The sequence below is a fragment of the Lactuca serriola genome, chromosome 4 (assembly GCF_051521515.1).
Source record: "Lactuca serriola cultivar US96UC23 chromosome 4, Lser_US96UC23_V15, whole genome shotgun sequence".
Classification (NCBI taxonomy): domain Eukaryota; kingdom Viridiplantae; phylum Streptophyta; class Magnoliopsida; order Asterales; family Asteraceae; genus Lactuca; species Lactuca serriola.
This window is the reverse complement of record NC_136411.1, coordinates 280692286-280753233: the sequence shown is the minus strand read 5'-3', so window position 1 is coordinate 280753233 and position 60948 is coordinate 280692286. Positions and strand designations below refer to the sequence as shown.

At 39.1% G+C, this 60948-nt stretch overlaps 1 protein-coding gene across 1 annotated transcript; it reads left to right on the top strand.

Annotated features, from left to right (window-relative positions):
* The first annotated feature begins 13572 nt into the window (after window positions 1–13572).
* LOC145099382 (uncharacterized) lies at window positions 13573–14076 on the top strand. Its single transcript, XM_079036971.1, has one exon. It carries the CDS (start codon window positions 13573–13575, stop codon window positions 14074–14076), a length of 504 nt encoding a protein of 167 aa, XP_078893097.1.
* The last annotated feature ends 46872 nt before the right edge of the window (window positions 14077–60948 follow it).

The following is a 60948-nucleotide window of genomic DNA, read 5'->3' as shown; positions in this document are numbered from 1 at the left end:
TTATACATAGTCATACGTCTCTAGTCCGAGAGTATGGAATGGGCATAGTCATTTGTCATTAATCCAAGAGCATGGATTAGACAAACTTGATCCAGGAGTATGGATTACCTAAAGCTGTTAATTTTAGATCTGGGAGTATGGATCCTGTCATTGTGAGGATCGATGGGGTGGGGAAATATTGCTTATATGAGGTGAAATTGTATACATCGCGAGTTCTAAAGTATATATATGGTATAACATAGTGGGATTGAAATCCCTATGTATTCACCAGGTTTCCCAACCAAAACCACTCAATTTATTTGTATCACAGGTGTCGATACGAAGCTACATTACACATTACACTGAGAGATTAACGGAGATATAAATCATTAGTGTAAATGAATGTAAGGTCTGTTTATGTTTATGTTTATGTTTCTCTATTGACAATGACATCCTAATGTTTCATAATACTACTTTTCGAAATGGATACTCTGATAATAAATAAGCATAAATAAAAATTTTAAAATGACCATGAATTTTGGGATGTCACAGTATGTGTATGTTTTATTCCTATGCTTATGTGCTTGAGATTGACTTACAGTGTTGACGCTGACACTATTTTCTTACTTGTTGTTGTGGCTTTTGCATTGGTACAGGTAGCTTGATATTTATGGCCTGGTGAGGTTGGGATCTTTTGGGTGGATATAGTCTTTTTGGTTACTAGTGATGACACCAGTTTGAGACCTGATGTGATGTATCATTTATACATGATTTTTATATTTGTTATGGTTGGTTTTTACAACTTTGGATTTTGATGGATTATTTTGAAAGATTTTCTAAGTAGCATTGGTGATGTTTTATTAATAAGACTTCCGCTAATGTTTTCTGATATATATATATATATATATATATATATATTTATATATATATACAGGTTAAAAATAAAAGAAACTTTTTGGGTTAAAAGTCACGGTGTTACACTTCGTCTTACAGTCAACAATCGCTTTGGGTTTTTCAATCAACCTCTTATTTTCATCGATCCTCATCTCCAAAAGTGGAATAATATTAGGAACTTCTCCCATGAACTTCCTCAAATAACACACACGAAAGGTGTTATGAAGACCTTCCAGTTCTTCTAGCAAACCCAGCTTATAATCTTGGTTTCCAAGTCTTTGAAGAACTTTGAACAGTCCAATGAACCTTGGACTCAAATTTCCTTGCTTTCCAAATCTAATAAGTCCATTCCATGGAGAGACTTTAATAAACACTTGGTCTCCAACTTTGAGAGTAATCGGTTGTCGCTTCTTATCTGCATATCTCTTCTGATGGTTCCGAGCTGCTACCATCCTTTCTCTGATTACTGTCAACTATTCAACAGTCTGATGGACAATCTCAAGACCCATAAACTGATTCTCTCTTGTTTCAAGCCAACAAGATGGTGTACGACACTTCTGCCAGTACAATGCATGATAAGGTGTCATCTTAATGCTTGAATGATAATTATTGTTGTAGGAAAATTCCACCAATGGTAGATGTTTATCCCAGTTACCCATAAACTCCAAGGTACAAGCTCTCAGCCTATCTTCCAGTGTTTGAATCGTTCTATCGCTTTGACCACCAGTCTGCAGATGGTAAGCAGTACACAAACATAGTATTGTACCAAATTCTTCATGTAGACTCCTCTAAAATCTAGAAGTAAAACGACTATCACGGTTTGACACAATTGTCAAGGGGACATCGTGATCTTTCACTATCTCTTTCACGTAAACTTTTACGAGCTTTTCCATAGTCTACTTCTCATTGTCTGCTATGAAATGCACACTCCTTGTGAAATCATCCACAATCACCCAAATCATATCGTGACCATTCTTTGTACTAGGCAATTTGGTCACAAAATCCATGGTGATATCTTCCCACTTACCCATAGGTACTGGTAAAGGTTCCAAATTCTTATATGGTTTGTGGTGTAGCGCCTTAACTCTTACACAGGTTACAAACTCAGTCACATGCTTAGCAACTTCAAGTGTCATCATCGGCCACTAGTAATATGGTTTCAAATCCATATACATCTCGGTGCTACTATAATAAAATAAAAACTTATGTTAAACATATAATAAAATAAGTTCATATTTAACATGATGTTTCATACAAAACAATATAATAAATGCATAAATACACATTTTAGATTTTATATATATATATATATATATATATATATATATATAAACAAAATTCATATACATAAATTACCTTATCTTCCAAATTCTTCCCAATGTGCCACATACACAACAAATGAGTTGATTGGGTAAAAACAGTTTCCACTACTTTTGCCATTGCAGCATCTTGATTTATGAAAACTATAGAAGGTTGTTTCCCAAAAGAAGAAACAAAACATTTAAGTAGTCATGAGTGATAATCCACAGTTTCTCTTGCAAGAATCCAACACCAAATGTATAACATACCTTTTATGGTTGTCAATACCAGTAAAAGGAACAAACACTAACTTATACCTGAAAAAAATATATGAAAATAAAAAATAAAATAAAATACATTTAATTGTAAATATACAATAATAACTTACTTGTTTGTTTTGTAAGTGGCCTCAAAAGAAACAACATTCGATAATTCAGCGTAATTACGCTTTGAAATTCCATACACCCCTAAGCTCATTATCTTCTACCATGTAATCAAATGAGAAATTAGGTCTGCCTTTTTTCCGGAGCTCCATAAACTTAACAGATATACTAGCATCACTTTCTCCAACGTAAAAATTCAAATCCCTTGTAACTTTTTTATAGTATGAAGTCTTTGGACCTAAACAACGATGTCCGCCGTTTAAAATAGAAATCACATCGTGTGCTTTTGTGGGTCCAAGGTTTGAAGAGTTTAAATTGTAGATAACACTTTTATCAAACTAATCTAATAGTCTTTTAGAGTGTCACAACTAGCATTTCTAGCTAGGAAATTATGTCCTCATGTAAACATCAACTACTGTAAGACTTGTACTATCGCGTTAAAGTTCATATTATGGGTCCTAATGAACCATGTATTGTTATAATGCAAAGCATATATGTATCTCAAATCTCTCCCAAATTCCCCTATGTAGCTTCCTTAGTCGAAACCAACTCAAAATGAAAGGAGAAAACTTGAAAGAGCAAGCTCATTTCAGAACCCCCCCCCCCCCCCATAAGCGACCCAGGACCCTCCCACCCGGGCAATCTCGCTTCGGAACCATCTTGATCTAGAACCTCCCGTTTTTCTCCGGAATGCCTCGCATACTCCAGAAGATTTCGCAGCTTCGAGCCTCTTAGGAAAACCGAACAGCTTCACACTTCGGACCAAAAGCCTTCGTTGCCTCGGAACCCTCGCATCCTTGGAAGGAAACGGATAAGAGTTGATTTCAGATCTATTGGCTTGACTCCGGAACTTGAGGATTACTATGGAACCTGAGATGGACATCGAAACTCATGGTTTGACTCCGGAATTCACCATTTGACTCCGGATTTTAGACTATTTCAAACCATTTCGACATTTTAAGATATTTAGACGTCGTAAATCCCGCCAAACTCGTGTTTTTCATAACTTTGACCCCTTAAACCCCTATTTTATGCCAAATTTGAATACTTAAAACAAATTTACACAAAATAATTATTGATAATTATAAAGGGATTTATTTAAAAACCATAAAGGGATAAGAGGGTTTGACTTTATGATTTGTTATAATCTCTCATTTCCCATGCAATTCACAGTAATCCATGCAATACCCACCAATTAACAATGTTTGAACCATCAGACTTCCATGCACCTATCCCCCCTTTTTCCTTTATCCGCATGACAGTGGGAGAGTTTAAACTTCACCATTTCTCTCACTTCTCTCATATTCTTTCCAATACTTCTCTCAAAAGTAAGAACAAGGATATTGCTAAAGGCTCAACTTCTCAAGTTCTCCTTAGAGCTTTTAAGTAAGTTTTTCCACACATATAGTATATTATATAATTTTCAAGATAAATTCCCATTATTTCACCCATAATAATGTGTGAGAAAAACTCTTAGGACAACATTCCTCAGAAGGAAGTCCCTCAACTCATCCAAGAGTCTAGGCTTGAGATCTTCACCCCATCACTCCAACTAACTCATCAACCAACTTAAGGTGAGCTTCATACCCCTATTTAATGTGTTTTATTGTTTTTGAGGGAGAATACAAGTCAAAGCCTTGTTTAAAATTTAATATATTTGCTTGTTATGCATGCATGCTAAGTTATATGTGTTAAGGTGATGAAAACTCCAAAAACTCGAAATCTGGAGCAAGTCTCAAGAGTTTGAACCATATTTCACACAATTATGTATAAAATCAAGAACTAGTATGTTACAAAGTATAAGTCACAAATTGTTATGACAAACCCATAAGTATTACTTCTAGAATTAGTTAAACAAGTAGTTTGGAAGAAATGGACCACTTTCAACAATTCACATAGCTTTGAGTCACCTTTTGACAAATATGAGTCTTACTTGATAAACGATAAAACGAGAGACTATTTTTACCAATATCGATAATATTGGATCATTTTTGATGAATATGATTCAATGTGGATTATTTTTCAATAAACAAAACTAAACCATATACATAGTCAACAATGCACAACTAATGTTACGAAACGACAACGATATATCTACTCAACGAGTACAACTATGGTTATTTATTAAATAAATAACGGATTTTCAACGATTTTCACAAAAACCTGTTAGTATTCTAGTTAGACGCATCTCCAATGTACATATATATATATATATATATATATATACACACACACACACACATTTAAAGTCTTCTAAGAGTTATAACCAGAGTCCCCTGGAGGGAGAGCGGGAATTTGTGTATAGATCTATACGGGGTTGACACCCCACACCATCGTTGTTCGCTATAGCTAGACCGGCCAGTCTAGAGTGACAAATGTCTTTAAATGAACCCGGGCACCTGAGAAACGCCAAGACAGGCATTCGTCATATTAGTATGGTTATAACGACTCACTTAGAATATAACAGTGAATTGTTTAGAAATAACACGAGTTACACCTTTCGATTATAACAATGATTTCTTGGATACTTTAAATGAAGTTTTTACCACACAAGTCTTAGGGTCTTAAGACTACTATTTGTACATCAGAAAATATAGGATTTTTGGGGAAAAACATTTTATAAAATTTTGAAAACGAGAAACTAATACGTACACAAGCAACTACACTTGTTTGAAAACGAGACGTACAACTATTTCGACAAGAAAATATTGGATTTTCTGGTTTTCCAACTATCACAGATTTTTATACAAAAATGTTTATGAACTCACCAACATATTTTATGTTGATGCTTTTCAAACGACTTGTATTCTCAGGAAATTAGTAAGCAGGTTAGTGGAATGCGGATTCAAGATTATTTTGATGTAGTTTGGAATTTATTCAATGTTCTCTGTTTTGTGTATTTCAAGAACATAAACAAGATGTAAAACAATGTAATTTTCTATTATTGAAGTATGATGTTTGGATTTGTTGTGTCTCATTTATATTCAATTGTTATGATACTGTACAATGTCGTCACCCGCCTCGATACATTTCCGCCATTCTGGTACGCGGGTGTGACAGATTGGTATCAGAGCATGGTTTATAGTGAACTAGTATATCTAGCCATACAAGATATACAACTATAAATATAATGGAACTAAAGCACTATGACTAAAAGTATACTTTAATGATATAAGTATTTTATAAAAGTATACATACTTGCGAGAAACGTATCATAACAGGAACAAAACGAAAGAACTTAAAGGTTGGACACTATAGTCAAACCTGGACAGTTATGTAATCATATCTTGGATAAATATAGCCTGATCAACTATATTTATTCGAGATATGACCAACATCTGTCTAGGAGTGGTCGAGGTGAACAAAAAATCTAAGACTTACCGATTTAAAACTATAAGGGTCTGAGAATAGAAGCTAAAATACTATAGGAGTATTTTGACATTCCCTCTATTTTCTCGTACTTAAAAATTCTTGTACAGACGACATGGCAGGCTTTCACCTCCCCGGAGACCCTTACTTCCCCAATCACGAGAATGGGGGTTGGATCGAGGAAGACCTAGAGGAACACATGGAGGTTCCCGAAGAGCCAGTAGAGTTTGAAGAAGAGGATGTCGATGAAGAAATCAAGGAAGATGATGATGAGGAGGTTGAAGATGGCGATGAAACAGACACAGAGTCTGAAGTTATCAACCCTCCTTACATGGCAAGGATACCACCGCATAGAATGGGCTATAATGGCCCTACACCTCCTTGGGCTGATAATATTGAGCGATAGAGTCGACGCCAAGGTCAGCAACCGCCATTTGGGATGAACTGAGATTTCTACAACCTCCAACATGGAGGACCAGTGGATCACGCACTTCCTGTCATGGTCAGACGTAGTAGGGACATCGGTGACCAGGCCCAAGTGATCGCCGACCGGGTGATGCAAATGCGGGCGGTTATGCATGTTACGGATGCTCGCACGCGAGACCTAGAGCGAGACTTCTATCCAATGGAACGACTCATGGAAGACCTTGCCACTGCTCGAGCGGAGGTCAGGGAATACCAGGGAGACACACCGCTCTGGAGGAGCATGTGCAGATCACTGAACGCAGACTAGCCGAACTTCAGGGCGCGTCTACCTCATCGTCAGCACCACCAGACCCTACTCGTCGCGGCTAGTATCCGTTTACTCGCTACCGTATTGATTTTCCTTTATGCACTACTCTATGCACTACTCTACGTACTACCGACGACATGATTAAGTGATTACACTACTCATGAAGTCATTACTCTGTCAGATTTTAGTTTCATGTGTTGTATGCCTTATGAAGGCAAATTTTCATGTACTCAAAATACTATTATCAATGAAAAACGGATATATATTTTCTCATGATGTGTTGCCCGTTATGTGCTCTATTACTATTATTACATGCTAATTTTATGCACACACTTTCTTATATACAACCAAACAACCGACACTATTTTTTACTCAAAGAATCGTGAAACAAAATTACATTGGATACTTATTATCCTTCTGTTCCATGATAGAAAGATGCCGAGGAGACCGATTCATAAAAATAACAACACAACACCACCACCGCCGCCCTCGCCAGAGATGAACTCTGCGGCCTTCAAAGCGGGAGTTTTAGTCGCAGTGACAGTGGCTCTAGCCCACATCCAAAAAGGAAATAATGGTAGTGGGAATGGCCAAGGGACAGGAAGCTCCCACCAAGGAATGAATCAAGGACCTGTAAAGGTCTGTACCTACAAGGACTTTTCCAATGCAAGACCCCACACTTTCAACGGGACTGGAGGAGTCATGGCCTTGAAGCGGTGGATCGAAAAGGTTGAATCAGTAATTGAAATATTCGAATGTTCGGAAGGGAGTAATGTGAAATTTTCGGCCTGCACATTTATCGACCAGACATTGTCATGGTGGAACGACCACATTGAGGCCATGACACTCCCCATTGCAAATTCCATGTATTGGGAAGAACTTAAGGAGATGCTAATCGTTGAGTACTGTCCCCGAAGGGAGGTACAAAAACTCGAGCAAGAACTATGGAACCTTACGGTGCAGCACTCGGACATTGACGCCTACAACTCAAGATTTAGCGAACTAGCTCTTTTATGTCCTGGTATAGTTATGTCCGAGGGAAAGAAGGTCGAACGATTCATCTGCGGGTTGACGCCTCCCATTCAAGGTAATGTGATTGCCTCAAAGCCCGAGACTTATGACAGTGCAAAGCGCCTAGCCAAGAAGCTTTATGACCACAGCGACAAGAAAAGTACCAAGACGACCGAGGGAGAAAACATACAAGAAGGAGGGAACAAAAAGAACTGGGAGAATAGGTGTAAAGGGAGACAAAATTCATTTCCATCCAAGAAACCACAAACTGTAGTGGTCCATTCTGCTACCGCACCAGCTGCACTAGCTCCAACCGCCCCAGCCTCAACCACAACAGCGCCAACAAAATCATGCGTAGGTTCCAATCCTAAATGTGACAAGTGTAACTATCACCACTACGGGTCATGTAAAGACTTCCAATGCACCAACTGCAATCGAAAAGAACACATTGTCTGGTATTGAAGGATGCCCCCACAACAAAACAAGCAGCCCAATGACAACAACGCCAGAGCCAGCCGTGCATGTTACGGATATGGGGAAACCGGCCATTTTTAACGCAACTGCCCCAAGAACAACAATCAAAATGTAATAAGCATCCTAAACATGGGGCAAGGATAGGCGGTACAAGATCCAACCATGGTAACTGGTACGTTCCCCCTCAACAACTCTTATGTGTGCATTTTATTTGATAGTGGTGCTGAGCATAGCTTCGTAAGTCACAGATTCAAACACCTACTCAATCAAAATCCCCACAAATTGAACGAAACTTTTACGGTCAAAATGGCTAATGGTAAAATAGAATAAACCAACGATACCTACGTAGGATGCAAACTAACGTTAAATAATCACTCCTTCCTAATCGATTTGATGCCTGATAATATTAGGAGCTTTAATGTGATTGTTAGTAGAGATTGGTTAAGCCCTTAACATGCCAAAATTATGTGTCACGAGAAGGACATTCGCCTTCATCTTCCCAACAATGAAACCCTAACAGTTTATGGCGATAGACCTGGCACAAAGCTCCGACTCATTTCTTGCATCCAAGCACAAAAGTGATTGAATAAAAAGAATCACGACTTTCTTGCTGATGTCGTGGATAAAACAAAGGAGGAGAAAAACATTAACCATATTCCAGAAGTACGTGACTTTCCCGACGTATTTCCCGAGGATTTTCAGGAGTCCCTCTGGAGCGCTAGGTCGAATTCTGAATCGATCTTGTACCTAGAGCCATTCCAATCACCAAATCACCCAATAGGTTAGCTCTTACCGAGATACAAGAGTTATCTAGTCAACTAAGTGAACTTCTCGACAAAGGATTCATCAAGCCGAGCTTTTCACCTTGGGGAGCTCCGGTCCTATTTGTTAAGAAGAAAGACGGATCTTTCAGAATATGCATCGATTATCGAGAGTTAAACAAGCTTACCGTCAAGAATCGATACCCACTCCCTCGAATCGATGATCTATTCGACCAGCTCCAAGGAGCCAGCTACTTTTCCAAGATAGATCTGAGGTCCGGCTACCACCAACTAAGAGTCCAAGAGGAGGATATCCCAAAGACTGCTTTTCGAACCCGTTATGGGCATTTCGAATTCGTAGTCATGCCTTTCGGTCTCACAAATGCACCCGCAGCCTTCATGGACCTAATGAACAGAGTATGTCGGCCGTTTCTCGACAACTTCCTGATTTTTTTCATAGATGATATACTTGCTTACTCTAAAAGTAATGAAGAGCACATCCAACACTTACGACAAATTTTGGGAACTCTGAGGGCGGAGAAGCTATACGCCAAATTTACCAAATGCGAGTTCTAGATTCGTAGAGTGGAATTCTTGGGTCATGTAGTCAGTGAAGAGGGAATACATGTGGACCCTACCAAGATCAAAGCTATCGAGGGCTGAGCAACCCCAAGAACCCTAAACGAAATCCGACAATTTTTGGGCCTTGCTGGTTATTACCGAAGGTTCACCTAGAATTTTTCCAGAATCGCCAAGCCCCTCACCACTCTCAACTAGAAGGGTGTGTCTTTCCATTGGAATGCAAACAAGAAGCTGCTTTCCAAACCCTGAAACAAGTCCTCTGCAGTGCTCCAGTGTTGTCCTTGCCAGAGGGAACGAAAGACTTCGTAGTATAATGCGATGCTTCTAATCAAGGGTTAGGCTGTGTGCTTGTGCAGTGCGGAAAGGTGATAGCTTACGCATCTAGGCAACTAAAGACCCATGAAGTAAACAACACCACCCACGATCTCGAGCTGGGATTCGTGGTCTTCGCCTTAAAATTTTGGAGGCACTACCTATATGGTACAAAGTGCACCATATTCATAGACCACAAGAGCCTCCAGCACATTCTGAATCAGAAGGAATTAAACATGAGACAACGAATATGGGTCGAACTGCTAAACGACTACGAGTGCGAAATCAAGTATCACCCAAGTAAGGTGATAGTTTCGTTTTTATTACTTCTTTTCATAGTTTATTTTTAGTTAAAACCATCTCATTTTAGTCAATCTTCATGCATATTTTCTCTTTTTGTCATTTTTCTCCTTTACCGGGTGCTTTCAAGTCTTCTGAGCTTATTTGTAGGATTTATTGAAGACTTTTTGTTATTGGAGGCTTAGAAAGGTGCGGGACTCATGGAGGCATGTGATTTTCTTGCGGACTTGAAGTGGTGCGATTGGGCTTGGTGCTAGCGTAAAAGAAGAAATCAATTCGGATTTAATTTGTGGGAAAAGATAACGATGAGGCGACGCGGAATCGAGCTACAAGAAAAAATTGGAGGAGTGTTGGGTCAATCATTAGAAGGCTTTGGAATGGCAAATGGGTCTTAAAGAGTTATGATTATGAGCTAAAGTTAATGAAATGAAGATTGGGCGTAAACACATGTTAAATGGCCCAAGTTTCACATTCAGCATAACCCACGCGGTCCGCGTGAATTGTGCTGAGTTGTTTCCGGGTTTTGACTTGTTGACTCTATTTGTGGAAGTTTGGTGGGTAGCTTTTGGTCTCTTTTTGAATATGGAAATTGGCTCTACTTAGCTGGTCATTGGAGGCTAATTTGAGAGGGGTGGAAAAAAGAACACATACAATTCTCTCTCAAGAAGGCTTTGGAAGATTTGAAGATTTTTGGAAGATTAGTGTAATTTATGTCCATCTTGCAACTAAGACAATGTTTGGTACCTCTAAATTACTTTGCATTTCTTTCATCTCGGTCATGCTTGGCTAAACTCATACTTGGTTGACTTGGATGTAATTGCATGAATGTTTTAGTTATTTTGAAGAACTCCATGAACTTGTGTTGAATATCTATGATTATATTTTTTATGAAAACTTCCTTCATGTTTATATATCTCTAGTCATGAAAATTGATATGTGAATGTTATTTTTTGTTGGTTAAATTCTTGGCTGAGTAATGGGTCTTCAATTTAACAAGCAACAATTAGTTTAAATGTTTGTTTTCATTTCATTTGGACTAAGAAAATATTTTATCCATAGTGGTAATGAAAGCAATAGATTACTCTTTGGACTTGGTGACACTTAAATCCTAATGCTAATTGATTTTCACAAAATTACATGCTTCATTAGTTTTGTGACTTTAATTTAGGAAATGTGCTATGAGCTTCTCTAGTCATTTTAATACAAAAGAAGAGTTGAGGAAAGTTATGCTTATAAATTGCTATAACCAAGTTAGATTATAAACACAAGTGTTGCACCTTGGTATTCTCATGATTATTTAACCAAATGTTCAAGTAATGAAAGTCCAAAATCAACCATCTTTATCTTATTGAATTTACATCAACTATGCTTTTTTGAATTGTGTTTTTAAATCTTAATCTAATTCTAGTTTTATTTCAAGTATTTCAAAAGACCAAAACCCCCAGTTTTACTTTTATTGTTATTTTTCAAGTATTTTTACAAAGAGATTTTTCATAGAGTTATAAAATTGAACCAATCTCCATGGATTCGACCCCTTTACCACTCTTAGTGTAGAAGATATAGGGTTTTTAGTTTTGTTGGCCTCGACAACCACCAAATTTTGGCGTCGTTGCCGGGGATTGGTTTATTTTTAATCAATTTGTTTCTCTATGCCCAGATCTTAGCGTACATGTGACTTGATTTACAATCCAGAAATCAAAAAAGAAGCAAGGCGTTTGGCGAAGGAAACACGAGTTGAACGTGGTCAAACTTCTAACCCCCACGGGGACCCAGAGGTTGAAACCGCTTCATTAAGTGATATAGAACCCGATTCTAGTCCCGACCCTCGCCAAGAAATTCCCGAAACACCACCCCTACAACAAAATCCACCCATTATTGAACCAATTGCAATGGCGGATGGAGGAGAAGTTCCCGAGAGAACCTTGAGGCAAATGATGGAGACCGATGTTACACAAACTCCAACTGGTATCAATTACCCGGTTTTGGAAGGAGGTTCGGAATTGAAGTCAAGTTTAGTCCATCATCTCCTAACTTTTCATGGATTGGAGAATGAAGACCCTCACAAGAACTTAAAGATGTTCCACATTATTTGCACTAGTATGAAGCCACAAGGGTCAACCGATGACCAAATCAACCTAAGGGCATTCCCCTTTTCATTGGCCGATAGAGCAAACGATTGGTTGTTCTATCTTCCACCGGGGTTGATCAACTCATGGACCGACATGGAAAGAGCTTTCCTTGATAAGTTCTATCCCGCTTCAAGAGTCTCAAGTCTTAGAAATGAGATTTGTGGAATCCGCCAAGGTCAAAATGAGACTTTCCATGATTATTGGGAGAGGCTCAACAACTTGTGCTATAGTTGCCCACAACACCAAATTCCAGAACAACTCCTCATTCAACACTTCTATGAGGGATTGTTGCCAATGGAGAGAAGACTAGTTGATGCCTCAAGTGGTGGAGATGTCTTTAGTAAAACCCCACAACTAACAAGACAACTTTTCAACACCATAGCCGCAAATTCACAGCATTTTGGCCCTCGCCAAGATATGAAAAGAGACACACAACACAAAGTTAATGAAGTGGGAACGTAAAATCTTGAGTCTCAAATCAAAGAGCTAACCTCCGTTGTCCAAAAGCTAGCCATGGGACAAACTCCACAAGTGATGGTTTGTGGAATATGTGCAACAATGGGACATCCTACGGATATGTGTCCCATCCTTCAAGAAGATGCGAAGCATGTGAACGCCACGGGAGAGTTCCAAAACTACCACAACAAGCCATTCGGTTACCAAAATGCATATAATTCAAGTTGGAAGCCAAATCCCAACATGAGCTACAACCCAAGACCATTGCCTCAAAATGCATTGGTTAGACCATCCTATCCACCACCACAATCTCATTACCAACATCAACAACCACACTATCAACCCAAACTGCACCTTCCTCATCATCATCAACAACCTCCCCAATCTCAAGCAAGTAGCTCCGGAATGTCTCTTGAAGACATTGTCAAATCCCTAGCCACTAGTACCCAACAATTCCAAAAAGAGACAAGGACTAGTATCTCCAACCTTGAAGCACAAATGGGAGATATATTTACATCTGTAAGCAAGTTGGAATCCCATGGTAAACTCCCTTCTCAAACCGAAAAGAACCCAAATGTCAATGTGGTGACCTTGAGGAGTGGCAAACAAGCCGGAGAAAGTAGTTCAAAGAAGAAGCCAAGGGAAGAAGATGAGGAAATAGAAGTCATTCCCATCGAAGAACCTATAATCAAGAATGATACACAAGCCGAAACCCCAAAGAAGAACACCCCTCTAGTAACACCAATAGCCACTCAACCACCATTCCCTCCCGACTTGCAACTTCAAAGAAGAATTTGGATGAGAAAGAGATCTTGGACACCTTCCGAAAGGTGGAAGTAAACATTCCCTTACTTGATGCAATCAAACAGATTCCGAGATATGCAAAATTCATGAAGGAGCTTTGCACCAACAAGAGAAAGTTGAAAGGAAATGAGAAAATCTCGATGAACGAAAATGCATCCGTGGTTTTACAAAGGAAGCTTCCACCTAAGTGTAAAGATCCCGGAATGTTCACAGTCCCTTGCAAGATTGGAGATGTCACCTTTAGTAGTGCTATGCTTGATCTTGGTGCCTCTATCAATGGCATGCCCCACTCGGTGTATGAATCATTGAATGTCGGACCCTTAAGCGAAACCGGTGTCATAATATCTCTTGCGGATAAATCAAGTGTCTTTCCTAGAGGCGTTTTAGAAGATGTCCTAGTACAAGTAAACCAATTGGTCTTCCCGACGAATTTATGTGTGATTGACCTAGACGAACAAGTGTCCTCAAAATCGGGTTTAATCTTACTTGGGAGACCATTTTTGAAGACGACTAGAACAAAGATTGATGTGTATGCGAGAAGCTTGACAATGGAGTTTGATGGTGAAACAATAAGTTTTAACATTTTATGACGCTATGAGATATCCTAGTGATGTTTCCTCTTTGTGTTTTTGTTGATGTTATTGAACCAATGACCCAAGAGTTGTTCGAGTTGTGTGATGAAGAGATGTTGGAGATGATCTTGATCAAGGGGTTTGACTGTGCAAAACTAGCCAAGAAATTAAAGCTTTACTCACTAGACCCCGAAATTGAAAGATTAGTCAACAATTTGGAAATAAAGAAGACCACCCAATTTAGTGTGAAGCAAATTGAATTACCTCAAACTCGCACGAGATTGCCACCCTCCCTTGTCCAACAGTCCGAATTAGAATTGAAGGTCCTCCCTCAACATTTGAAGTACGCATACTTGGGAGACAACAAGACTCTCCCGGTCATCATTTCAACTCACCTAACCAAGTGCGAAGAGGAACAACTCCTAAAGGTATTGAGGGAACATAAAGAAGCAATGGGTTGGATGATTTCAGATATCAAGGGTTTGAGTCCCTCCACTTGTATTCACAAAATCTTAATGGAGGATGAATGCAAGCCGAGTAGAGACGCGCAAAGAAGGTTGAATACGCCAATGATGGAAGTGGTCAAGAAAGAGATTTTAAAGCTCCTAGATGCAGGAATGATCTATCCAATCTCGGATAGCAAATGGGTGAGCCCGGTTCAAGTCGTGCCAAAGAAGACGGGAATCATGGTGGTCGAGAACAACAAAGGTATGATGGTCCTTACCCGTGTGCAAAACGGGTGGAAAGTATGTATTGACTACCGCAAGCTCAATGCAAGCACACGAAAAGATCATTTCCCATTACCTTTCATTGACCAAATGTTAGAAAGGTTGGCTGGGAAATCTCATTATTGTTGTCTAGACAGGTATTCCGGTTTTCACCAAATCCCGGTGGCCCTGGAGGACCAAGAAAAGACAACATTTACATGTCCATTTCGCACTTTTACATACCAGAGAATGCCATTCGGGTTATGTAATGCCCCAGCCACTTTCCAACGTTGTATGGTTAGTATCTTTTCGGAATATGTTGAAAATATAATTGAAGTTTTTATGGATGATTTTACGGTATATGGCAACTCCTTTCAAGAGTGTTTGACCAATCTCACCAAAATTTTAAAAAGATGCATTGAAACAAATTTGGTTTTGAATTTTGAGAAATGCCATTTCATGGTGAGTCAATGTCTCATTTTGGGTCACATCGTGTCAAAGAAAGGAATTGAGGTAGATAAGGCAAAAATCAATGTTATTCAAATCTTAACTTACCCGGCTTGTGTTCGGGAAGTTCGTTCTTTTTTGGGTCATGCAGGTTTCTACCGACGATTCATCAAGGATTTTTCGAAGATAGCAAGACCAATGTGCCAACTATTGCAAAAGGATGTTGATTTCGAGTTCAACGAGGCGTGCAAAGAAGCTTTCAACAAGCTCAAAGAGTTTCTTACACCCGCTCCCATCATCCAAGCACCAAATTGGGATCTCCCCTTTGAGATCATGTGTGATGCAAGCAACTATGTGATAGGCGCCGTTTTGGGTCAAAAGAATGGGAGGGCCTCCCACGTGATCTATTATGCATCAAGGACACTAGACAATGCTCAAAGAAACTACTCTACCACGGAGAAGGAGCTATTGGCCATAGTGTTCGCCTTGGAGAAATTTAGACAATACCTACTTGGTACCAAGGTCATAGTGTATACGGATCATGCAGCACTTAATTACTTAATGACGAAGAAAGATGCAAAGCCGAGACTCATCTGGTGGATCCTACTGTTACAAGAATTTGACTTGGAAATCTGGGACAAGAGTGGATGCGAGAACCTCGTTGCCGATCATCTAAGCCGGATCACTTCAAATGAAACCCCTCTCCCGTTGTGGGACGAGTTTCCGGATGAGCATCTCTTTTCCCTTACTCAATCTACTCCTTGGTATGCTGATATCGTTAACTTTTTGGTCACAAAAAGGTATCCCGACACATTCACACGTGCTCAAAAAGACAAACTCAAAAGTGATGCGAAATACTATGTGTGGGATGAACCTTATTTGTGGAAACATTGTCCCGATCAAATCGTTAGGCGATGTGTACCCCAACTAGAGCATCAATCTATTTTACATTTTTACCATGAATTTGCTTGTCCAGACCTTGAGAAAGGTCCTTGAGTGTGGACTATTTTGGCCGACCATGTCACGCGACCGTTACTTGTTTTGCAAAAGTTGTGAACGGTGCCAAAGGATGGGAAATCTTTCGCAAAAGAACCAAATGCCCCAAAATCCAATCCTTGTTTGTGAAATTTTTGACGTATGGGGGATTGATTTCATGGGCCCATTTCCCATCTCATTTGGCAACGTTTATATTTTACTCGCGGTTGACTATGTCTCTAAGTGGGTTGAAGCCAAAGCCACAAGATCGGATGATGCCAAAACAGTTATCGACTTTTTAAAATCTAATGTCTTTGTGAGATTTGGTGTGCCCAGGGTGTTGATTAGTGATAGAGGGACACACTTTTGCAACAAGATGATGGAGGCTTTATTGAAGAAGTACAACGTGACCCATCGTGTCTCTACCGCCTACCACCCCCAAACGAACGGTCAAGCGGAAGTTTCGAATCGTGAAGTGAAAAGTATTCTGGAAAAAAGGTGAATCCTTCAAGAAAAGATTGGAGTTTAAGGCTTGATGATGCCTTGTGGGCCTACCGGACCGCTTACAAGACCCCGATAGGAATGTCCCCATTTAGGTTGGTTTTTGGAAAGTCGTGTCATCTTCCCGTCGAAGTGGAGCACCGTGCAATTTGGGCGGTCAAGCAATGCAATTTCAACATTGATGAGGCGGGGAGGCATAGGAAGCTTCAAGTTCAAGAGTTGGAGGAGTTGAGAAATGACTCATATGAAAACTCAAGAATCTACAAGGAAAAAAACAAATCTTTTCCATGACAAGTCCATTGCCCGCAAGTTGAGGTCAAGATGGATAGGTCTGTTTGTTGTGCTAAAAGTCTTTGAGCATGGAGCAGTTGAAATTCAAAGTGAAGAAACGGGGCAAGTCTTTAAAGTCAACGGGCATCGATTGAAACCTTTCTATGAGGGCTTTAATGTAAATGTCTTAGAAGTCATCCAATTGGATGCCCCGGTGTATTGAAATTGAGAGGGAGGCACGTCTCGCCAACGACGTTAAAGAAGGGCATATTTGGAAAACTAATAGTTTTCGTCTTTTCTAATCCTGAATAAATTTCGTAGATGGTTCATTTTTGCATTTAACATCTATTCTTCTTCCTTCTTGAGGTAAAAGAATGTTGGAATTAAAGGCCCGGTGTTCGCAATGGTGAAAGAGCAAAAACAATTTGGAGTATGTCAAGCTAGCACACGCGGTCCGCGTGTACTCGAGGACCTGTCCGCGTGTTTATTAACACGGACCGCGTACTACCCCTCCAAGTGTGCGCGTCCAACGGAAGCAAAAAGAACAAGTTCAGTGTATTTCACGCGATCCGCGTGTACTCCAAGTCGCGTCTGCGTGTTTATTAACACAGACCGCGTGTTGTCTCCTAAGTTGTCCGCGTCCATAATCGAAGAACAGTAGGCATGAGTTGAAATTCACGCGGACCGCGTGTACTCGAGTCAGCGTCTACGTGACTTGTTGACCAGCATTGACTCGTTTTTTACCGGGTTTGACCGCCACTTAACCCCACTTATACTCCAGCCGGCGCTTCCTTCTTCCCCTTTCTTCTTCTTCCTTTCTCTTAACCTCCATTAGAACACCTCCATCTCCACCACTAAAACTCAGTTTCCCGTCAAACCGCCAGTCGGAATTTCGCAAGACCACCGTCATTCTTCTCCAAATTCAGAGCTCTACAAACCCCACTAAAACAACATTCCGATCTGTTGCTATATCTCTGTGTGCCACCACCATCCTATCGCTACTTTCTGGCCGATTTCCGGCCAACTCAAGCCACCTCTCGCGATTCCGAAACCACCATTAAACTCCTCTTGGGCAAGGCTACAAACCCCACCAAAAATATTCCCCAAAGCTCGCCGGAAAATTTCGCCGGATTTTCAAGCCATTGCCGGATTTGTCGGGTTTTCGCGGCAAATTGATTCTCACGGGATATTGAACAAAGCTTAAAAGCTTCGGGTGGAGAGTTGCAGATTTTCAAATCCCGAGTTTACGCACGCAAATTTTGAACTTTGAACAAAAAAACGGGTACTTTCTTTCATTTGTTTAATTGATCAAGATGCATATCCGTTCATATGTTATTGTATCAAATGAATTTAGGAATTATCTCTTGCTTTGATTGTTGAATTGCTTTAGAAGTCCATAGGGAGTTAGTTGGTGATTTGGATTGACATCTTGTTTGTTGAAATTGTGGTTCGTGTAGTGCTTATTTTTCGTGCAGGAAGTCCATGTCTACATCTAGGAAGCGCCCGGCTGCTGGCCGAGGCAAAGCTTCGGAAAGAAATCAAAGTGATGCTCCCAATGTCCCAAGATTTCGGGATGCTAAGGTAGCCGAAAACTACACAAAGAGCTTTCCTAGAAAAGTTGCATCTACCAAATTCGTGTGCAAGCCCACGCTTATATCACTTGGGGTTCTTGAAGGAGTCACCCAATTGTTCTGTAACATTGGGTGGGAAAACCTTCTTAACCTCATGGCGCACACTTACGAGCTCCCCACTAGAGAGTTTCTCGCCGATAGCGGGTACGACAGCGAAAAAAGGAAAGCCGCATTCCAACTTCTAGGGGACCGAAGGTACATCAATTTTGCAACGATAAACGACATCTTGGGCTTGCCTTCTTCAAACACATCCACAATTTTCAACGTCCTACCTGCTAAGTTCAATCACGAGACATTTTGGACGGAAATCATCGGGGGTATCTTCTCGTGTGCCGGTCGGGATAAAGCAACCTCTATCATCCACCCATGCTGCCGCATTTCCCATTGCATCCTGGTGTGTACAGTTTTTCCCGCAAAGAAGCCGGCCAGGTCACAAAAAATGAGCTCTTCTTCCTTTGGTGTATGACGAGGCGTGAAAGGCCACCAATCCCGGACTTTGCTTCATTCTTCTTCCACAAATGCGCCCACATGAGATCCAAGACGTCCGATGATATTTGCATTGGGGGATTTGTCACACTTTTGGCTCGCGGTCTTGACATCGAGCTCCCTGATGAATTCCAGCCTGTTGACAGCAAAAATCTTTTAGATGAGCGCGCCCTCATAAACATGCACCACATCTGTCGCAGGAACAGGATCAGCTTCACATGGTTTTGTCCTCAAGGGGTTGGGTATCCCTCGAGTCACCAACTTCACCTTCCACGATCACACTCAGTGGAGACTCGCGAGGACCATCACTCAGTCAGTCAATGAGGATGTGCTCCAAGATCAAGATGATGACGAGATACCTATGGATGATGAGCCCGACGATGAGCCCGCCCATGGTCCGCAGCATGCCCAGCCACAAGCCCCTCCCGGGTACTACCCGCTTCCCCACAATTTTGCCGAGCGGTTCGAGGCGCTTTGTGTCTCAAACCAAATCATGTCCCAGCAAATGCACCATATGTGGGGGTGGCACCAATCCCAAAACCATTTTTAGAACGTCCCACTTCCGCCTCCCTATCCATACCCCCCACCCACCCATCCTTATCCCCCTCCACCTTACCCTTACCCCTACCCCCAATACCCGTATCCTCCTCCCGATCCCCCGGTTTAGGTACTTTCGCCTCGCCCCAAGAATTGAGGACAATGCTTATTTCTAAGCTTGGGGTGGGGTATTCCCTTTTTCTTTTTTTGCTTTCTCATGCATTTTAGCTTAGGTTGCATAGCATTTAGCCTTAAATTGCATTCATTTTTGTTTTTACTTTTATAAAATTCCAAAAAGATTTTATTTTATTCTTTTTCTCTTTTTATTTTTGCGTGGCATTTAGCTTAGGGCATTAGCATTCATGCATTTTTGTTTTCTATTTATTCTCACCTCTGTTGGATGCCATGGAACAGGTTCATAGTTATTGTATCATTATTGGTCCAGGATCTTGTTGCTATCTCACCCATCAAATCGGGACCACTAGCTGCAGCTTGGGATTTCATACTTAGGATCAGATGCTGGTAGCTTAAAGGGGTAAGTGATCATGGCCAGGTAGTTTTCATGAAGAATTATGCATATAATACTAACGACTGTAGGATATACTATAGAACTGGATGTCTTACCCTTGCGGTCACTACCACCGAGAGGATCACACTTGATCATGTTATAACCGTTAGGATGAAGCATTGGTGCTTGTCCCCGAGTAGAATCCATATCCGGCCTCTTTACATCACCATATCTTTTTGCGATTTCCTTAGAATTTTAGAGAGTCTTTTAGTCCACATTTGGACATTTTCATCCTTAAAAAAAAAAAAAAAAACAAAAAAAAAAAAAAACAAAAAAACAAAAAAACAAAAAAACAAAAACAAAAACAAAAAAAAACAAAAACAAAAACAAAAAAAAACAAAAAAAAACAAAACAAAACTTAATTACAAGTTTGCAAAGGAGCTTACATTACATCTTTATGCTCCACACATGGTCATTTTCACACTTAGACCATTCGGATTAAATTACTACCCTTTCGGTTCCACTTTCACACTTTTGGGAACCAAATTTTGAGTAAAAGGGTTTTCTTGTTTTCGATTGTTAATACATTACCTTCAAGTATGGTGTATCTAGTAAAAAAAAATCATCTGCAACTATCTTAGACAGGTGGCCGGTTCAATTATTGAGCAAATTTTCCAACATCTCGGTCATCCGGCGTTTGATATTTATTTATTTAGGATTGTATATTTGTATATAGATCGAGTTGTTTCTTTCCGCAAATTGGTGATGTTAGAGAGGCTGTTGAGTCGGATACTACGGGAGGTTCGGGTCAACGTTGAGTGAACCGATTCCTACAACAGTGCCCGAGCGATTGAACCTAGTTACACATGAGAGAAGCCGGCAGACGTGAGATCAGAGTCTGCACTTAAAAAAAAGCTCCAATCGATCCCATCCAGTCGCTTTCTCCCTACTACAGATGTTATTCATTGTATGCATGTTCCATTGAGGCTGCGACTGACCATCCCTCCTTACTCACCTAGAGGAGCTGTCATGGCTGTGGTTTATGACCCCATTGTCATCGGATGAAAAAGTTGTGAGATAGCAGCGAGATCAATTCTGACCATGTTGACTAACGTTGACCAGGTTCCATGGTTCTATCCATTCTTTTTATTTTTAGGGTAGTTCGTCCCAAATTCATTTTAGTCTTGTCTTACTTGAGGACAAGTAAGGTTCAAACTTGGGGTGATTTGATAGTTTCGTTTTTATTACTTCTTTTCATAGTTTATTTTTAGTTAAAACCATCTCATTTTAGTCAATCTTCATGCATATTTTCTCTTTTTGTTATTTTTCTCCTTTACCAGGTGCTTTCCAGTTTTATGAGCTTATTTGCAGGATTTATTGAAGACTTTTTGTTATTGGAGGCTTAGAAGGGTGCGGGACTCATGGAGGCATGTGATTTGCTTGCGGATTTTAAGTGGTGCGATTGGGCTTGGTGCTTGTGTAAAAGAAGAAATCAATTCGGATTTAATTTGTGGGCAAAGATGACGATGAGGCGACGCGGAATCGAGCTACAAGAAAAAATTAGAGGAGTGTTGGGTCAATCATTAGAAGGCTTTGGAATGGCAAATGGGTCTTATAGAGTTATGATTATGGGCTGAAGTTGAAGAAATGAAGATGGGGCTTAAATACATGTTAAATGGCCCAAGCTTCACATTCAGCGTGACCCACGCAGTCCGCGTGGATCCATACGCGGTCTGCGTGAATTGTGCTGAGTTGTTTCCGAGTTTTGACTTGTTGACTACATTTGTGGAAGTTTGGTGGGTAGCTTTTGGTCTCTTTTTGAATCTGGAAATTGGCTCTCCTTAGCTGGTGATTGGAGGCTCATTTGAGAGGGGTGGAAAAAAAAAAGAACACATACAATTCTCTCTCAAGAAGGCTTTGGAAGATTTGAAGATTTTTGGAAGATTAGTGTAATTTCTTTCCATCTTGCAACTAAGACAATATTTGGTACCTCTAAATTGCTTTGAATTTCTTTCATCTTGGTCATGCTTGGCTAAACTCATACTTGGTTGACTTGGATGTAATTGCTTGAATGTTTTAGTTATTTTGAAGAACTCCATGAACTTGTGTTGAATATCTATGATTATATTTTTTTATGAAACCTTCCTTCATGTTTATATATCTCTAGTCATGAAAATTGATATGTGAATGTTATTTTTTGTTGGTTAAATTCTTGGCTGAGTAATGGGTCTTCAATTTAACAAGCAACAATTAGTTTAAATGTTTGTTTTCATTTCATTTGGACTAAGAAAATATTTTCTCCATAGTGCTAATGAAAGCAATAGATTACTCTTTGGACTTGGTGACTCTTAAATCCTAATGCTAATTGATTTTCACAAAATTACATGCTTCATTAGTTTTGTGACTTTAATTTAGGAAATGTGCTATGAGCTTCTCTAGTCATTTTAATACAAAAGAAGAGTTGAGGCAAGTTATGCTTATAAATTGCTATAACCAAGTTAGATTATAAACACAAGTGTTGCACCTTGGTATTCTCATGATTATTTAACCAAATGTTCAAGTAATGAAAGTCCAAAGTCAACCATATTTATCTTATTGAATTTACAGCAACTTTGCTTTTGTAGAATTGTGTTTTTAAATCTTAATCTAATTCTAGTTTTATTTCAAGTATTTCAAAAGACCAAAACCCCCAATTTTATTTTTATTGTTATTTTTCAAGTATTTTTACAAAGAGATTTTTCATAGAGTTATAAAATTGAACCAATCTCCGTGGATTCGACCCCTTTACAACTATACATTATTTTAGTGTAGAAGATATAGGGTTTTAAATTTTGTTGGCCTCAACAACCACCATAAGGCGAATGTGGTAGCTGATGCCTTAAGCCGAAATGAGTACTCGGGCCGCCAAGTAAAGACGCTAACAATGACTGTCCACTCCCATTTATCCTCGCAAATCAAGGAGGCACAGCAAGAAGCCTTGAAGCCAGAAAACGTCGTTAATGAGGCATTGCGCGGAATGGAAAAGAATCTGACGTTCAAGGAAAATGGAGTCCCTGAATCTATTATCTCAGATCGAGATAGTAGATTCGCCACTCGTTTTTGGCAGTCGCCCCAGAAAGCATTGGGAACCCAACTGGATATGAGCATCTCCTACCACCCTCAGACTGATGGCCAAAGCGAGCGAACTATTCAAACACTAGAGGACATGCTCCGAGCATGTGTAATAGATTTTGGCAAAGCCTGGGATACCCACCTACCCCTAGTTGAATTTTCATATAACAACAGCTACCATATGAGAATAGGAGTTGCTCCTTTTTAAGGCCTTGTATGGACGGAAGTGCAGATCGCCCCTTTGTTGGGCAGAAGTAGGTGACACCCAGCTGACAAAAGGGCAATCACCAAGCAGCACCCTTACATGTAACGACGTAAATTTTCAAAGCAATTTTTCATTTTTCAAACAACATAATTATCATTTAAACATTCTCAAATCTCATGTTCAACAATTGTCATCAAATATAACATATCACAAAATCACAAATAAAAATCCTCGGTCTGTGTGTACGGATCATGTCGGCGCCTTCCCGCGATCGTCACTAGTACCTGAAACACATTACATTTATAACTCTGTGGACCCTCTGGTTCTAACTCTGTGGACCTTTCGGTCCTACTCTGTAAACTCTGAATCACACATAGCACAAAATCACATAGATATCACATCATATAACAACATACAACATACTTTGCCACATAACTCTAATTACCACTCTAGGTAAAGAATAGTGAGAAGACTCACCTCGGGTAACTCGGTAAATCTCGAACTTGGAAATACTAATCTAGCCTCCGCCTATTCACATAAAATAATTACTCTAATGAATACGACTCTCAAAGGCTAGGCTACTCCCTCTCTAAGTTCCCTCAAGAGGGTAAAAGACCATTTTACCCCTCCAATGGCTCAAAATTCCAAGCATTGACTAGACCCTAAAAGGCAACGAAAGTCAACGATCAACTTTGACGAGACTCGTCGAGTGCACATAGGTGACTCGACGAGTCCAAGCGCGTCCTCTGGGTCTTTCTACCTCATTCGACTCGTCGAGTGAGCCTTCCACTCGACGGGTTACCACTGGTCATGAATCGCGGGGCAACCTGACTCAACTCGTCGAGTCCCCTTATGGACTCGGAGAGTTCCTTCCATGGCAAAACTCAAACGACCATCTGAGGTTAGATCTGCTTCTCCAACTAGTAGATCTAACCTTTTAGCGCTCAAAAGTTACGTAAAGGTTCAAACTTTATGTTCATGCAACACATACAAAGCCATAAATGGAGAAATAACCTTTAAAATGGTAACCTACTCACAAAACTCTCATGAAACAGCATAAGGCTGGAAGGTTGGGACTTTTTGGACCTCTCATGATCCAGATCTAACATCTACACCACCTTGGGACATCACATGCTTCAAGATCCAACTCAAAAGATGCAAAGAAACCCTAGATTCAAGAAATCTATCAAATATAAGAAATGGGAAAGGATTTATACCTCCAGAAGCGAATCTCAGTATGATCAACACAAATCCAAGCTCCACAACCGATCTAGCTTGGACTTTCCCACTCCTTCTTGCAAGATCACACCAAAAGGATGAAGAATTGCCCTTTCCCTTGCTCTCTAAGCTCTCTTTGTTCTTTAGGGTTTCTCAGGTGAGTAAGTGGCCGCAAATGAAGGACATAAGGACCTTTAAATAGGGCACAAGCCCAAAGATTTAGGGTTTCTGCCGCCATCACAAACTCGTCGAGTCACCTAGCCGACTCATCGAGTCCATTCATTAATCCAGTCAGCGAATCACGATCCTACTCGACGAGTCTAGGTGTCAACTTGTCGAGTCCCACAAAATAAATGATTAAAATAAAATGACTGGGAATCCGAATGTTACAATTCTCCCCCACTAGAATCAGACTTCACCCTCGAAGTCTCGCTCTGCAAACAATTCCGGATGCTGCTCCCGCATCTCCAACTCCGGCTCACAAGTTAGCTCGGACCCTCTCCGATGTTGCCACTGGAACTGAACCAGTGGCACCTCCTTGTTCCTCAGAACCTTGACCTTTTGATCCCGGATCGTGATTAGTCTCTCAACATAATTCAGGTTTACGTCCTCCTGAATATCCTCCAGCGTCACCACTGCCGACTCGTTGGCTATACACTTCCTCAACTAAGACACGTGGAAGGTATCATGTATCTGTCTTAACTCCGCAGGTAGCTCCAAACGATATGCTACTCTAACCACCCTCGCGGTCACCCAGAACGGACCAGTGTACCGAGGTCCTAGCTTGCCCCTCTTCCTGAATCAGATCACTCCTTTCCAAGGAGATACCTTCAGGAGAACGAAGTCTCCCACCTAGAACTCGAGCTCGGATTGTCGCCTATCCGCTTAACTCTTCTGGAGACTCTGAGCTGTCAACAATCTCTATCTGACCTGCTGTATCTGCTCTGTCGTCTGAAGCATTATCTCGGTGCTACCCATGTGCCCTACCTCTCCACAGCAGATGGGAGTCCGACACCTCCTCCCATACAATAACTCAAAGGGAGGCATGCCAATACTCGAATGGTGGCTATTATTATAGGAAAACTCAGCCAACGGAAGATACGTGTCCCAACTTCCATCGGAGTCCAACACACATGCTCGAAGCATGTCCTCGAGCGTCTGAATCGTTCGCTCACTCTATTCGTCTGTCTGTGGGTGGTAGGTGGTACTGAAATGCAACCTAGTACCCAACTCCTCATGGAACTTCTTCCAGAAACTGGAAGTGAAACACACATCTCGATCTGACACAATCGAGATTGGTACTCCATGCCGCGATACCACCTCTCAGTGGAAGAGCTCTCACTGATAGCAAGGAAGTGAGAACTCTTCGTCAGCCGGTCAACGATCACCCAAATTACATCGACACCCCTCGCGGTCCTCAACAATTTGGTGATAAAATCCATAGAAATATGTTCCCACTTCCACTAGGGAATGTCAAGTGGCTGCAACTTTCCATGCGGACGCTAGTGCTCGGCCTTAACCTTGCGACAGGTCAAGCACCTCTCAACGAACCACGCTACACCCCTCTTCATACATGGCCACCAATATTCTCTTTTCAGGTCCAAATACATCTTAGTGGCCCCAGGATGGATCGACAATCTCGAGCTATGCGCCTCCTCCATCAGTATGGTACGTGCCCCGCCCCCAAACGGCACCCAAATCCGACCCTGAAAGGTCATAAGCCCCCGGCTATCAGTAACAAACTCAAATATCTGTCTGATTACCCACTCTCTCTTGTGGTTCTCGGGTCTCATAGCCTCTACCTGGGCCCCTCGAATGGTATCCAACACCAGAGTCATCACCGTCAACCTCATACAAACGTCTCGTATCAGGGTACTCTTCGCCCTATGGCTAAGGGCATCGGCTACCACGTTAGACTTGTCTGGGTGGTATAGGATCTTACAATCATAATACTTTATCACATCCAACCATCTCATCTGACTCATATTCAGGTTGGCTGATCCATCTAATACTTCAAGCTCTTGTGGTCCGTGTACATGGTACACCGAACCCCATACAAATAGTGACGCCAGATCTTGAGGGCGAACACCACGGCCCCCAACTCCAAATCGTGGGTGGGATATCTCACCTCGTGAGGCTTCAGCTGCCTCAATGCGTACACTATCACATGCCCTCTCTGCATAAGCACCACACCCAAACCTGTCACACCCCAAAACCGAGAACGACAGAAACGTTCTGGGGCGGAGGACGTCATGTAATGTATCACAACACAGTAGTAGTAAACAAGTAGACAACATCATCCATTGCATTAAATATATAATTTTAATACAAGCATGTTCTGTACAGTTTTAGACACCAAAAATATAATGTAAATCAAAATAATAAGATGAGTCTTGGATGCGCTCCATCTTCTCAAAAGCTGGTCTCGGTACCTGTCTACTGATGACCTGAGAATACAAGTTATTTTGAAAGCAAGTATCAGCATTAAGCTGGTGAGTTCATAAGTATTTTAGTGTCGGTGTTTGTTATCAAAACGTTTGAACATGTCTCAAGTGTAAGTTTGTAAAATGTATGTAAGTGTTTGTAAAAGTTTGAATCTCTCAGAAAAACCTATATTTTCTATTAAAGTAGCCTTCTACCAAGGCTTAACTAGTTTGTATGCTCGTTTGTTGTAAAAGTGTGTAATTTCCCAAGTGTAACTATCATTAACAAAATATAGTTTGTACATTAATGTTTAAGTGAAATAATCACTAAATGTATGTAATGGGTAAATTAATGTAGTACTTTAGTATTGTATTATAGAAAAACTGCTGTACTAACAACCTTAAACCGGATTTATATTAAGGTATTATGTGATTAATTGTACCATACTATCGACTGAGTAGCAACGACATATGTAGGTCGTAAAAAGGTATGACGTTTGGCACGCGCAGACCTGCAGGTCCGGCTGTAGCTAGCAGCAAGGTGTAGGATAGTCAATCCAGTATAGATCTATACGCAAACTCATGCTCTCCCTCCAAGAGATTCTGGTTACAACTCGGGCTATGACATTTAAGGCATGCCTGATACAGTGGATCACAATTGTAAACGTATTCATGTATAGGTAATGTAATGTTACTTGTTCTAGTATCGTTGTATATGTTCTCTTACTAGTATAGTCGTGTATGTTCCCTTTCTAGTATAGGTTGTAAATGTTCTCATAGTAAAGCAATGTATATGTTCTCATAGTTAATAAGTATTGACTCATGAATGAACTGACTCATTGATCTAGAATTTGTAGAAGTATGATCCTGTGTTACCCCGATGGTAACTTACTGATGATGTAACTGATACGCATGAATATAAAAGTACTTTTATGCTATATACGCACATATGATGTATAATTAATATTGAAATGACCCTTAGACGGCTACCCGACATCCCACCAGACCACATCCAAATCGTGGAAAAGGAAATAGGGCGGATGGCCTTCCTAAGCCTTTTAAACATTTCTTATATATCTATGCATATATGGACACGCAATTTATAAGAAGTATAATAAAGTTTAAATAAAAGTATTTGATAAGTAAAAGAGTTTGTAAAACATTTTGAAGTAAAACAGATTGATAAACATTTTGAAACAGTGATGAAATCATTGGTTTTGTAGTTATTAATCACATGTGATTGATGTAATAACTATAAGAATTCAACTTGTATTCCCCCCCCCCCCCCCATAAAAGCATTTAAAACATTTAAAAGTATTTCAAAGGTTAATTAAAGGGGTATAAACTCACCTGTAGTGAGTGGTTCTGATGACAATGTTGGATTAGACGCTAGGTGCCAAGTGGTGACTTGAGTACACGCGCGAACCCTATTTAGCATATATTGGTACATATATGGATTTAATTAGCGTTATGAACAACTAATTGATGATTTTAGGACCACCTTAGGGACTAGTAAACACTTAAAATGAAGTGTTATAATCATATATGATTGTATGAGGGTTTATAAGCCTATACAAGAGGGTGTATGGCCAAAAGACACACTATGTGTGTGTGCGCGGCTAGGTGTGCGGCCTAGTGTGCTGCCAGCACATGTGTGCGGCCCTATGTGCGACCATGTGTGCTGCCAGGTGGTGTGTGCTGCCATGTGTGCGGCCAGATGAAGATCTTGGTGTTCTTGGTGTTCTTGGTACCTTTTATGAAGATCTTCAAGGAGAATGGATGATACTTGAGAGGATTTTCGTGTTCTATGCTTGAAGAAGTGAAGGAAGGGTTCAAGAATGATCTAAGTGTGGCATATATAGGTGGAGTGTGCGGTTGGGAGGGTGTGAGGCCGCAAACAAGAGTGTGTGGCCGCACACTCAAGTGTATGGCCGCACACTCCATGTGTTGGAGTGTTTGGCCCGATTTTGATTCCTACACTTCAAGTTAACCCTTTTTAACACTCCTACCTTGATTATATCACATTTAGAACGCTTCATTAGACTCTAAAGGGTATTATAGTAAAATAAGTCTAATATTGGAAAGAATTGAAGAGTGCACGCGAGAAGTTTTCCGGGTTGTCACATCATCCCCCAGTTAAGGTAATTTCGTCCCGAAATTTGAGTTTAAGTTACTAGATTATTACAAATAACTAAGTAAAAAGATGAGTATATTTCAGTCTCATCTGATCCTCTCGTTCCCAAGTGAATTCCGGTCCGCGCTCGGCGTTCCAGCAAACTTTCACAATCGGGATACGACTTTGCTTCGTCTGCTTGACCTCACGGTCCTTGACTTCCACGGGTTCTTCCACGAAGTTGAGGCTCTCGTTGATCTCGATCTCATCGAGTGGGATTACAAGAGTCTCATCGGATAGACACTTTTTCAAATTGGAAACGTGGAATGTAGAATGTATGTTACGAAGTTCGTTCGGTAGATTGAGTTTGTAAGCAACTGGGCCGATTCTTGCGAGAATCTCGAAAGGCCCAATGTACCTTGGATTTAGCTTTCCACGCTTTCCGAAGCGTATCAAGCCCTTCCAGGGTGAGACTTTGAAAAGGACTCTTTCTCCCACCTGAAATTCCAAAGGTTTTCTTCTTTTATCAGCGTAGCTTTTCTGTCGGTCTCTAGAGGCTTTTAATCGTTCACGAATCTGAACGATTTTCTCTGTCGTTTCCTGAATGATCTCCGGACCGGTGAGAGTACTGTCAGAAGCTTGACCCTTAGCTAATTGGGTATCACCCACCTCAGCCCAGCATAGAGGGGATCTGCACTTTCGGCCGTAGAGGGCTTCAAATGGAGCAGCCTTGATGCTCGTGTGATAACTGTTATTATAGGAAAACTCGACAAGGGGTAAATGAGTATCCCATGCCTTTCCGAAGTCAATCACACAGGCTCTCAACATATCTTCTAGTGTTTGGATGGTCCTCTCACTTTGTCCGTCGGTCTGTGGATGGTAGGCTGTGCTCATGTCTAGCCTTGTTCCTAGGGAATGTTCCAACGACTGCCAGAATCTTGAGGTGAACCTACTATCTCTATCGGAGATAATGGATATAGGAACACCATGTAGTCGCACGATTTCCCTAATGTACGTTCTCGTAAGTTTCTCCATCTTATCGGTTTCTTTGATAGGCAGGAAGTGTGCAGACTTGGTCAATCTATCGACGATGACCCATATGGTATCAAGTCCACCCGTTGTCTTGGGCAACTTGGTTATGAAATCCATAATGATCCGCTCCGACTTCCATTCTAGGATCTCTGGTTGTTGCAGTAAACCAGAGGGTTTCTGGTACTTGACCTTGACCATTGCACAAGTAAGGCATTTACTTACGAAGGTAGCAATCTCTGCTTTCATATTAGGCCACCAGTATAGCTTTTTAAGATCCAGATACATCTTATCTGAACCTGGGTGGATGGAATACCGAGTGTTGTGCGCCTCGGTCATGACCAAGTCTCAGAAACCACCGTGCTTCGGGGTCCAGATCAGGTTCATGAAATATAGGGCTCCTCCACCCTTGGCTTCTAAGTTCTTATCCATTCCTCTGAGGGATTCATTCGCCACATGTTCAGGTTTCATAGCTTCAAGTTAAGCCGCCTGAATTTGTTTAGACAAGCACGAATGGATAGTCATTGTCAACGACTTGACTCTTCGACCAGAATATTCCTTCCGACTTAGAGCGTCTGCTACTACGTTGGCTTTACCCGGATGATAACGAATGTCGCATTCTTAGTCATTGAGTAGCTCGACCCACCGTCGTTGTCTCATGTTGAACTCCTTCTGATCGAATATGTGTTGTAAACTCTTGTGGTCGGTAAAAATAGTGCTTTTTGTGCCGTACAAGTAATGTCTCCAGATCTTCAGGGCAAACACAACTGCCCCCAACTCAAGATCATGAGTGGTGTAGTTGACTTCGTGCGTCTTCAGCTGTCTCGAGGCGTAGGCGATGACCTTACCCCGTTGCATTAGGACACAACCGAGCCCTTGGTTTGACGCATCTCAATAGACCACAAAGTCTTCTATCCCTTCGGGTAGGGATAGTATTGGTGCGGTGCACAATGCTCGTTTGAGCGTCTGAAATGCTCTCTCTTGTTTCTCTTCCCAGTCGAAGGCCACGCCTTTCTGGGTCAGTGTTGTAAGAGGTTTCGCAATACTGGAGAAGTTCTGTATGAATCTGCGGTAGTAGCCAGCAAGGCCTAGGAATTGACGAATTTATGTAGGCGTCTTTGGTGCTGACCAGTTCTCAATAGCCTTAATTTTGGATGGATCCACGTGGATTCCCTCTTCGCTTACCACGTGTCCTAAGAATTCGACTCTTCGGATCCAAAATTCACATTTCGAGAACTTCGCATAGAGCTTCTCCGTTCGTAAAGTTCTTAAAACTTGTCGTAGGTGATTGCCATGCTCTTCTTTACTCCGAGAGTAGATCAGGATGTCGTCAATGAAAACGATGACGAACTGATCCAAGTAAGGTCGGCATACTCGATTCATCAGATCCATGAAAACTGCGGGCGCATTGGTCAATCCGAATGGCATCACCACGAACTCGTAGTGTTCGTAACGAGTCCGGAAGGCTGTCTTCGGAACATCTTCCTCTAGCACTCGTAACTGGTGATATCCGGATCTCAGATCAATTTTGGAGAAATAGCTCGCCCCTTGCAGTTGGTCAAATAGATCGTCTATGCGAGGCAGAGGATAACGATTTTTGACCGTCAGTTTGTTGAGTTCCCTGTAGTCGATACACATACGGAATGATCTGTCTTTCTTCTTAACAAACAAGACTGGTGCTCCCCAAGGTGAGAAGCTTGGTCTTACGAAGCCCTTGCTGAGCAGTTCGTTAAGTCGACAAAATAATTCCTGCATCTCAGCTGGTGCTAATCGGTATGGCGACTTAGCTACAGGGGTAGCTCCTGAAATTAGGTCGATTCTGAACTCGACCTGTCTTTGCGGAGGTAAACCTGGTAGTTCTTCTGGGAAAATGTCGGGGAAGTCGCTCACTACTGAAATGTTCTTTAGTTCTTTTGTTTCGAGGTTCGTATCGACAACGTGAGCAAGGAATGCATGGTATTCTTTACGGAGATACTTCTGTGCTTGAATACTTGGTATTATACGAAGACTTGTACTGGGTTTATCACCGTAGACTATAAGAGTTTCGTTAGACGGGAGATTTAGACGGAATGCTTTCTCGAAGCACATGATGTCGGCGCGATGAAGACTCAACCAATCCATGCCGATGATAACGTCAAAACTTTTAATGGAGACCGGCATGAGGTCGATTGGAAATGAATGGTTATCTAAAGTTAAGGTACAACCTAAGTATATGCTCTTGGTGCTTTTAGTTTTCCCATTTGCCATTTCTACCGTGAATTGTTCTTTAAGTGCGTGTGGTTGATGTTTAAGCATGTGAGCGAAGTTATAGTTCACGAAGCTTCACTCCGCTCCACTATCGAATAGAATGCATGCATAGGAGTTATCGAGAAGGAACGTACCAGTCACCACCGTCGGGTCAGCAACTGCTTCCCCATGGCTTATTGCCAGTACTCTCCCCGATCCACCTGCATTCTTTGCTTTGGGACAATCCCTCTTGTAGTGGCCTACCTCACCACATTCATAGCAGGTTGGGCTCGCGCTTGAGCCAGGGACTTAAGTGATCGGTCTTGCCGGAGACCTACAAAAACAGACAGTGTGTCCTTTCTTGTCGCAGTTAGAACACTGCATTTCACGGCAGGGGCCATTGTGGTGGAAGTTGCATTTGTTGCACTTAGGCAGACTTCCAGCATACTCCTTCACCGGAGCAGTAGCAGCAGTAGGGGTTATTGCGGCATGTACAGCCACAATTTGCTACTTTTTGGCAGCTCGCTGCTTCTTCTTGTCATCCCAGAACTTCCGCTTAGAGTCAGCGGGTTTGGAGGGTTCTGAGACGGTTTGAGTTGTTGTTGCTGTTGGGGATTGGATTCCATGATCGATGAGTCGCTGTGCCAGTCGTTTGGCACTGTCGAAAGTAGTAGGGTTTGATGATAGAACATTCCCTTGATACGGAGGCACCAGCCCCTAGATGTACCTTTCGATCTTTTTCCCTTCAGTGGGAACCATATTAGGGCAGAGAGCCACCAGTTCACTGAACCTGGCGGTATAAGCTACTATGTTGGAGCCCTTCATGGTTAGGCCCCATAGTTCTTGCTCTAATTTCTGGATTTCGCCCCTCGGGCAGTACTCCTCAATCATGAGGTCTTTCATTGTTTCCCAGCCCATGTCGTTGGCTACAACGAGAGTTAGAGCTTTAACGTGGTCGTTCCACCACGTTAGGGCTTTTCCTTCAAAGGTGCATGCGGCATATTTGACTTTGCACGTAGCAGGGCATGAACAGATTTCGAAGACTAATTCAATCTTCTCGAACCATTGCGAGAGGGAAATGACTCCGTCGGTTCCATAAAAGGACTTCGGCTTACAGTTGGTGAAATCCTTGTAGGAGCATTCTTTCGTACGCACATGGATCTCAGCATGAATGGATTCAACAGGGGTTCCACTTTGGCTATTGTTAGTTGAGTGGTATTGGGCCATGGCAGTTGCCACTGCCGCAGCTACTGCAGCATTCAGAGCCGCAGTATCTATGACCGGAGGAGGAGGAGGTGCAGGGTTATTCCGGGGAGATTTGCGAGGAGGCATCTTTCAGGTATGATTTTATAAAATTAGATATAATGGTAAGAATCAATTATAAGCAAGTTGAGAGTGGCACATGGACTAAGTAGCCGTAGTCTAACAGTTGAATGAGTGTACGAATTGAAGTCATAATAGGGAAGAATAGTAGGAAAACGCAAGTGTAAAGATTTTCTTATAGGTTAGTTAGCTGTCAATATTACTGGTATTATTGATGTAATGTGTTCAGGGAAAAATCGACCTAACAGTAGGTCTTACATCATACCATACGGAAAAGTTTGACAGTTACTAGACTCCTAGTTAGCGTACTGAGAGTTAGGAATATTTTACAAACAAACGTTACCAAAAGCCCGGATACTAAAGGCTATTCCTTAATAATAAGACAAAGATGTACTAGACATCTTCTAACGACGACGAGAACTCCTAGGGCAAATCCTCATATCTGCCAGTTGCCGAACCACTTCTCGGAGGTGTCGTTCGTGAGCTCTTTGGCGAACTCGAAGTTCTGCGATTTCGGTGGTTAATTGCTTTCGCAACACGTCATTGGATCTCCTCGTCCTTTCGAGTGCTTCTTCCAGATGTCGAATGCGGACGGTATTAACGCCTGAGTTGGCATCAATTTCCATGACTCGGTCAATGGCTGCTCGACCTTGTTCAACGTTTCGAGCAATTCTACGGACCATGACGGGCAGAGCTCTATCCGCAGAACTACCTTCGCTAACGTTGTAAAGGCTTCGGTCCCCAAAGTAAGGTAAGGGTTGACCCTGTTCGTCGCTCCAGCGATTTAAGTTGTTTACCCACAAGGGAGTGGGACCTGCAAATGCTGGTCGGGGATCGTTGTTTGGGGCTTGACCTACTAGCGGTAGGTTGTTGACTTCAGGCTCGGAGTCGGATCCATCAGAAAAGCCTTCGGCGAGGTGATCATCCAAAGGGATTGGATGCTCATCTGCGGGCTCTTCTTCTTCGATCCACCCTGCATTGCCTTCATCTGGAAAATACGGGTCGCTATGATGAAATCCAGCCATGATATCTATGCGAGAAGAGAGGTATGAGAATATAGTATATGCGTAGCTAGTAGTACAAAATACACCTATAGTATTTTAAGTTTAGGTTCTACTGATCCTCTTGTGGTATTGTTGGTAAGTTTTTAGACTTGTTAACATATCACAACCATTCTAGGGCATATGCTAATCACTCCTCGGACCAGCATAGTTGATCAAGCTATGCCATTCCCAAGACTGACCATACATCCCCGAGCTCACATGTGATATTTAACAATCGTAATACTTTTGTTCTTGTCGTTGGGACACTGATTTTAGTATGAATGCAGCCTAGTATACTTAATTAAATATTTTAGTATTTAATGTATAGATTCCTGGTCAGAGTGCTTTAATCCTTAATGGGTTTATAGTTTAGTATATCTTTTATGGGTTGATATACTTAATTCACTAGAAACAATGCTCTGATACCAATCTGTCACACCCCAAAACCGAGAACGGCGGAAATGTTCTGGGGCGGAGGACGTCATGTAATGTATCAAGACACAGTAGTAGTAAACAAGTAGACAACATCATCAATTGCATTAAATATATAATTTTAATACAAGCATGTTCTGTACAGTTTTAGACACCAAAAATATAATGTAAATCAAAATAATAAGATGAGTCTTGGATGCGCTCCATCTTCTCAAAAGCTGGTCTCGGTACCTGTCTACTGATGACCAAAGAATACAAGTTATTTTGAAAGCGAGTATCAGCATTAAGATGGTGAGTTCATAAGTATTTTAGTGTCGGTGTTTGTTATCAAAACGTTTGAACATGTCTCAAGTGTAAGTTTGTAAAATGTATGTAAGTGTTTGTAAAAGTTTGAATCTCTCAGAAAAACCTATATTTTCTATTAAAGTAGCCTTCTACCAAGGCTTAACTGGTTTGTATGCTCGTTTGTTGTAAAAGTGTGTAATTTCCCAAGTGTAACTATCATTAACAAAATATAGTTTGTACATTAATGTTTAAGTGAAATAATCACTAAATGTATGTAATGGGTAAATTAATGTAGTACTTTAGTATTGTATTATAGAAACTACTGCTGTACTAGCTACCTTAAACCGGATTTATATTAAGTTATTATGTGATTAATTGTACCATACTATCGACTAAGTAGCAACGACATATGTAGGTCGTAAAAAGGTATGACGTTTGGCACGCGCAGACCTGCAGGTCCGGCTGTAGCTAGCAGCAAGGTGTAGGATAGTCAATCCAGTATAGATCTATACGCAAACTCACGCTCTCCCTCAAAGAGATTTTGGTTACAACTCGGGCTATGACATTTAAGGCATGCCCGATATAGTGGATCACAATTGTAAACGTATTCATGTATAGGTAATGTAATGTTACTTGTTCTAGTATCATTGTATATGTTCTCTTACTAGTATAGTTGTGTATGTTCCCTTTTTAGTATAGGTTGTAAATGCTCTCATAGTAAAGCAATGTATATGTTCTCATAGTTAATAAGTATTGACTCATGAATGAACTGACTCATTGATCTAGAATTTGTAGAAGTATGATCCTGTGTTACCCCGATGGTAACTTACTGATGACGTAACTGATACGCATGAATATAGAAGTACTTTATGTCTATATACGCAAATATGATGTATAATTAATATTGAAATGACCCTCGGACGGCTACCCGACATCCCACCAGACCACATCCAAATCGAGGAAAAGGAAATAAGGCGGATGGCCTTCCTAAGCCTTTTAAACATTTCTTATATATCTATGCATATATGGACACGCAATTTATAAGAAGTATAATAAAGTTTAAATAAAAGTATTTGATAAGTAAAAGAGTTTGTAAAACATTTTGAAGTAAAACAGATTGATAAACATTTTGAAACAGTGATGAAATCATTGGTTTTGTAGTTATTAATCACATGTGATTGATGTAATAACTATAAGAATTCAACTTGTATTCCCCCCCCCCCCCCATAAAAGCATTTAAAACATTTAAAAGTATTTCAAAGGTTAATTAAAGGGGTATAAACTCACCTGTAGTGAGTGGTTCTAATGACAATGTTGGATTAGACGCTAGGTGCCAAGTGGTGACTTGAGTACACGCGCGAACCCTATTTAGCATATATTGGTACATATATGGATTTAATTAGTGTTATGAACAACTAATTGATGATTTTGGGACCACCTTAGGGACTAGTAAACACTTAAAATGAAGTGTTATAATCATATATGATTGTATGAGGGTTTATAAGGCTATACAAGAGGGTGTATGGCCAAAATACACACTATGTGTGTGTGCGGCCAGGTGTGCGGCCTAGTGTGCTGCCAGCACATGTGTGCGGCCCTGTGTGCGGCCATGTGTGCTGCCAGGTGGTGTGTGCTGCCATGTGTGCGGCCAGATGAAGATCTTGGTGTTCTTGGTGTTCTTGGTACCTTTTATGAAGATCTTCAAGGAGAATGGATGATACTTGAGAGGATTTTCGTGTTCTATGCTTGAAGAAGTGAAGGAAGGGTTCAAGAATGATCTAAGTGTGGCATATATAGGTGGAGTGTGCGGTTGGGAGGGTGTGAGGCCGCAAACAAGAGTGTGTGGTCGCACACTCAAGTGTATGGCCGCACACTCCATGTGTTGGAGTGTTTGGCCCGATTTTGATTCCTACACTTCAAGTTAACCCTTTTTAACACTCCTACCTTGATTATATCACATTTAGAACGCTTCATTAGACTCTAAAGGGTATTACCATATAGTAAAATAAGTCTAATATTGGAAAGAATTGAAGAGTGCACGCGAGAAGTTTTTCGGGTTGTCACAAAACCCGATATTGATGCGTCACAATACACCATAAAATCCTCCATCCCCTCCGGAAGGGTTAACACTGGGGCCTCGCATAATCTCTGGTGAAGAGTCTCAAATGAGGCCTGCTGCTCTGGACCCCATCTGAAAGTCACGCCCTTCTTGGTCAAACTGGTGAGTGGAATGACAATCTTGGAGAAACCCTTGATAAATCTCTGATAATAGCCGACCAACCCCAGAAAACTTCTGATCTCAGTGGGGGGATCTTGGCACCTCCCAATTCATCACCCCCTCAATCTTGGTCGGGTCAACCAATATCCCGCTCTGATTAACGAGATTCCCCATGAACTGGACCTCTCGTAACAAGAAATCACACTTGGAGAATTTGGCGTAAAGCCTCTCTGATCTAAAGACTCCAAGAATCTCTCCTAAATGCTCCTCATGCTGCTCTCTGGATCTCAACCAATAAATCGTCGATGAACACGATCACCGACCGATCCAACATCGGCCTGCACACTCGGTTCATGAGATCCATGAACGCTGCCGGTGCATTGGTGAGCCCAAAAGGCATCACCACGAACTTGTAATGCCCATAACGAGTCCTAAAAATTGTCTTCTGGATATCCTCATCGCGCACTCCCATCTGATGATATCCAGACCTCAAGTCGATCTTGGAGAACCAAGACGCTCCCTGCAACTGATTGAACAGATCATCGATCCTTGGTAAGGGGTAACGGTTCTTGACCGTCAACATCTTCAATTCCCGGTAATCAATGCACATCCGGTGTGAACCATCCTTTTTCTTGACAAAAAGGATCGGCGCTCCCCACGGTAAGCTACTCGGTCAAATAAACCCCTTCCCCAGCAGCTCCTGAAGCTGCAAGGATAACTCATGTATCTCTGGCGGCGCAAGGCAATAGGGTGCCTTGGCAATAGACGCCGCTCCCGGAACTAAATCGATTCGAAACTCCACCTGCCTCTCGGGAGGCACACCCGGCAACTCCTCGGGGAAAACGTCCGGGAACTCTCGCACTATCGGTACATCATCAACCGAACTCGGCCTCTCCGTGACCACTCGTGTGTCCATCACATAGGCTATAAACCCACTACATCCCTGCTGTAGACTCTGCCTCGCTCTAGCAGCCGAACAAAATGTTGACCCAGAACAAGTACCCTCGTCGTACACCGTAAGTACTCCCCCACTAGGGTCTCGTATTGTCACCAGTTGTCGCTCACAGTCGATAACCACTCCAAACCTGCTTAACCAGTCCCAGCCTACTATAACACAGACATCCCCCATCGCAATCGGGACCAGATCTATCGGCAACTCAATGCCAAAGATCTTGAGTACACATCCTCGAATCACCTCAGTAGCATATACCGCTCACTCGTCAGCTATGGAAACTCGTAGAGGTCGACTCAACGCCTCTCGACAGATACCGATGTGCTGACTAAAGGCTAATGACACAAAAGATCGACTCGCACCCGAGTCAAATAACACCAAAGCAGGTTGTCACACCCCAAAACCAAGAACAGCGGAAACGTTCTGGGGCGGAAGACGTCATGTAAAGTATCACAACAATGCAAAGTAGTAAATAAGCAACAACATCATCCATTGCATTAATAGTATAATTTTAATTACAAGTGTTTCTTTCAATGTATAAAACAACATAATGAATATTCAAAATAAAAGACGAGTCTTGACTGCTCCGTCTTCACAAAACCTGGTCGTCGTACCTATCTATTTGTGACCTGAGAATACAAGTTATTTTGAAAGCGAGTATCAGCAATAAAGCAGATGAATTCATAAGTATTAATATGCCTTTAATGTGTAAAACTGTAAGGAAAGACTTGTAAAATGTTTGAAGAAAAGTTTGTATAAGTATGAACGCCCTAGAAAATCCCATATTTCCTACTAGTATAAAAAGTAGTCTTCTACCAAGACCCGACTGTTTTGAAAGTAGTCTTCTACCAAGACCCGACTGTTTTGTAAGTAGCCTTCTACCAAGACCCGACTGTTTTGAAAGTAGTCTTCTACCAAGACCCGACTGTTTGTAAGTATGCATCATTGTAAAAAAATGACGGTTTTCCCCTGTATAACTATTATTATAAAAATATTGTCTACCTCATCGTTTAAGTGAATGCGTCACAAAATAAAGGTAATAAGGAAAATAGTATATTTATATCTAATACAATCTACATCATCGTTTATGTGAATGCGACACAAAGTAAAGGAAATTAAGAAAAATAATATAATAACTGAAATTGTATCCTTTTGTACTAGGATATTCACAACGTGGAAACTCGCCGAACAGTACAACCGTAAACACCCGTCGATGTACATTTTCCATCTGTAGCTAACAGCCGAATGTGGAATGGTAAGTCCCGAAACGAATGTCATAGTATCTATAAAATAGTATCTATGTAATCGTATCTCTGTAATTGTCTCTCTTGTACTTGTATCTCTTGTAATTGTATGTAATAGTATCTATGTAATAGTATCTATGAAATAGTATTTATGTAATCGTATCACTTGTAATAGTATCTATGTAAACGTATCTATGTAATCGTATCTCTTGTAATTGTATGTCTTCATATAGTATGTAATGTATTAGTATAGACTCATGAATGAACTGACTCTTGTGTGATTCTTTGTACTTGGAATAGTAAGCAGTATCTCCTAACTATACCTATTATAGTTACTAGTGATGTACGTGTATAACCAAAGTATGCCTTTGCTACGGAAAGGTACTGAACTAACTGATGGAACTTTTATGTCTATATATGTATACATGATATATAACTAATATTTAGACGACAGTCGGATGAATAACCGATGCCCTAAGGCCACATCCCAACGAGGAAAAGGAAATAAAGCAAGCTAGCCGTCCTAAGTCCTTTAAACATTACTTATATAACTATACATATATAGGCATGCATTTGACAATATAAAAGTATAAAAGATGTTTTGTAAAACCTTTTAAAAAAAGTTTAATAACGAAGAAATGATGACTTGATGTTAGTTTGTAAAACGATTTGAAAGCAGTTTGTTTAATAAGAATAGTTTTAAGTATAAGGAAACCTTTGTTTGAAACACAATTGTAACAGAGTTTGAAAGGAAACATACAGTATGTAAGACAGTTTGATAAAGATTTTTAACATGTAAAAACGTTTGAGAAAGCCATTTGAAGTAATCTGTTTGGTAAAACAGCTAAAAGTGTAGTAAATCCATTTGTATGCTAGTTATAAATCACATGTGATTGATATACTAACTAGTATGATTCAACTTGTATCCCTCCCATAAAAGCATTTAAAAATAGTTAGAAACATTTAAATGTTAATTAAGGGGTATGAACTCACATGCAGTGAATGGATCGTATGGAAGTGTCGGACAAGTGATTGGTGTCAAGTGAAGACTTAAACACACACAATGATCCTAATAACATATAAAGACATATGTATATATACAATTAGTGATTATAACACTAATTATACAAGTATAAACATCCTAATGCGTGGAAAACACTTTGGTCAAAGTGTTAGGAGGCCATTGGGTTGCAACAAAGGATTGCAAGGCATTGTAAGTGAGTTTATGGTCAATGGACCATACTTAATGAGTTTACGGCCTAGGGGAGTTTACTCCTGGCCTTAAACTCTCTAAAGGGTCTCCATTTGAGGCTTAAAGGCAAGGTGTCTTAAGTGGTTAAGTGTTCCAAGGCTTAAACAAAAGGCTAGGTGAGTTTAAGGTCCAGAAATGACCTCAACTTGTGTTTACGGCCTGGGGACCACTTCCCCATGAGTTTATGGCCGTAAAATCATGGTAGGAAGTACCATTTAATTGCTTAAAGTCCCTAGTTCAATGGTGGTTAGTTCTAGGCTAAGTTCTAGTCGTTAGGAAGGTCAAGAGGGCATCAATGCACCCTTATAGGGAGTTTACGGCCTTGGGAGATCCTTGGCCGTAAACTCTCATTCAACCATTGATTCTTGATGTTTCTAAGCTCTAAACATGTTAATCCTAGTGTACAATGAGTTAGAAGAAGAGTACATACAATCTAGGAGCTTGAATGGTCGGTTTTGGCCAAGAACACTAGTGTGTGTTCTTGGTGTTCTTGGTGAAACTTGAAGATCTACACAAATGGAATGATTTCACGGATGAAATCATGTAAGATCACTAGTTCATGTAAGATATCAACTAGTTAGGACAAGAAAATTATGAGTTTTGAAGATCGGGGACGAAGGTCGGGATGGTACTTGAGAGGATTTCAGCCAAGGAAGAGAAAGGAATGAACAAATGGCCAAAATATCAACATATAGGGGGGTTTACGGCCCATATGGAGTTTACAGCCGTAAACTCCCATGTGGTGGCCGTGAAATCCTTGTAAATGGGTTTTAGACTTGTTCTTTGAGCTATAACTTCAGCAGATAAACCCCGGAACTTATCCCTTAAGTGTACAAGGCTCAGAACGCTTAAATAAACTCCAATATGTGCTAAATGATAGCATAAATGAGTTCGAATTTCAATGAATTATTTGACTGTACAGGATAGAAAATTTCGAGTTGTCACACAGGTACATAACTCACAAGAAAAGTACCTACTCACATCATAATATAAGCACAATATCTCAAACTCAAAATAAATAGATGAAAGAATACATACCAGCCACAACATCGGGCGCTGCACGGACCTCCTCCGCTGTCAACTGGAAGGCTCTCCCACGAGCCTTTGGCGCCTCGGCCTTCACTGGCCGACTCTCAGTAGCTCGTACGGAAGCAGGGGCAGATCCCTGTGGTGCTCTCTGTGCCGACCCCTGCAGCTATGGACACTTGGTCTTCCGGTGGCTGGTCTGGTTGCAGTGGAAGCACACTGCAAATCCCTTGGGGCAATCCTTAGCCATATGCCCCTCCTTGCCACATTTGTAGCAAGACCCCGCTCGATAAATCCCCTCATGTCTCTTGCCGCACTTGCCTTCTGGTTCCCTGATCTCAAATCGGCAGGCTTTGCCCGCTTGGCTGCCGGCTGAGACTGTGTCGGTCGCCGATCCCTCCTTTGAGACTCCGCCTCCTCCCTGACCTGAGTCTCGAGCTCAATCTCCCTCTTCCAAGCACTTTCCTGAAGCTCGGCAAATGTCCCGTACGTCGAGTTCGCCACGAACTCGCGAATGTCTCTCCTCAAATTACTCATATATCGACTCATGTGTTCTTGCTCCGTAGACACATGTTCAGGGCACAACATCGCCCTCTCATGAAACATCTTGGTAATCATAGTAATAGACTCAGTACCCTGCTTGAGGGTCAAGAACTCCTAAGCCAACCGTTCCCTTTCCACCGGGGGAACGTACTCATCTCAAAACATAGCGGTGAACCTCTCCCAGGTCACCGCGACAAGCTCTACAGAAATGAAGTGCGATGTCACGAACTTCCACCAGTCCTTCACTCCCAAGCGAAGTTGGTTTAGTACGAACCGTACACTCAGATGCTCCGGACATGAACATGTGTAGAAACACCCCTCAATGTCAGAGATCCATCTCATCGCAGCTATCGGATCCTGATTCCCATCAAACTCTGGTGGCTTCGTGTTGCTGAACTCTCGGAACAGAAACGAGTCACCCCCCTGCGGCCTGGCAGCAGCAACGGTTGCGGTGGCCGCAGCAACAACAGCATCAGTAAGAGCGGCATACCGCTCATCAAAATTCTCGATCAGCATGGTCTTGATAGACCCAAACATCTCTGGTATCTCATCTCGGATGGCCGTAGCCACCTCCTCATGTATCAACCTACAGATCTCCTCATCACTAACACCGCTGCTCTCAGGTGTGTGGCGTGTCCCAACCATGATGTCTCTCTAAAATACAACGTAAAAATATCAGAGACTCACACTCGATAACTCAACCCTACTTGCACCATTTTCACAGACCACAAGAGCTTCCAGCACATTCTGAATCAGAAGGAATTAAACATGAGACAACGGAGATGGGTCAAACTGCTAAACGACTACGAGTGCGAAATCAAGTATCATCCAAGTAAGGACAATGTGGTAGCCGATGCCTTAAGCTGAAATGAGTACTCGGGCCGCCGAGTAAACACGCTAACAATGACCGTCCACTCCCATTTATCCTCGCAAATCAAGGAGGCACAACAGGAAGCCTTGAAGCCAAAAAAACGTCGTCAATGAGGCATTGCACGGAATGGAAAAGAATCTGACGGTCAAGGAAAATGGAGTCCCCGAATCTATTATCTTGGATCGACATAGTAGATTCACCTCTCGTTTTTGGCAGTCGGTCCAGAAAGCATTGGGCACCCAACTAGATATGAGCATTTCATACCACCCTCAGACTGATGGCCAAAGCGAGCGAACTATTCAAACTCTAGAGGACATGCTCCGAGCATGTGTAATAGATTTTGGCAAAGCCTGGGATACCCACCTGCCCCTAGTTGAATTTTCATATAACAACAGCTACCATATGAGAATAGGAGTCGCTCCCTTTGAGGCCTTGTATGTCCGGAAGTGCAAATCGCCCCTTTGTTGGGCTGAAGTGGGTGACACCCAGTTGACAAAAGGGCAATCACCGAGCAGCACCCTTACATGTAACGACGTAAATTTTCAAAGCAATTTTTCATTTTTCAAACAACATAATTATCATTTAAAGATTCTCAAATATCATGTTCAACAATTTTCATCAAATATAACATATCCCAAAATCACAAATAAAAATCCTCGGTCTGTGTGTACAGATCATGTCGACGCCTTCCCATGATCGTCACTAGTACCCGAAACACATAACACGTAACACTGTAAGAATAAATGCTTAGTGAGTTCCCCAAAATACCACATACAACACATATTTACCCACTCTAGGCTATAACTCTGTATGACCCTCTGGTCATAGTGTCTCAGTGGGACCCTTCAGTCCCATAACTCTGTAGACCCTCTGGTCCTAACTCTGTGGACCTTTCGGTCCTACTCTGTAAACTCTGAATCACACATAGCACAAAATTACATAGATATCACATCATATAATAACATACAACATACTTTGCCACATAACTCTAATTACCATTCTAGGTAAGTATAGTGAGAAGACTCACCTCGGGTAACTCAGTAAATCTCGAACTCGGAAATACTGATCTAGCCTCCACCTATTCACATAAAATAATTACTCTAATCAATATGACTCTCAAAGGCTAGGCTACTCCCTCTCTAAGTTCCTTCAAGAGGGTAAAAGACCATTTTATCCCTCCAAAGTCTAGAAAGTCCAAGCATTGACTAGACCCTAAAAGTCAACAAAAGTCAATGATCAACTTTGACCAGACTCGTCGAGTGCACATAGGTGACTCGACGAGTCCAAGCGCGTCCTATGGGTCTTTCTACCTCATTCGACTCTTCGAGTGAGCCTTCCACTCGACGGGTTACCACTCGTCATGAATCGCAGGGCAACCCGACTCAACTCGTCGAGTCCCCTTATGGACTTGACGAGTTCCTTCCATGACAACACTCAAACGACCTTCTGAGGTCAGATCTGCTTCTCCAACTAGTAGATCTAACCTTCTAGCACTCAAAAGTCACGTAAAGGTTCAAACTTTACGTTCATGCAACACATACAAAGCCATAAATGGAGAAATAACCTTTAAAATGGTAACCTACTCACAAAACTCTCATGAAACAGCATAAAGCTGGAAGGTTGGGACGTTTTAGACCTCTCATGGTCCAGATCTAACATTTACACCACCTTGGGACATCACATGCTTCAAGATCCAACTCAAAAAGATGCAAAGAAACCCTAGATTCAAGAAATCTATCAAATACACAAAATGGGAAAGGATTTGTACCTCCAGAAGCGAATCTCAGTATGAACAACACAGATCCAAGCTCCACAGCCGATCTAGCTTGGACTTTCCCACTCCTTGCAAGATCACACCAAAAGGATGAAGAATTAACCTTTCCCTTGCTCTCTAAGCTCACTTCGCTCTTTAGGGTTTCTCAGGGGAGTAAGTGGCCACAAATGAAGGCCATAAGGACCTTTAAATAGGACACGGGCCCAAAGATTTAGGGTTTTTGCCGCCAACACAGACTAGTCGAGTCACCTAGCCGACTCGTCGAGTCCATTCATTAATCCAGTCTGCGAATCGCGATCCTACTCGACGAGTCTAGGCGTCAACTCGTCGAGTCCCACAAAATAAATGATTAAAATAAAATACCTGGGAATCCGGATGTTACATTACAAGACCATAAATTATTCGAGAAACTATAGAGAAGATAATCCAAATCAAAGCCCGACTCCAAGCATCGCGTTACTGACAAAAGAGTTACGCTGACAAACGACGAAAACCCTTGGATTTCCAAGTCAGAGATCGAGTGCTGTTAAAGGTCTCTCCCTAGAAAAGGATGATCTGTTTTGGGAAAAGAGGAAAATTAAACCCGCGATACATTGGACCGTTCAAAATTCTTGCCCGAATTGGTCTAGTGGCCTAAAAGCTGCAACTACCTTCGGAGCTCAGCAACGTACACCCCGTGTTCCACGTATCAAATTTGAAAAAGTGCTTATCAAATTAAACCCTTGTTATTCCTCTAGAAGAGATTGAGATAAACAAGAATCTCCTGTTCATCGAAGAATCGGTCGAGATAATGGATAGGTAAGTGAAGCGCATGAAACAGAGTCGCATTCCGATTGCGAAGGTCTAATGGAACGCTAAGCATGGACCGGAATTCACTTGGGAATGCGAGGACAAGATGAAGCAGAAGTACCCTCGCTTATTCTCTCTTTCATGATCCCATCTTCAAAAGAATTTCGGGACGAATTCCCTCTAACTGGGGGATGATGTCACAACTAGGATTTCTAGCTAGGAAATTATGTCCTCATGTAAACATCGACTACTGTAAGACTTGTACTAACGCGTTAAAGTTCATATTATGGGTCCTAATGAACCATGTATTGTTATAATGCAAAGCATATATGTATCTAAAATCTCTCCCAAATTCCCCTATCTAGCTTCCTTAGTCGAAACCAACTCAAAACGAAAGGAGAAAACTTGAAAGAGCAAGCTCATTTCGGAACCCTCCCCCATTAAGTGACTCCGGACCCTCCCACTCGGGCAATCTCACTTCGGAACCATCTTGATCCGTAACCTCCTGTTTTGTTCCAGAATGCCTCGCATACTCCGAAAGATTTCGTAGCTTCGGACCTCCTAGGAAAACCGGACAACTTCGCACTTCGGACCGGAAGCCTTCTTTGCATCGGAACCCTCGCACCCTCAGAAAGAAATGGTTCCAGATAAGAGCTAGGTTCGGATCTAATAACTTGACTCCGGTACTTGAGGATTTATTCTGAAACCTGAGAGGGACTTTGGAACTCTTGGTTTGACTCCGGAATTCACCATTTGACTCCAATTTTTAGACTATTTCGAACCATTTCGAAATTTTAAGATAGTTAGACGTCGGAAATCCCCCCAAACTCATTTTTTTCATAACTTAGACCCCTTAAACCCCTATTTTATGCCAAATTTGAATATTTAAAACATATTTACACAAAATAATTATTGATAATTATAAAGGGATTTATTTAAAAACCATAAAGGGATAAGAGGGTTTAACTTTATGAATTGATGTAATCTCTCATTTCCCATGCAATTCACAATAATCCATGCAATACCCACTAATTAACAATGTTTAAACCATCAGACTTCCATGCACCTATCCCCCCTTTTTCCTTTATCCCCACGACAGTGGGAGAGTTTAAACTTCACCATTTCTCTCACTTCTCTCATATTCTCTCCAATACTTCTCTCAAAAGTAAGAACAAGGATCTTGCTAAAGGATCAACTTCTCAAGTTCTCCTTAGAGCTTTTAAGTAAGTTTTGCCACTCATCAAGTATTTTATATAATTTTCAAGATAAATTCCCATTATTTCACCCATAATAATGTGTGAGAAAAACACTTAGGACAACATTCGTCCCAAGGAAGTCCCTCAACTCATCCAAGAGTCTAGGCTTGAGATCTTCACCCCCAATCACTCCAACTAACTCATCAACCAACTCAAGGTGAGCTTCATACCCCTATTTTTCGAGTTTTATTGTTTTTGGGGGAGAATACAAGTTAAAGACTTGTTTAAAACTTAATATATTTGCTTTTTATGCATGCATGCTAAGTTATATGTGCTATGGTTATGAAAACTCCAAAAACTCGAAATCTTGAGCAAATCTCAAGAGTTTGAACCATATTGTCACACCCCAAAACCTACTACGGCGGAAACGTTCTGGGGCGGAGGACGTCATGTACAGTATCACAACACAAAAATATAGTAAACAAGCAAACAACATCATCCATTGCATTAATAATGTATTTTAATACAAATGTGTTATGTACAGTTTATAGACACCAAAAATATGAATCAAAATAAAAGATGAGTCTTGTAAGTGCTCTATCTTCTCAAAAGCTGGCATCGGTACTTGTTTACTGATGACCTGAGAATACAAGTTATTTTCAAAGAGTTTATTAGCATTAAAGCTGGTGAGTTCATAAGTATTTAGTGTCATAATTTGTATGAAAATGTTTGTGAGAGATTGAATGTAAAAGTATGTAAACTGTTTGTAGTAATTGTTTGTATCTCTAAGAAAATCATATATTTTCCATTAAAAGCAGCCTTTTACCAAGGCATCAAGTGTACTGTATGTTTGTTCATTGTAAAAGTGAGTATTTTTCCCATGACGTAACTTTTATTAGCAAAATATAGTTTTACATTACCCTTCATGTGAGGAGTTCACAAGGTAGATGTAATGGAAAAATAATGAAGTATTGTAGTATAATAATATTATAACTACTATTGTACTAACTACCTTAATCCAATTGTTAATTAAGGTATAATGCGATGTAATTGTAACCATACTTGATCGACCTAGTGAAACACGACGCTCGAAGACGTCGAGATGTTATGACATTCATCACCCGAAGACCTGCAGGCCCCACTGTAGCTAGCAGCAAGGTGTAGGACGGTCAGTCCAGTATAGATCTATACACGAATTCACGCTCTCCCTTTAGGAGACTCTGGATACAAGACGAGCCATGACCGAGATGCCATGCCCCGAGGTAGTGCCTCACATTTATTGCATAGTTTGTATGTAGTGTATGTAATAGTGTAGTGTGTGTCTTTCTTGATCCTCATCATAGTGAGTTCTCGAGTATAGTATATAGTGTCTATGAATAGTATGTATTAGTGTATGTTCTCTCTGTCTAGTGAATAGTATGTTCTCTCTGACTCTCATTATAGTATGTCCAGTTGTATAGTGTAGTGTATTGTTTATAGTATGTGTTGATTCATGTATGAACTGACTCTTTGTATATTACATTGTACTAGAAGTAGTAAGTAGTAAATCACTAAACTATACCTATTATAGTCTACTAGAAAGATTGTTTGTATAACTGAGTCTATTGAAATAAGACAGAAAACTTTTATGTCTATACATATACACATGATATATAACTAAGTATCAAACCACACTCGGACAAACAATAGGGGACTCTAAGTCCACAACCAAACAAGGAACAGGAAATGGAGCGTATTATCAGTCCTAAGTCCTTCAAACCTTACTTATATAACTATATATGAATTGGACATGATATAACAGTATATAAGTTTAAAGATTTTTGAAAGTAAAGGTTTGGAAACTAAAACTAAGTTTTATAAAGATTTTAACATGTAAAAGTGTTTGGAAATCATTTAGAAGTAGTTTTGTTGACAAGACAGTTTAAAGCATAGTAAATCCATTTGTGTACTAGTTATTAATCACATGTGATTGATATAATAAGTAGTATGATTCAACTTGTATCCCCCCCATAAAAGAATTTAAAAACATTTAAAAGGTTAATTAAGGGGTATGAATCACCTGTAGTGAGTGGTTTGGATGAACGGATGGTATAGGATGCTAAGTGTCAAGTGAAGACTTGAGCACACACACAGATCCTATTTAACATATGTGGCACATATATGTATCCAATTAGTCAATTAAAAACTAATTAATCAAATAAGGACACCCTAAAACATGGATAACACTATGATTCAAGTGCTAGGAGTACATTAGGGTTGCATCTAAGGGGTGTAGGGCCTCTCAAAGGAGTTTATGGTCCAAATGGTAACAACTCATGAGTTTACTGCCCATGGTCATTTCCCCATGAGTTTATGGCCGTAAACTCATGGTATTAAGTACCATTTTGTGTTTTGAGGTCTTATAAGTCATAAAGAAGTATCCTTACTTCAAGTCTAAGCATTAGGAAGTCATGGTGGCACAATTTCACCTCTTTATAGAGTTTACGGCCCATGGACCATTCCTCATGGGTTTACGGCCGTAAACTCTATGTGTTAATGGTCTTTTTGATGTTTAAGGTCCTAAACACTTCAAGGAAGTGATATAGAATAGTATCCAAGGCTAAGGAAGGGACTATGGCTCACTTTGCCCCATCTATTAGGGTTTACGGCCCAAGAACATGCCTTGGCTGTAAACACCTTTGATCTTGTGTTTCTTTGTGTTTTCTAGTTGAATAAGAAGTGAAATAAGCCTTATAACACTCTAGGGTAAGAATACTTACAATAAAGGAGCTTATTTGGGTGTTTAAGGTCCAAGAACACTAGTGTGTGTTCTTGGTGTTTTGAAGAACACTTGAAGATTTAAGTAAAAATGAAGAATTCATGGATGAAATGGAGTATAACAACTAGATGAAAGGTTATAACAACAAATCAAACAAATAAAACACTTACATTTTGGGAGATTGGAAGGAAGGGGTTATGATCCTTGAGAGAGAATGGTGGAAGTTCTTGAGTTAGGAAGTGAAGAATGAGAGAAATGGGGAGTAAACTCATGCCTTAGGCATGAGTTCACGACCATGTTGAGTTTACGGCCCAAACTCCCCAAGTTTGGCCGTAAACACAATGTTAAGGTGTTAATTGTTTTATTGTTACCCCATAATCCTAGAAAATACTTCCTTATATTCGTTCGTTTGAAGAATAAATATTAAAAACACTCAAACGGACTTTAAACAGGCTAAAAATTAGTAGAAATGTATTTGACTTTTATTTGAAGTGCTTGACTGTAGGGTTTGTACAAGTGAAAATTTCGGGTTGTCACACATATTTCACACAACTATGTATAAAATCAAGAACTAGTATGTTACAAAGTATAAGTCACAATTTTTTAAGACAAAAACCATAAGTATTACTTCTAGAATTACTTAAGCAAGTATTTTGGAAGAAATGGACAAATTTCAACAATTCACATAGCTTTGAGTTACCTTTTGAAAAATATGAGTCTTAATTGATAAACTATAAAATGAGGGACTATTTTTACCAATATCAATAATATTGGATCATTTTTGATGAATATGATTCAATGTGGATTATTTTTCAATAAACAAAAAAAAAACGATATACCTAGTCAACGATGCACAACTAATGTTACGAAACGAAAATGATATATCTACTCAACGAGTACAACTATGGTTATTTATTGAATAAATAATGGATTTTCAACGATTTGCACATAAACCTGTTAGTATTCTTATCTGACGCATCTCCAATGTACCCATATATATATATATATATATATATATATATATATATATATATATATATATATATTAGTGTACGTTTAAAGTCCTGTAAGAGTTATAACTAGAGTCTCCTAGAGGGAGAGCAGGAACTTGTGTATAGATCTATACAGGGTTGACACCCCGCACCTTCGTTGTTCGCTACAGCTAAGTCGGCCAGTCTAGAGTGACAAATGTCTTTAAACGAACCCGGGCTCCTGAGAAACGCCAAGACAGGCCTCCGTCATATTAGTATGGTTATAATGACTCACTTAGAATATAACAGTGAATTGTTTAGAAATAACACGAGTTACATATTTCGATTATAACAACGATTGATCGGATACTTTAAATGAAGTTTTACCACACAAGTCTTAGGGTCTTAAGACTACTATTTGTACATCAGAAAATATAGGATTTTCTGGGGAAAGACGATTTTTATACGATTTTGAAAACAATAAACTAATACACACAAGCAACTATACTTGATTGAAAACGAGACGTACAACTATTTCAACAAGAAAATATTGGATTTTCTGGTTTTCCAACTATCACAGATTTTTATACAAAAATGCTTATGAGCTCACCAACATATTTTATGTTGACGTTTTCAAACAACTTGTATTCTCAGGAAATCAGTAAGCAGGTTAGTGGAATGCGGATTCAAGATTATTTTGATGTAGTTTGGAATTTATTCAATGTTGTCTCTTTTGTGTATTTCAAAAACATAAACAAGATGTAAAACAATGTAATTTTGTATTATTGACGTATGATGTTTGGATTTGTTGTGTTTCATTTATATTCAATTGTTATGATATTGCACAATGTCGTCACCCGCCTCCAGACATTACCGCCATTCTGGTCCGGGGGTGTGACATAGATCGTGACATATGAACAATATGATATGTATATAATTCATGATTATGCTCCACAACAAATGTCAAAATAAAATATCTAGTAGTGCCTTTAACCACCTTAAAACCAATTTTGGTTGGACATTGAACCATCTGGCTAGATCGCTTTCTTTTTTATTTCCCTTTAACTCCTTTCAATGAGTCAACATTGTGTTTCTCACCTCCTAGTCTACAATCAAACCATGCTTTTTCAACATATTTCATATACATATCATCTCCCAAATCCAAATAGTCAAATTTAAATGTAGAACATGCTCAAATAATTTATCGACATTGGGAATCCAAAAAAAATGTATTTGTGTCACCAAGAGATCTTACTTTAATGCAGGAAAAGATGATCTAAGAATATAAATAACAAATATATTAATATAAAAGTATAAGAAATTTTAATAATATTTGAATAATTTTTTGTTAATGACCTTCCAATTCAGTTGTTACTATAATATTTTGATTACAATGTTGTGGTTGAATAAAAAACAATCACCAGAATCAATTTCTTCTATAGAATAACATAAATTGTTTGATGAACTATGCTCATCTTGTTCTATATCTTGAACAAATAAAGAATAACTAAGATTAACTCCATTTGATGGGTTAACAAAGTTATTTGTTGTGCTATTCTCATCCTCTTTATTGGAATAAGAAAAGAAGCCATTCCCAGCGGAAGACCGATCTATATAACATTTAAATAAGAAAAAACATCAATAATATACATAAAATATGCATATCTACATGAAAAAAAAAAAACTTCATGTATGCAAAAATGAAATTACACGTCAACTACTGAAATTTCAAATCAACAACCATCATATACTTGCACGTATATAAAAATAACAAATCAACAATCATGACTACTCTATACTATGGAAATAATATTGATCACTGCTTATTGATCAAGGTCAATAAACAGTTATCAACATTACTACACATCATTATTTCGTTTTATACGCAAATTGTATAATTATTTAATTTTTTCAACTACAATACCTTAAATTCGCAATCAGTTTACAATTCTAAATTTGTCAACCATTCTGAAAACATTTTATAATGGAAAACTGTTGATCATCATTTAATTATAAGTAGTAGTCTATACTGTACAAAATAGTATTAATTACATCTTATTGATTAAGGTCAATCAGCTGTTATCAACATTATTACACATCATTATTTCTTTTTATATGCAGATTGTATAATTATTTAATTTTTTCAACTACAAGACCTTACATCTGCAATCAGTTTACAATTCTGAATTTGTCAAGGATTCTGTAAACATTTTGTAATGGAACTGTTGATTATCATTTAATTATAAACAGTAGTCTATACTGTACAAAATAGTATCAATCACAGCTTATTGATTAAGGTCAATCAGCGGTTATCAATATTACTACACATCACCATTTATTTCTATACGCATTTAACCATCTAATCTTTTCAAGTCTTAAAACTTCCATCCGCAATCAATTTAAAATTCTGACTTTAAACATATTACAATGCAGAACTTATGATTATAACTTAATTATAAGCAGTACTCTATACTGTGCAAAATAGTATTGATCACCGGTTATCAATATTACTACACATCATCATTTATTTCTATACGCATTTAACCATCTAATCTTTCAAGTCTTAAAACTTCCATCCATTTAAAATTCTAACTTTAAACATATTACAATGCATAACTTATGATTATTACTTAATTATAAGCAGTACTCTATACTGTGCAAAATAGTATTGATCACAACTTATTGACCAGGGTCAATCAGCAGTTATCAATATTACTAAATATCATCATTTATTTCTATCCGCATTTTGTATAATTATTTAATCTTTTCAAGTCTAAAAACATTTTACAATGGAAAACTGTTAATTATCATTGAAAGGAAGAACATCTATAATCAATTTTTGTAACAAACACATAGTAAATCAAACAAACAATAGCATATAGAATAAATTTTTAGATGCAATAATACCTTCATTATTAGGATTTCCAGAAATAGAAAAGCTCGATTCCATTGATGAGCCGTTGAAAAATTCAAAAACAATGAAAATTGAATCAAATCAATGTAAATTTCAAAGCTAAACCCTAAAAAAAGCAAAAAAACAATACAATTTTGAAAGAACAATACAATAATGAATAAACGTTTTGAACAGAAAACAAAGTTCGAAAAGAATAACAATAAATACAATCGTTGGAAACATAAACCATAAACCCTAAAAAAAACCCTAGCCTAGAACACGCTCACAACAATGAACCATAAAAATCAGTAAAGTCAATATATAATAATAAATCGAAAGATAACGATTAAATATCAATGTAGATAGTTAAAAAATGAAAAGAACAAGATTCTAAGAAGAAAATAGATTTATCAAATGGAATGATGAATAAATAAACTAACCTAGAACGTGCTCGGAGTACTGAATCACAAAATCGATAACAAATCTTCAATAAGAAATTAAAAGATAACGATTCAAGATCAATGAATATAATTCGATAAACAAAAGAAGAAGATTTTAAGAAGAAAATCGATGAATTGAATGGATAAATGAATCGATGAATGAATTTCGGAAAGTACAATGAATATGGACAAAAAGAATAATATAACATAAATCTTTCTGAATGGATAAATGAATTAAAAATAAACAAAATGTTTTTTAAATTAAAACTGATAAAAGAGAAAGACAATCCTAACCTTGATTAAGAAAAAATAAAGATAATTTAATACAACGGTCGTAATAGTTATCACAAATCTTTTGATTTTCAAAAGAACTTTGCTTTCTCTCTCTCTCTCTCTCTCTCTCTCTCTATATATATATATATATATATATATATATATATATATAGAGAGAGAGAGAGAGAGAGAGAGAGAGAGATGAAGGTTTCCCCGCACGTTGCGTGTTACCAAAGGTGATTTTATGGGCAAAATGGTCATGTTACATGAACTTAACACCACATGGAATAAAATATAAACAAATGTCATGTCAAGGTAAAATGATTATTTTACATGATCTTAACACCTATTGTCAATTTGATTTCAATCTTATTTACTCTTATTTAGCTTTTCGTTTTGCGATTTCCTCCATTTTCTCCACCTACAAACAAACTTTCCCTAATTAAATTATGTGGAAATTTAGAAATATTATTTTCTTCAATAAAAAAATTATTTAAACACAAATTACAATATAGTAAAAAGTCAAAAACCAATAGATTAATTAAAATAATTTATAATTTTTGATACCTTTGCCCTTAGTGTTGACAAAGAAGATTCTAAAAATATTTAGATACATAAATCCATATGTCAATAGAACACAATTGATTGTTCAATATTTGAAAAAAAAAGCATATCTAGCAAATTAGTTCTTGTACAGGAGGATCCATAGGTAGACAATTAACTGAACATTTGACTACATAATAAAGAAAAATCATTGAAAAAAGCCTTAAAGTAGTTTAGAGATCAATTTAATTACAATAACATTGCTATTAAATTTATAGAGCTATCAAATTTAATTTATATATGTTTGACATAATATTTAACCATTATATGAAGACTCTTTTGTGATAAAGAAAAACGACATCAAAATTAAAAATAGAAAATTACATGTGCATCCTGGAAAATTAACTCCAATTCACCAGACATACAATAAATTAATTTTAAAATTTGAATTTGTTTTTATAAAATAAAATTTAAATTTGTTATAGATAAATACATAAATTTCTTGAATAAATAAAAACATACCTCAAGAAAGAAAACTAAGAAGGATTGTAGGTCACCGAATTTCAATATCAATTAAGTATATTGTTATCATCCATATCCACCAGCTGATTTTTGAACAAAAGATGATATAAACATCAACATATAAACTTTAAAATTGCTAGAATTAGAAAAATGTTTCCTTTTCATGAGAATCTTCATCTATTTTAAACTATTGAGGTTTAAAAAAACATACCTGAATAATTTATGTAAAACCATCATTCTGCCTCCTGCAGTTGCAGATTCCTGCGTGATAAACATGTGTGGAAAAAAAATGTAAATTAAGCAAAAGCATTATAGAAATTATACATTTTTTATGTTTAAATATGTTGAATGGGTAAGCAAAAGTGGTAATCTGATACTTATTGTTATAATTGGGCATATTTTGAAATTAGAATGTCTTAATAAGAAAACAAAATGGAAACTATATACATGTAGGGTGCAATAATAGATAAAAAAAATAGAAGCATATTGTTATTTTTTACATTTACTCATTATATATACATACATATATATACATACATACATATATATATATATATATATATATATATATATATTAAAGTTACGAAGAAAAGGAGTAGTAAACTTGTCATTTTTTTGGCAGAATTGGTCCCTGTATTATTATTGGGCTTCAAAGTTAGGAATAATAAATTTGGATGTTTTTTGACAACTTTGCTCCTTATTCTTTAACCATTTTGACACTTTTGATCCTTGCAACCAATATTTTTACACTTAGTAGGAACCTTTTAATATTTAAAGTTTGGCCATAAAACTTTAACGGTTTGACAACTTTGATCCCTTTTCTAAAAAGTTGCAAATTCCTACCCCTTTAATTCTTTAGCCATTTTGACATTTTTGGTCCTTGTAGTCAAAACTTTTACATTTTTTCATAAAAATTGGATGTTTTTTGGCAACTTTTCTCCTCACTCTTTAACCATTTGACACTTTTGGTCCTTACAATCAATATTTTTACACTTTTTAGGAACCTTTTAATATTTAAAGTTTGGCCACAAAACTTTAACGGTTTGACAACTTTGATCATTTTCTAAAAAGTTGCTAATTCCTACCCCTTTAATTCTTTAGCTATTTCGACGCTTCTGGTCCTTACAGTCAAAACTTTTACATTTTTTCATAAAAACATGAAAGAAACGGTCCGGGGCAAAGCCCGGGCTTTTCATCCTTGCACTTTTTACGTCTGTCATATTTATCGATTCGCAAACAACATTGAAAACTTCTCGCCCCCGCGTAGCGGGGGTAACCTTTCTAGTTTAAATTAAGTTTTAATATTGAAAAAAATGAAATCTGGTAAACTAAAACATAAGAAAAACACAATCATTTCTTAAAAAGAGAAGGCAGGCAATTCATACATATCGGTCTTTCTTCACATTGTTACTATTGCCACATCAGTTATCCCTCTAATTGACAGCAAAGTTTATGATTGGCTTCAATTCCTGAAACAAATAGAACATTTCAGAACTATTAGTCAAAGTCAACCTACGTGAACCAACACATCTATAGCAAATGAAACATCGCAATATAACTATTTAAAATTTTAAATAGCCTAAAATTTTATTTATAATAACAATAGAAGCTATACCAACATTAAGTATCAAAATTCAATTTCTAAGATTAGTTGCTTCTAATCTAAACATCGCTTTCTGTAACAATAAAAAAGTTTATGTAGCAAATAGCAATGAAAATAAAACATAGTTCCAAGCTTGCAATTCTTATAGTAAAAACATTTGCAATGGTAGGCCCCTCCAGTCAGCCCCAAATCAGTAATTTTTTACCATAAGACAATAAACAAAGATAAATTCAATGGTTTGTGATGGCAAACCCACCAAATCTAAATTTTAAAATGTTTATTGGAGTTATTGGACGACATCGTTTCTCCTGTTAAAATTTTTTTGTTCTTTTTTTTTTATTTAGGGTTCTATTATATCAGTAGGACTGGTTCTTGTCGAACTTCTTTTGAAATTCTTTATGCCAAATATATGGAATTCATGGGGAAAGAAATATTCAATCCCAAGTGTTGGAAGGAAATAAATGATGCCCTCTCAAAAAGAAAGAAAACATATTTAACTCTGTATCTAACCCATCTTATAAGAAACTTGTCACACCCCCAAACCAAGGATGGCGAAAACGTCCAGGGGTGGAGGACTTCATGTACAGTATCACAACAGCGATAATAGTGCTCAAAGTAAATACAACCATCATAAATATAATTGAAAAAGTTACATCAAGTATATGTTTACATGTTTCAAAATCAATTACAATATGATGACAAAATAAATTGTTGACGGTTTAACGTCCCATCCTCAAAGCGTTGAAGTTTTCCTGTTTCACTGATTTCCTGAGAATACAAGTAGTTTTGAAAAGTGTCAACAATTAAGTTGGTGAGTTCATAAAAGTTTTGTTTGGAGTAGAAACCGTTTCTCTCTTTTAAAAATCGATAGAGTTTGATCTCCAGAAAATCCAATATTTTCTTAATTAAGTGTAAACAGAATGATCCTATACGATGCGACGATGTATTCTAGATTTACCCGTAGATTTCCCCTATAATTGTCCAGCATATATAAGTTATATAAGATTTAGGTTAGATAAAACGTCGAATGTAATGGGTCCGCCCTAGGTCCACAACCAAACAAGGAACAGGAGATGAGGCGGGCACCACCAATTCCAAGCCAATCCAGACTAAATTCTTGTATGTCTCAAGCATATACGCTCAACGATTATAGTTGAAGTCTAACAATACGAAATCTATTGTGAGAATAACCTATACATATCATAGTTCACCGGGGAGTAATAGGGGTTAGGGAACCTGAACTAATGCATATGAATAGCTTATCAAAAGTGATGGTGATGGTGAGTGTAACCTATACATATCATAGTTCACCGGGGAGTGATAGGGATTAGTGAACCTGAACTATGCATATGAATAGCTTATCAAAGGTGATGGTGATGGTGAGTGTAACCTATACATATCATAGTTCACCGGGGAGTGATAGGGATTAGTGAACCTGAACTATGCATATGAATAGCTTATCAAAGGTGATGGTGATGGTGAGTGTAACCTATACATATCATAGTTCACCGGGGAGTGATAGGGATTAGTGAACCTGAACTATGCATATGAATAGCTTATCAAAAGTGATGGTGATGGTGAGTGTAACCTATACATATCATAGTTCACCGGGGAGTGATAGGGATTAGTGAACCTGAACTATGCATATGAATAGCTTATCAAAAGTGATGGTGAATTCCTTTCTTGTAATTAAGCTCCTAGGGTAGATGAAACATAAACTATACCTATTATAGTTTATTACTTTGCTTATAATGTGTATTTACCATAACTATACCGATTATAACTAACGCGTTCGTTTGTGGGGGTAGAATGGCTTAACTATACTTATTATAGATTATCTTAATCGTCCATAGCGGCAATAACTCTTTTGTAAGTGTAAGACCTTTAATATTGTTTTTGTTATATGAATAACCCTAAACTATACCTATTATGGTTTATCGATTGATTTCGTGGGAAATGAGCATAGGCCTTACTTGTCATAATTTATCAATGTTTATATTTTAATGGATATAGCCTCGTAATATCGTATATATATATATATATATATATATATATATATATATATATATATATATATATATATATATATATATATTTGTCATACTTGTGAAGGTGTAAATCCATTTGTTTTCTGATGTATGTCTATGTAAGAATACAAAATTTGTTATATATTGCAACTACACATAATCACATAACGATGTATACCTTGCTCAACATGTTACAAGGTGAAATGAAATTTATTGTGTTTTTCTGTTAATAACATTTTCTGTAACTGTTATTGGAAAAATTGTAGAAAAATCATAAAATGTCCAAATCAGGTTCTGTAACTTCTGAGAGTTTGGAAAATGAGTCTAGTTTGTTCATAATTTTTATTATAATTTTTAATGACCTCTAACTTGGGTGAAAAAGTCCATAATCACAGACTGGTCCGGATTGATGTTTGAAATGATAGGCAGTTTTGTAAAAATCACCATAAATTGTAGAAAAATCGTATGGAGATGTGCAAGTAGTCATTTTAAAGCTAAGAAGTGGAACTACATGCACCTAAAACAGTTTTGAAAACAAAAATATTTAAGATGTCCAAAACAGTCCGTGAATGGAGTGAAACTTTTCTGATGAAAGCTGTTAGAAAAATGTAGTTATGTTCTAAGTATTTTAACTTGTATTCCCCCCCTAAAAACTTGAGAAAACATGAAAATGTAGGGGTATGAACTCACCTTAAGTGTTTTCAGTAGATAAGTGTTGAAGAAGAGAAGTGTTCAACCCAAGAACACTTGAAGAATCGCTTGAAGATTCGAAGCTTTAACACAAATTTAATGGAGTTTGTGTAAGATACTCATGATTTGAGTGGAAATAATTGAGATAATCTTAAAGGAAATGGATTATGCTTACCAAAGGTGGAGGAAACTCTCAAGATCAGCCCTTGAATCTCGGATTTCTAGAGAGAGAAAGTGAGAGAGAAAGGAGTTTGATCTTCTTGTGAAATGAGAACAAATGAGAGAAAATGAGGAGAGAGGATGGATATCCAGCTCTCAAAACATGGAGATGGCTTGTGAGGAAGGTAAAAAGTACAAGGAAGTGACAAGGTATGGTGGGGAGGAGTGTGGGTTAATCATGGAGTGGGTATGGGGTTGCTTGTGTCATAAAATAAGGTAAAGTCAACACTCTACCTTTGTACTTTACCTAACCTTATTTGGATAAGATTTTACCCTTAAAATGTGATTAAATCATTAATTTAGGGGTCTTATAATTAAAAATAAAGTTTTGGGTGAAAATCCTATGTTAAAATAATTAAAAATGGGTTTAAAACGCAAAAATATGCAAAAATGGGCGAAATCCGAGCTGCCCAGCGAGACCCTTCGGATCTCGGCCGAGGCTCGGTTCTCTGGGCCGAAATTCGGTCGGATGGTGCCTGGTTCGGACGCGCTAGGCTGAGTCAGAAGGCGGGAGGCGAAAGCGAAGCTCGGTCCGAGGAGTAGCTGTCCGAAGCGAAGGCGAGAAGTGCAGGTGGGGTTCGGTCCGAAGGGAAGCCAGAACCGAAGGAACTGTAGT

Bases quoted from the DNA above. Each gene is read 5' to 3' on its own strand.
- LOC145099382 (XM_079036971.1), top strand. From the start codon at position 13,573: ATGAAGGAGCTTTGCACCAACAAGAGAAAGTTGAAAGGAAATGAGAAA.